Below are 72,089 nucleotides of genomic sequence, written 5' to 3' on the forward strand. Positions count from 1 at the left end.
CGGTGCGTGCCCCTCCTCATTCCTTAGTGACTAGCCATTTCACTGGTAGTGCATTGCATAGTGGTAGGCCTGTTCCCTGTGTGTGAGGGGGCTGTGTTCGCCAACAGTGGTGTTGTTGCAGTCATTGACCCAGTGCATCTCTCTCCCCCTTTCTTGTTTTGTCATCCTGTCCTTATGTGCATTAGCAACATCTAGCGGAGGAGCAGAGGCACCGGTGACAGAGGGAGCTGCATTTCCCAGTACCCTGGAAGCAGAGTCCACTGACGCTGATGGAGTGGGACGGAGGGTAAGGGGAGCACCACGCCGGAGACTGGAGGGGACAATACACACTTTGATACCTCCTCCAATGGGAGCTCCCTGGTGGTGGTGGACACCTCTGTGACAAACCCCAGCTGCAGGTACAGCTTCCACCCCATACTAGCACCGCCCTCCCAGTAGCCCCTCAGCGAGTAGCCCGTGCCTGCTCATCCAGGAGGGTGGGCATCTCCTTAGCCCCAGGCACCTCAGGCCCTGCCCCAGGGAGCCCTGCTGCTCTGAGAGAGAAGGCTACTGACCTCCTGAGATCCATCTATGTAGGGCAGTCAACCAGGGCTGGCAGTCCAGATGCAACAATGCAATACATTCCTGAAGGACATTCATGGTGGATTGTCAGCCCAACAGAGATCAATTCAGGCTCTGGCTTCCTCTCTGATGGCAGCCATTGTCCCTGTTTCTACCGTCACCCCTCAAACTTCCACTTCCCAGTCCCATTCTCCTCAACCCCAACCCATCCCATGCACACAGACAGACGAGCATGCACCCGAGACAACTCCCAAGACTGGCACAGGCAAACACAAGCACCACACTTCATCCCACAGGCACTCACACAAACACCTTTCAGTTGCAGACAGGACAACATCTACTGTCTCCACTGTCTCCTGCTCCTCTTCCTCCTCCTCCACCTCCCACCCAGTTACGTCCACACTCACACCTGCATGCACTACATCAATATCCACTACCAGCATCATCACCACACCAAGCAGAACACACACCTCACTGGAAGACACCTCCACAACATCCATGCATGCATCCCCTGTGTCCTCTTCCACCGTGTCTGCCCCCATTCCTAAAGGACACAAACGCCAGCACTCAGACACCCAACAGCCATCCACCTCACAACAGCATGCAGCCCATGCACCTGCACCCAAACCAGCAGACGAACACCTCCGACGACCACTCCCTCATCCTCCACTCCCATTACTCCTCCCTTCTTCCGCCCCAAAGTTCCTAAAAAGCTTTTACTTGCCCAATTTGACCTCTTCCCTAACCCAACCCCCGTCCTGCCCCGTCCTACATGTATGGGCAGGGTAGCAAGGACACAACTTAGCACCTCAGCCAAACAGACCACAGGGGCAGTGGTAGCACCACCTACTCGTGGTGGTAGGGATACCAAAACTACAACACTGAAGGGGAAGGAGGCAGCACAACTTGGGATGAAAGGGAAGAGTCCGGCACCAACTGTGAGGAAAGGGAAGGAGCCTGCACCAGCTGGGAACATGGGGAAGGAGCCTGCACCACCAGGGAGAGGTGCGGAGAGCCCATCCACCCCTGTCAGGAAGGGTGAGGGAGCCTCAACCCATGATCAGGAGGAGAAGAGGCACTCTACGCCAGAGGAAGGTGTCAGCCAAACACCGCCACCACCAGCAGATGTCACTGGGCCCCCCCACCAGCCGTGGATGTGCTGCCATCACAGAGTGCAGAGGCTGCCCAGGATCCTCCCCCAACCACCACCAGCATTCAGCCATTACAGAGTGCAGGGGCTGCCCAGGAGCCTCCTACAACCACCACCAGCATGCAGCCATTACAGAACACAGGGGTTGTCCAGGAACTTCCCACAACCACCACCAGCATGCAGCTATCACCGCCATCGGACGCCATGTAGTCCACCATCCAGGGGCTACTGTGCGGGCTGCTCTCTCCAAAACCAATGGTCAAGACACCCACTCCAGGAACTGTGGCCTTCCACTCCCTAGGACAAAGCAATGGGCATGTTGCCCCCTCCAGAACCAGTGAGGAAGACACCCACTCGAAAGACTGAGGCCTTTCACTCCCCAGGACAAAACACAGGGAACATTGCCCCCTCCAGAACCAGTGGGGAAGACACCCACTCAAGAGACTGTGGCCTTGCACTCCCCAGGACATAAGACAGGGCATGTTGCTCCCTCCAGAACCAGTGGGGAAGACACCCACTCAAGAGACTGTGGCCTTGCACTCCCCAGGACAAAAGACAGGGCATGTTGCTCCCTCCAGAACCAGTGGGCATGACACCCACTCCAGGAACTGTGGCCTTGCACTCCCCAGGACAAAGCACAGGGCATGTTGCCCCCCTCCAGAACCAGTGACCTTGTTCCTGCATCCGGCTGAGGTGCCCCCTCTCCCCCTGGGGGGCCTGCCTATTTGACAACTGATGCCCCTGCAGTGTTCTCTCGGGATTGGTGCAGGATTCGAGTTGGGTCTTGGACTGTGCCCTCTGGCCATTTGGTCCATTTGAACTTTGGACTGGGCAGTGTCCCTTTCTTATACAAGTGTACATATCTGTTTCATGGCTAAATCAGATTATTGATTTTGACAGTGAACTGATTACAATCACTTTCGTAAATTCCTGTTGTCCTTGCATTATTCTGCAGATTTTTGGGGTCAAATTGTTTTTGTAATGCATCTGCTTGTGTGTATGGTTTGTGTGTGTCAGGTGTATGTGGTGCGTGGGTGTGTCACTCATTTTCCTCCCTCCCTCCCTTGTGTGCTAGGCGGCTGTACTCACCGTCATAGTCTTCACCGGCGGTGGTGTTCCAGGTGGAGCATAACGTAGAAGATAATGGGAAAACTTGCAGTTCGGGTTCCATGGCGGTGTTCTTCCTTGTGTCTCCAATGGTGAGTCCTTTCACTTTTGTGCTCTGTTTCTGCCAGACTTTGGTTGGCATTGATACCGCCCGGGAAAAGGTGTCTGTTTGCAGAGTCTTAATATGGTAGGCGGAACTTTGTTTTCCGCCTGTGTGTAGGTGGCTAACACCGTGGTGACTGTTGTTTCTGCCCTGGCCGTCGGTGTGGTACATTGGCTGTCTATCGGAGATATCTCCGCCATGGTCATAATTTGGCAGTAGTTACCACTTTCTCACCCACCGCCAGGGTCGTAATGAGGACCTAATTATGTGACATTAGCATTCTTAAGAAAGGGAAATAAACATTCTAACTTTTACATAAAGGTGTGGTTATTCATGACTGCAAGGTGATGGTGTGTGGAAATTACTGACTCCTATTGATTATTGATGTTACTGATTGAGGATGTTATTAGTCTGTATTGATATGGGATATATGGTGGAAAAAATTCGAAGCACAGTCAAAAGGTCCATCAGCCTATTTGCGTCTCTCTTGTAAGTATACTTAATAAGGTATGGCGCGCTAACAGAGATGGTAGCAGAGATTGATGGTTTATCTCCTTAAGAACCCAACATAGAAGCCTGGTACAAGGTTTGTCTCCTTAAGAGCCCATCATACAGTCCAGAGAAAGGTGGAAGAGTATTTGGTCCCAGAGATTGTAAGCGAGAAACAACAGGTGTCCCCAGAGACAGTGGAGTAAGAATCAGTCTCCCAGAAAGAGCAAAATAATTTGCAAATTGAGCAAAATTGGTGACATTTTGGATTTGTTCTGATTCGATGATACAAAGTGGAAAGAAAATGTGTCCCTAAGTACCTAAAATGACTTTCCCAGAATCTTGGAGCTTGCAAGTGATTGTTTGAGGATGTTCTCGGCGTTCTAGTGACAGTATGAATGAAGTAGGTTTTGCGCTTGAACAGCTTATGCAAATCGCAGGTGAATTGTGATGTTTGTGGGGGTTTAGGGAGTTTACATACTCCAAATGAAGTTGTAGAAGGAATGTGCGTACTCTGTAGTGTGCGAGTAGGGAAGATGTCAAACTTCACATGTATTTGGCGCTTTGTGTTAACAAATTGTCCTTATGGTTGTTGATGTACGGACCCTGCGTGGACTAAGACTCTGGAGTATATTGAAAAGTGCATGAAACACTTGCTTTCTGATGTAATTTGTATGGCTTAATAGTTCGATTGGGAGTGGTCGAGAAGTCAGAGTGTGAGTCAAAGTGAATGGAAGAATTTTCGACTGAGATTTAGCGAGTCTTATGTGCACCAGAACAGACCCACTGATCAGTTAAGTGTGATATTTGTCAGTCGAATTTTACTTGCAAATCAGGAAAACTGAGAAAGAAGGAGTAGCTGTTAGAGCAAAACGCCGTCAGTGAAAAATCCGTAAGATTTCTGAAGCGATTGTGTTACCTTACCTGTAGTAAATGGACAAATTGGGTTTTGATTTTGTTTAGTGCTCGCAATAATTAAGCATTAGTTTTGTGTGAATCTGAGTTTAAGAGGATAAGCCGCAAGACTTTGTCAGCCACAGTACGTCTGAGTGTGACGTCAATGGAGCCGCGCTGGGATAGGTTGGTTAGTGAGAAGAATCGTGCACAGATTGCCAGCAGTCCATGAACCGCAATTGGTTGAGAAGGTGGGTGAAAAGGATTCTGGGATTAAAAGTCACTTCCTGATTTGATATTGAATACCATAAGGTTGCAAAAATGAAAATTTTCAAAGCTTTAAAGAGTGCTTTAGGGGGAGATACGTACATTACATTGAGTATAGGGGATAATGCACAGACAGAAGGTACACCAGCGTACATTGTAATCGAAGAGCAGGACGACGCACCGTGTCTTTGGCTGAAGCAATGGTGCAGAGTGACAGAGAAGGATGGCAGCTTAGCATTTCCTGCCCATGGAACATTTATTTTGAGGAGCTTAGAGAATCTGAGGAGGATGCTGTATGATCTGAAACCCCTCTGAGACCAGCACAGTTTGAGGCATTAGCAGTCTGGGAGTTAGTAGCCAGACAACAACAGCAACAGAAATTTGAGAGGAGAATGAAAAAGGCAGAAAAGACACTAGCGGAGGCTAGATAGGGCAGTGCTCAGAAATTGTAGAGAGTCAAGACTTTACAGGGAATTGAAATGTTTCTAGCGATTACACAAGACAGCGAGGGAGAAGGACGGAAAGCTACCAGAAAAACAAACAGGAGCCCTTCCAAGAGTAGGGAGGGGAGACCAAAGGAGTCTAGAGGATCATTGACATTTGAGTAAGAGTCAGACGATGATGAGTTTATTTTGCAGTTATTGAGAAATCATCCCCCACCATATGCAGCACAAGAGAGTGGTCAGAGCACTTGTGTAAATCCTGCAGCCCGACACAGGTTAACGCAACAATGAGTCCAGTGCAGGTTAATCTGAGTATGACTCAGAGCCCTATGCAAAGCAGTCTCAATGCACCTATTACTCCAGTAGCACAACATCAGGTGCCACACTCAAATGTCCAGAGAATTTATCCTGATGTACCTATAGTGGAAACTGCCACAAACCTAGTAGTGCCTACAGGACAGGTTTTTCCAAAACCGATGTTGGTTCAGACGGAGCCAACTCCACTTTTACTGCTTCAAGTGTAGTCACAAGCAATGCCAAAGTACACTCCGATAACAGAGACAGATATGTGTGTCCTGATGAGCCAGAATATGGGAACTACACAACCACAGAACTTGAGTAGCAGACCAATCCCAGATGCTGTATCTGTACCTGTAACTATTGGTCCGATTGTACCTTTCTTCCCCCACAAGAGAAAATTAGTGCAGATGGACAGGGAGTCCTGAGCTAGAATTCAATGAGAGGAGGACTTAATAACAATATCCGAGGAGACTCTCCTATGGGACAGACCTTTGATGGATCAAGATCATTGCTAGACCTTAGACCATTCAGAGTTCCTCCAGGACAATGTGATAGGGTCAAATGTTGGTCAGAGCCTGAAATTACTGACGCCGAAGTCCACAAATACAGTTGTGCAACAAGTGCCACATGCCCAGACCAACAGTTTTTCGCTGCAAGGTTTGACCGCCCAACAATTGACTGAATGCTTAGACAAGCTGAATACCCCGCAGAGTGCTCCTAGGGGAAAGGAGTACTTGAACTATACAAGTCTAGGAATGGAAGCGGGTGAGCTCATCGAGGGAACTATGGGTGTGATCAGTGTCCTACACAGAAGCAGAAATTAGATATCTGTGCCTGAAGATTATGAGGGAGGTGAGCAATGTGCATCAAAGATTAGCAGACTTGGCAGAGAAGTACGGCATAGAAATAGAGAAAATAAAGCATTTGGAAATGAGTTACAGGTTAGATTTTGACACAAAGCTTTGAACACATGAGATCTGCAGGGATGAAGGCACACCTTGGGGAGAGGTGTTAGAGAGAGATTCCAGGAGGGAATTTTGTTCATGTCCCTTTGAGCAGAAGTGATATTCTGTCTTTTACAAATGACAATCCCAGGTTGAGAGAGAAGGCAGTAAAATGGTATCAGTAAACAGACAGGATTGTGAAACTTGCAAAGTGCCATTTGGAAGACTTGAACACTCTATTAGAGATAGTAGTTCGAGCTGATCTGTGAATGGAGTGTAAGAGGAGTATAGACTGGCCAACAAAAGAACCAGAAAGAGATAAGGCTACAGGTGAGCCGTCTCCTGAAGTAATGAAATATCACTACAAAGTGTTAGAGTTTTTGAAGATGAGAATTTCGACCAAAGACATTGGCTGGCAGAGAATAGACGGGACATGGGTAGCAAAGGAGTCAATACATGCGTATTATTAGAGATTGTTGCAGGCATTTAAGCATGAGAGAGGCACAGAGACAATCGAGCCGAAAGACATGATTCATTTTGTGTTCAGATTTGTGGAAGGATTGAGACCCGAAATTAGCCAGATGATTTAGAATCACTTGATTTGCTGGCAAGCAAAACGGATTGAGGAGGTGTTAAAGTATGCAAAGTACTGTAGTGCTGAGATTGAGTTGAAGCAGACAAAGTTGAAGGAAAAGGAAATGGTGATGCAGATTAAAGCGACACAAACAATGATGCAGGGAACTTTTCCACAGCAGCAGCAACATGCAAATTCAAATACCTCAATCCCCAATGGAACAGCAGCAGGAAATGCTTCCTCAAAAGGTCATAGGTCAGAGGTCTAACCAGAGTAATGACACAGTTAACCAATTCAGATTACACAGTGAGAATGGAATAAACGATGATTGGGTGAGCGAGAGTTCGGATTAAGAGGAATGTGTGCTTGCAGCTTCTTTAGAAGTAGGTCAGAAAGGCCCATATGTGAAGGGAAAGGTAATGGGTTATAAAGTTTCATTCTTGGTTGACACAGGAGCTACATGCTCTACAGTGAGAACTGCAGAAGTTCCGAACTTGCCCCTTTCAGGAAAGACAGTCCAGATTGTAAGAGTAGCGAATCAGTATTTGACCATCCCAATTACGGAACCAGTTCAGGTTAAAATTGGCAACTTTAAAGGATTGCACAAATGCGTAGTCTGTGATTCAAGTGATTCCAGTTGGTATCCCTACTGGGAAGAGACTTGCTGTCTAAAAGAAGGTGCTCGATTACTTGCTCAAACGATAGAATCGAGATACAGACAAATAGTGATGATGAGGATGACCCAGCTCAGAGACTGAGTGTGAGACTATAAATGAAGAGTACCTCTGATTAATTTCTTTCCAGTGTTCACAGTAAAGGAGCTTCCTCCTGATTTACAGGGAATGGTTAAGGAGAAAGTGTGGGATCTGACAGGGAAAGAGATAGGCCTGATAAAGGGAGTTGAGCCAGATAAAGTCTGCGTAAAGTCGAACTCAATTTTTCGTCAGATTCCCCAGTACCACATGCCATAGGATATCCTTATGGAGGTCGCTCACATAATTGCAGAATTTGTGAAACAAGGGGTTTTGAAAGATGTGTTGAGCAGCGCATGCAATTCACCAATAATGTGATTGAAAAAGACCTGTGGGAAAGTTCGAATTGTCCAGGATTTGAGAAAAAAAATACATTGAAATCAAATGTTGCCCTGTGGTGCCAAATCCAGCTGTGATTCTGTTTCAGATTCCATGTGATGATGAGTGGTTTTCCATTATAGACTTGTCACAAGCCTACTTTTCTGTGCAACTTCATGAGGATAGCCAATTTCTCTTTTTTTTAGATCAAGTTTACTGATGGTTTTGAATTCCTCAAGGGCTTTCAGAGTCACCTTACATATTCAATCAGATCTTGAAAAAGAATTTGGATTTGTTGGAATTAGCTTTCCCATCGACATTGGTACAGCACATTGATGACCTGTTGATTGCGTCCAAAACGAGGGACAAGTGCAAGTATGACATGATTGCCTTGCTGAACCATTTGGGAAAGAATGGTCACAAAGTGTCTCCACTGAAATTGCAGTACTGTCAGAAAGAGGTGAAATACTTGGGTCACCAGATTGAGAAAGGAATAAGGAAAATATCCAGAGAATGGGTCAGAGTCATAGTGCAGATAAGTTCCCCAACCACACAGATAGATGTCAAAATGTTTGTTGGGATGGTAGACTATTGTCGCCAATGGATTCCCAATTTTTCAGTTATTTCCAAGCCCTTGCAGAAGCTGACCCACAAGGAGGTTACCGATCTCCTAATGTTAGACTAGACTTGCATGAAGCACTTTCTGAATTGAGAGAGAGTCTGTGCAAAGCTCTGGCTTTGGGTATGCCTGACTTCACAAAGTCCTTCATGTGGTTTTGTCATAAGGGTGTTCTTTGTCTGTCTTTTTTTTTTTTTTAGTCCTCATAACAATACTCCACTCTGGCACAGGTAGTCATATGTTTGTATCTCCGGGTGAAGACCCCTCAGTGTCAACGGGCCACACCATCTGTTTGACACACACCACCCCCATTTTTCCACGCTGAACCATTGACAAGTTACTGCACGGCCAACAAACCTTACACGCCTGTCAAATGGTCTCATGCCTGGACAAAGCCTAGTGGGTAGAGGAGATTTTAATCATTGGACTCTGTCAGTCAAATTCATTTAACCCAAAGGAATTCATTGCTTGACAACCATTTTCCCAAATAGACCAACAATCATCTCTTTTATTAATGGGACCAATTAGTTCCAAGTTACACTTCCGATTAATCGACATCACCCACTCCTGAACTGTAGGGGGTAATGGCCGAACCCATTTAAGACAAATTTCACGCTTGGCCAGAAGCATCAATACAAACAGCAAATACTCGTATTGCCTGGCGAATTTCTTGCCCTGAGTCTCTTGATCAAATAACCCAAAGATAATCATCGAAGGACTTATCTCCACTTCTGAACTGAATATTTCCTTGAGAGTTTTTTTAATACCTTCCCAAAACTTCCCCAGTTTCGGGGACCGTCAAAACATATGAAGGACATCTGCACTGTCATTCCCACAGCGGGGACAGCTTTTTTTTAGTATTTCCTAAGTAAGGCCGTCAGCTTCGCCGGAGACCAGTATACCCTATGCAGTGTAAACAAATGATTTTTCTTCATAGAGGCAGATTTAATGGCAAGCCAAAGTCTAGACCATAATCTTTCCCAGAGATTTATGATATCTAAGGCTGGAAAGACCTCCCCCACTTCATCACCGGAAGAGATAAATCCTCTCCCGACGCATCCAAAAGCGCATGGTACCACAAGGCAACTTCTTTGTTGATAAATTTCTGTAAAAGTTTCTCCTCCCAAGGACTCTTCCAGAGACTTAACCCAGCTAGATAATTGATAATATTTAAACTTAGAGATTGTATTACCTGCTTGTTCCAAAAATGTGGACTAAGGTACCAGCTTAAAATCCTCTATAATTTGCCCCCATTTTGTCACCCCATTAACCTTCAGCGGAAATGATAACTGATCCAAAAGACACTCAGGGGTACCTGGTGAATCCCAGATGGGTGCCTAACTGCTATAATAAGCTATCCCTTAAACGACCCGAATGTGCGACCAGGTTTTACATGCATCCGTAAGAATCTTGAGACGGACCTTTCTAAAATATTTTGGATGGCCAAATTTATATAGAAAATTGTCGCCCTTCTTCTGAAAGGTGTAAAGTCAAAGCATTCCAAAGAGAAGTATACTCTGACCTGTTCTTATATTCTTTAACTGAAAGGCAAGATAATATTTGTAGAAATCTGGTGTTGCAATCCCCCATGTTCTTTCGTTTTACATAGCTTTTTCCATGCTATTCTAATTTCTTTAACTAGCATGCTTTAAATTCCAATGGAACAGCATTAAATAAAAAAGTGAATTTTGTGAGAATAATAATCTTTAAAATATTAGATTTATCAGTTAGAGAGAGGGGGAGACCCTCCCATGTCTTGAGGAGTTTTTTAGTTTCTGCGCAAGCTCTGTCAAAATTAAGTTTTGCCACTTCCTTGAGGTTAGCCGTAACCTGAATCCCTAGATATCTCATCTCTTGCTTAACTAACGGGCAATTATATACCATATTCCAACACATAGGCGGTGAAATCCAGGGTATTACAAACGCGGCAGAAGTGCTGCGGTCGCACCGCCGGGACCGCCGATTTCCCGCCACTTTTGTCCCGGCGGGAGTAATCCTCCAGGGCAGCGCTGCTTGCAGCGCTGCCCAGGGGATTACGAGTCCCCCTCCCGCCAGCCTTTTCATGGCAGTTTGAACTGCCATGAAAAGGTGGCGGAAAGGGGAGTCGCGGGGCCCTTGGGGGCCCCTGCACTGCCCCTGCCACGGCCCAGTGCCGCTTTTCACTGTCTGCTGTGCAGACAGTGAAAAGCGGGCGGGTGCAACTGCACCCGTCGCACAGCCGCAACACCGCCGGCTCCATTTGGAGCCAGCTCCTGTGTTGTGGCCGAGATCCCCGTTGGGTCAGCAGGGATCTCATGATGGCCGCGGCAGGAGTGCGGCTGCATAGGCGGCCACCCGGCGGTCCAACCTTGGCGGGCGGCATATTCTCTGTCTTCTCAGGATATACAGATATCCCACCAAAATTTTCTATTAGCAAATTGATGCTGGGAAGGTAGCCGGCCACATCCCTAGTGTAAATCATAAGGTTATCTGCGTACAGTGCGACTTTTCTTACCCACCCACTGCATTTGAAAGGGAAGAATATTACCATTAGCCCTAAATAATATTACCAGAGTTTCAATATACAAATTAAAAAGGAGAGGGGATAATGGGCACCCCTGACTAGTACCTCGTCAAATCCTAAACCCTTGTGACAGCTTATCATTAATCAATATTCTGGCTGTTGGATGCCTGTAAAGGGCCTTAATTGTCCTAATAAAAGTTTCCCAAAACCTATAAAATTCCATTGCAATCTGCAAAAAGGACCAATTTACCCGATCAACTGCCTTGATTGCATCAAAAATCAAGACTGCAAGCTGGACCCCCTCCTGCAGTGCCAAGTCTACTGCTCCCAACAAGTCATGAGTAAGTTCCTGAAGTTGTCTTCTTTTAATGAAGCCCTTCTGGTCCACATGCACCAAACAACCAACCACTCTCCCAAGTCTTCTGGATAAAATACAAGTATAAAGCTTGTAGTCAGAGTTAAGTAACAAAATGGGTTGATACAACATACACTGAGTCGGGTCTTTGTGAGTTTTTAAAAGTAGGCAAATTATAGCTGCATCCCATGCTTTTGGCACTTGCGTACCTTCAAAGAAAACATAATTTAACAATTCCAATAAAATTGTAACTAACTCATCCCTGAGTAGACTGTATAGTTTGTTTGGAAGATTATCCGGGCCAGGCGCCTTTCCTTTCTTCAAATTCTTGATTGCTTCATACACCTCTCTTTCCTCTATCTTACTGCCTAACTGCTGCAGTGCCAACTCATCCAAAGCATGGAGATGAATTCCATTCAAAAACTCTCTAACCTGCTCTTCCGCTACCCCTAGATCATCAATATAAAGTGCTTGAAAGAAGGAGGTGAAAGCTTCTTCTATCTCTGATTCCCCTGTGCAAAGATGACCTGTTGCTCCTGATCTAATCAATGAAATATAGTTCTTTGAGTGGTCTGTCTTGGTTTTCCAAGCTAAAAGCTTACTAAACCCTTTCCCATACTCATTGACTACTGTCCCATCTTCTCCTGTTTTGCTTTTCTAAGAACAATTCCAAATCTAGGTTTGCTCCCTCCAGTTTAGCTTCCAAAAATCCCACCTGACGTTTATTCTCATCCCAATTAATATTATGCATTGATGCCTGCTCAGTGGCTAAAACAGATTCAAAGCTCTTTAGTTGCTCCATCTCCTCTTGATGCCTATAAGCCACAAAATTAATAAGTCTGCCCCTAATATATGCCTTATGCGCTTCCCCCACACTCTGTGAAGTAGTCGACCCATAATTTAGGGCAAAATACTCTTTAGTATCACTCCTTAAGCCCTCAATTATCAGCTCATCTAGGAATAAAGCCCGATTTACAGTCCACCTAAAATTTGAAGGCTGTGTCTTAAAACCAAGATGTAATTTTACTGCTTAATGATCTGAAAGATAGGCGGGAGCATGCCCCATAGAATTAACATTTCCACACAAACTTTTGTGAACTAGGAAAAAGTCTATTCTAGATCGATTACCATATTTTTTGTTATTAAAAGTGAATCTAGGACCTTCACCTCCCTTCCAACACCAAATATCAAGAAGCCCAAGTCTACAATGACCTGCTTCACCTGAGATCATGTTTTGAGAGAGTTAACCATTCCTCGGGGAGTAGATTTATCCAAAACAGGATCTAACAATGCATAAAAATTCCCTCCCAACAGAACTAGATATTTAGCTAACAGTAAGTGGTTATATAACCCTTGAAAGGGTGCCGGGTCGTCTATATTGGGACCATAATATCCAGCTATTGTAAACCAAAATCCAAACAGGCCCACTACCACAATCAACCATCTGCTTTTCAAATCTGTTATTGCATTGCCCACCTTTGCCCTTGTAGACTTTTTAAGAAGAATAGCCACACCTTTAACTGTGCAAGAATGGTTGGTGTTTACACTATAACCCACCCAGTTTACTTGCTTAAGAAAGGCTACCCACTCCTCCCGCAATAGGTGAGTCTCCTGAAGAATAACTAACTCCTCCTCAGCCATTCTTAAAAAACCCCAAATCTTCCTCCTCCTCCCTCTAACCTTCAGGCCATTAACATTCCAAGAGAGAATCTTCAACTGAGAAAACTTGTGTCTACTCATTACCCAAAAAGAAAGTCCGACCACCCTGCCAAGCCTGAATGTAGAATATCTGAGGACAATGATATGTGTTTTTTTCCTTTTTTTCCCCACATGCTCCCACACCTAGTGCATAAAAAAAACAAAAAAGGAAAAGCCGACGACTTCTAGCAAAACCCCACCCATCCTCTCCCCCAGGGGAACCCTCCAATCCTTCTCTAGGAGAAACATAACGTTACCCCATAGGAGCTCTCCACTGGACAGAACAAACATATACTACTGTGATGTCTTAATCTGCTCTATAAATGCCCAAACCTCATAAGCATCCCTGATGTTATGCATGTTATTGCTCCATATAATCCGCAGGGCAGCCAGGAACCTCAGCTGAACTGTAGCACTTAAATACCTGAGTTCCTGCGTATAGTTCCCCAACTCCCACTGCCTATCCAAAGTTACCTTTAACATATCTCATCGTATGCGGAAGGACCAGCCGCCCCGTGGAAATCTGCCTGCTTTAAGGGCTTCAGACAAAAACAATTCTTTAATAGAGTATGTAATAAAATGTATTAATATTTTCATAGAGACTTTCCTTCCAGGATTTCTCTTAAAGGGACCTCGATGAATTCTTTAAATATCTTCTTCTAGATTTAGATGAGCTAATTTTGGGATAGCATCTCTAATCAGAGAAATCACATAACCCTTGATGTCTTCTCCTTCTTCTCCCTCGGGGACATTCAGCAGTCTAATGTTGCTTCTCCTCATGTTATTTTCCAAAATTACTAACATTTTTCAGCTAAGAAATAACCTGGCTGTTTACAAGAAACCGTCTGTCCTGTTCTTCCATCGCCACTACCAATCTGCCCAACCTTTCCATTAGCAGATTAATCTTGCCTTCCAAAGCCTCGCATATTTCTCTGATTTTCGCTTGGTTATGTTTGGAAATCTCAAACTTTTCTCTAATCTTCCTTGTTACGGAGATTAGGAGATCCTGCACTGCCAGGTTATGAGGCTGCATGGGAACAACCAGAAATCTGGGTTCAGGGGAGACAGAGGTTGATGGAGTTTTAGCAGCTTTACCAGGCTGTCTGCAGCAGTTGGACAGAACCTAGCACAGTGTGAAGGAATTGTGATGGGACACCCCTAACAATAATGGTCCTTCACTTAGTTGAAATTTTACTTACCCGCACCAAGACCCAATACCTGACAGGTGCAAGATTGACTCAATATAAGACAAGCATTTTGGGGTCACCAAATGTGTCATTGATAAGATGGACAGTGCTTAACCCGCAACCTTGCTTCCAAATGAAAATTTTGAAATTGAAAAGTTGGAAGAAATTGAGCATGATTATCTTGAAGTAACTGATCTGTGCACAAAACGAGACCTGATATTAGAGACACCCCAATGGAAGAAAATGACCAAATTATCTTTGTTGATGGTTCCTGTCTAAGACACAATACAATACAGGAGTACTGAGAGCAGAATATGATGTATGCACAATTAATGGTATACTGGAAGCGTCCTGGCTTTGAGGAGTATATTCTGCCCAAAAAGCGGAACTGGTAGCCCTTACTAGAGCGTGACATGTTCCTGCCCAGCTTAAAGTTACCATCTACACGGATAGCCAGTATGGATTTGGAATAGTCCATGACTTTAGCCAGCTGTGGTCACAGAATGGTTTCATAACTACTTCTAGTTCACCAGTGAGAAATGGTGAGAGAATTAAAGAAATGTTGCGTGCTATTCAAATGCCTGAAAAGATTTTTGTGGTGAAATGCCGTGCACATCAGAAATCGCAAGATTTTGGGGGTCATTACAACCCTGGCGGACGATGTTAAAGCTGCGGTAATACCGCAAACAGGCCGGTGGACAACAAAAGGGAATTATGACCGTGGCGGAAACCGCCAACAAAGACAGCCACTTTAACACTCCGACCGCCACAGAGGTACAGACAAGCAGCGTGGCGGTCACCGCCAACTGACAGGCGGAAGACAATGTACCTCCCATAGTATCACAACCCTCCAATCCGCCACCTTTTCCTGGGCGGATTCACTGTGGATAAAAACACGGCAGAAACAGTTTCTGCAATGGGAAAACGCTCACCTTAACACATCCCACGAGGAAGGAGGACACCATGGAGCCGGAATTACAAATCCTACCTGCCCTTCTCTTCCTACTCATCTACGAAGACCAGCGCCGGCGGCGGCGAAGACAACAGTGAGTACTGCACCTACGACATAGGGGAGGGGGGAGGCAAAAGTTAGGGGGACACACACGCAACACCCCCACCCCCACCCTCGCATATTACAACACACACACCAATGCATTTACAAACATCACAGTAACAACCCCCAACCCAACGGCAGAATGCAAAGACAAAACGAAATCAGTACAAACATTGTAATGTATCAATATACGTGTCAATTATATACAGATATATATAAACTCATACAAAGGTATATACAGTACGAGAAGTAGTGCAGATATGCACATCTCAATGTCCGTGCACCACTAGGCCAAAAATGCATGGGCGAGTGGGGGCGTGGCCGGCCACGAAACAAGATGGCCGCTTAGAGCGAGAGCTCCGCGCCGAGGCGGTCCCGGAGGGGCGACGGGGGCGAGAAGACAGCCGGACAACACACCGGGTTCGGTGCCCCTCCACCCCTACAACAGCGGCGACACGGAACCATGTCCGGGGACCCCGTAGGAGCGGGACGCAAGGCAGGAAACTCGCGACTCGCCCCAGGCCGATAAGGCCTGGAGAAAGGGGCGGAGTCGCGTCTTCGGAAGACCGCGGACGGCGTGCCCGTAGCGGCAAGGAGCAAGCTGAACAGGCCGCAGGGACTGCGGGAGCCGTGACGACCCGCATCCATCTCCCTACAACGCCAACAAACACCCGTGGACCTCCCCCCCCCACAGGGAGACGGGAAGACGCAGCAAAGGGGTGCGGCCCCTTCGACAGCCGGGAGAGAAACCCAAAGAGAGGTAGGATCGAATCTCTTTAAAATAAGAACGGCATCGCCGGAGGCAGAGGCACGACTTCTCCCCTCTTTTCCATCACAGAGGGACAACAAAAACCCTCCCGCTGAGATAATAAACTTTCTCCCCCCCCCTCCAGACAACTAATACTGAGGAGGGCAGAGGGGCACGACGGGAGGCACGTGGAGGCGAGGGGACGAGAGGGGTGAGCGACTGGGGGGGCACCGGAGATGAGGAGAGCCAGAGGGAGCCAAGAGAACAGAGATACAGGAGAAGGGAGTGGACTGACACCAGTGTAAGCCACCGAACATCTATATCCTTATCGGAATCTACGGAGGGAATCTCGGGCCCCACGTGGTCAAACTCTGTAGACAATTGAGGCGATGCCCGGCAATAAACCGAACCATAAACCTGTCAGCAAGCCTGCACGACAACTATTATTCTCAGAAGCGCTACAACACAAACGCCTAACCCCCACGAAGATAAACCCTCAAACATCGCCACCTTTAAACGAGTCCACCACGATGCCTGATAAAGATCAATCCACGACTATGGACAGGATACTACAAGAGATCACCACCGTCAGCCGCCGCATAGAGGGGATGGACGCCTCTATAACTTCATTGACACTAGAAACCAAATCCATGCGATCTGACATTGCCGGCTTTCAATCTAGAGTGACAGGGCTAGAACAACGCATGGGATCACTAGAGACGCAGATCAACACGTCTCAGGTGCGAGAACAAGACTTCATCTACCTCAGGAGCAAACTAACGGACATGGAGGACAGGAGCCGGAGAGACAATATCCGCATACTTGGGATCCCGGAAAAGGAAGAAGGCTCGGATATGCAGACTTTTCTGACCTCCACTCTTCCAAAAATGATTTCATTGGACTTTGACCCGCCACTAGAATTCCAACGGGCACACAGGATAGGCCCAAAACGCTCTGACAACTCCTCAAGGCCCCGCCCAATCATCGCATGCTTGCTGCGGCATAATCAAACCCGACAAATACTCCAAGTAGCACGCAACCAAGGCCCTTTCCGAATAGACCAGCACGAGATCCGAATAACCGCCGATTACTCCAAGGAAACCAACGAACGTAGAAAGGCTTTCCTAGCCCTACGACCCCGGCTTCGCAAACTAGAGATGAAATACGGTCTCTTTGACCCTGCAAGAATGTGGGTTACAAAAAATGGAGTATCCAAGGACTTTTATAACCCCGACGAATTGAGACTCTTCCTTGACTCTTTCCAATCCCAGCCTATGGACTCTTACAACACAGACAGTGAGCATGACATTGTAGGAGGCAGTGATAGGGCCGAAACCCCCCACTCGGGAATAGAAAAGGTGAAGACGGCTCTACACGACACCGGAGCCAGTCATAGAGGTAGAGACATGGAGAGACTAACTAGATCATATGATGACAGGGGTCAGATTTTACACGCAGTAGTAACCCACACCCAATTATCGGAAAGAGACAAATCCCGCTCCCCTTTAAAGCCTACAACTGGGTCTTCTTGAGAAGGTAACGCGACAAGACGACTTATGGGACTATCGCCAGAGAGTCGAAAATAACAACTATAGACTCCGCGGAAGGATGAGTACCTTTCCAGATCATATGTGTATTACTATTGTAATTGTCTAAGACTGCTAGTATCAATGTTAAAACCAGATACATGAAAAATCTATGCTCTTTATGACTAGAGCCGAGACCCTATAATGGAAACTACCAGTAAATCGTTATTTGCCCTCAGTACACAACAGATGATGATTACTAGAACAGGGATCAGACCCCACCAACTCACTGTATGTTGAATAAGGGCCTGGTCCCGACCCTATAACCCTATAACAAGGTAACAGAAACTTTCCTAATACACACCACACTCGACCAGCGCCGACATTAGAACCGTTTAGCCCCCATTATCACCCCAAGGGATGGGACTAGACCACGCAAAGATAAATTAATTCCAATACAGGGACACACAATACGATATAACCTGAAACATATCAAAGCTCCCACTACTTGACTTTACCTTATTCTACAATAAGAAACTGGGAAAAAAAAAAAAAAAAAAAAAATAGAACACGAGGACATAATACAACATAATACCGCATAACAAAGCCAAATATTATGACATTCTACACTGCCACTCCAGACCACATTATAATATCACAATGTAAATTATAAACTATTAGCTATTCTTTTCCCCAGATGTTCGTACCTACCCCCATCCTAATCATTATTACTATCTTAAATTATCATCAACAACAGAACGACTATGATGGTGGCACATACCAAGTAAGACCTTAGTAGGTCAGTATTATGATGTAATAATACACGGCAAGGAGCTAGTAATAGGATGAGATACGCACTATCCTCGCGTAACCCGGGGCTCAGCTACACTCATTACCTATCCTACGATTAATAGAGAGACGTTTGGCATAATGGCTCCTAACATGATAATGTGATAAGATGCCAGGATATGTTATGTTGATCAACCTAATATGTCATTGAACAGTTGTAAGGCGAGACGAGACGAGGCAGTGTTATAGTTGAAAAGAAATGCTCAGGAAGTATTATATTATACTGTATATTGGTATCTTTATGTACCCATGCATACGCGAGAACTATCATACTCTGTTTGAGCTCTCTCCCCCCCCTCTTCTGCCCTGCCCCCCCCCTCCCCTCGCCAGCCGGTCTCGGTCTTTCTGTCTGCCCAGTCCCTACTTTAATTTACGACCCTATCTTATGAACTCCTAAACACCCTACGATACCATACAACATCAAGTACTAGGCACAACATCCTAAACACCATACCCCATCAACACCCGACACCCCCTCCCTCCTCTCCAGCGCCGCTCAGGTACTATAGTTATTAACCGATCATTACTTCTGCCAATATACACTTTAGTTATATAACTAATACACTAGCCACTAACCACCGATGAACAGACCCACTTCCCGATACATAAACATAAGCACTGCTGTGTGCCCCCCCCCACCCCTCCTTATCACCGACATATCGATGACTGGCTGTCTGCTGTTTCCCCCCTTTGCCCCCCCCGATCGAGACCGCCCGACGGCACGAGAGCTCCGAGAGAAATCGGTCCCGCCGTTTACAGACCTAACGAACGAAGGAGGTTGGACTCCTAACCTCCCTCATCCCTACCCTTCTCCACTTCTTCCCCCAAATTGCACGCTCTCTTGCTATACTCTCAATCTCAACTTCAGCACACGCATCCATCCCTTCCCCCCCTTCTCCCTCTTTTCTTCTCCCTCTCATTTCTCCTTGCCTTCTTTTTCCCTCATATTTCCCCTCCATCTGGCTCTCGTCCTACTTACATTACCTCTCTTCCTTCACCCTCTCCTCTCTCTTCTCTTTCTTCTCCAGAGGATTCCCTTGGTCTCCACCAGCTACTAACCCCCGTATAAAATAAAATTAAATAAAACACCGTATCATATCGAAACACAACTCCCACTCTAAATACTAAGTCAATATCTCCCACCCTCCCTCCCCCCCCACCAACACCAACCCCGGATCGAGGGTGCTTACTTACTCACAATTATCCAATATGTCGAAGCCCCACCCTCAAGCGACGCGACCATTACGCATACTCTCTTGGAATGTACACGGCATGACGAGCTATGTTAAGCGGAAAAAGATACTGTCCTATCTTCAATCCAAAAAAACAGATATAGCTCTGATTCAAGAGACTCACATTGACACTCTGGAATCCAGTAAACTTAAACGGGATTGGGTAGGGAGGGTTGCCTTCAGCTGCCGTCCAACGAGTCAGGAATCTGGAAGTAACGGACCCCGCAAATGTGGAGTGGCGATACTAGTGCGTAAATCCCTCCCGGTCACTATCATTAAAACCTGGAATGATACGGAAGGAAGGTATATATTTGCTAAATTAAAACTAGGGGACACTGTTTTATGCGTGGGATCCGTTTACGCACCAACCGGCCCAAAACACCCATTCCTTCTACAGCTAAATCGCCTCCTGACAGAAATCGGAACTACTCGATACATAATTGGGGGAGACTGGAATCTCGTCCAAGACGCCATAATGGATAGGACAGGCCCTGTCGATGTATGTAACAATCACGACAGAGCGCTTCTGACAGACCTGACCACTGACGTCGGTCTGGTGGACTGCTGGAGAATACACCACCCGAAAGATAAGGAATATACTTTCTTATCCACCGTCCATGGCACCCCATCGCGTCTGGATTATTTCTTAATATCACACACTGTAATCCCTCATATACAAGACACCTGTATCCTAGACAGCGGGCTCTCAGATCACTCCCCAATACTAATCCGGATCCAGGTGGGACTCTCCTTCTCTGGTCGTAAACCATGGCGACTGGCTGTACACAGATATCGCTCTCCACAAGGGAAGGAACAATTAAAAGCTCATGTAACCACATACATGGCCGAGAATTCAGGCACTGTATCCTCAAAAAGGATCCTATGGGCGGCAGCAAAAGCAACCCTAAGAGGGAATATGATGCGAGATGCAGCACTGGCCAACAAAGACAGAATAGCCCGCCAAACCACCTTAGAGACCACGATACAGGACCTCACTAAACAATATACCGCCCAACCATCCCCTAGGCTGCAACACGCCTTAGAACAGGCCCGCATGGCACACAATGAACTCTATACATCTCAGGCGGAATACGCACTGCAAAAATTGCGAGGCCGCCATTACGAACAAGGGGAAAAAGCAGGTCGCCTCCTAGCGGCGCAGCTCCGACAAAGAGAGGCAGCCTCTGCCATTGCGGCCATAACATCTTCTTCAGGAGCAGTGCTAACTCGCCCACAAGACATTGTAAACGAGTTCGCCAAGTACTACAGACATTTGTACACTCCTGAAACAACGACAGATCAAACACAAATGGAGACATACCTTGCCGCGGCCAATCTACCCCGTCTGTCTGAGGCAGGCAGGGCCCTCTTGGACGGTAACATAAGCAAAGAAGAGATAACCCAAGTTATAACAAGCCTCCCCTACCATAAATCACCAGGAGAGGACGGATTCCCTGCGGAATTCTATAAATGGGCTGGGGAGGAGGCAATGACCGCAGTACATGAAGCACTGACGGAAGCATGTCAAGAAGGCTCCCTGGGCGCTCTATCCAATAAAGCCACGATTGTCATCTTGCCTAAGCCAGGGAGAGACCCCCTTCTTTGCGGCAGTTACCGTCCTATCTCCCTTTTGAATGGGGATGTCAAACTCCTAGCCAGTGTTCTAGCAGCGCGGCTCCGCAAGGTGATACCATCATTGATTCACAATACCCAAGTAGGATTTGTACCAGGCCGTACCTCCAGAAATCATATGCGAACTCTTTGCCATACACTGTTAGAATCCATACAATTACCTGACGAAGCCCTAGCCCTGTCCCTAGACGCGGAGAAAGCATTCGACCGCATTGAGTGGCCCTACCTATTCACAACCATGAAGCATTTTGGCCTGGGGGAACAATTTATCTCTAAAGTACGTTTATTATATGACCACCCCACAGCACAGGTTAACTGTGGGGGCATCATGTCAGACCCATTCCCTATCGGAAGGGGCACACGCCAGGGATGCCCCTTGTCGCCACTTCTATTTTTATTGGAAATGGAACCCCTAGCTGCCACCATACGAAATTCTCACCAAATAAAAGGGATCCATATCACCGGGGGCATATCCAAAATATGGCCCTCATTCTGACCTTGGCGGTCGGCGGAGAGGCGGCGGTCGGACCGCGAACAGACCGGCGGTCAAAAAAATGGCATTCTGACCGCGGCGGTCACCGCCGCGATCGACCGCCACTTCCCCACTCCGACAGCCACGGCGGTCATGACCGACGGGCTGGAGTCTGCGCACTCCGGTCCGGCGGTCGACCCAAGACCGCCAACGGTATCATGACCCTGCTTACCGCCGCGGTTTCTGGCGGTCGGGAACCGCCATGCAAACCATGGCGGTAGGCACTATCGGGGCCAGGGAATTCCTTCCCTGGCACTGAGAGGGGTCTCCCCCACCCCCCACTGCCCCCCGAGTCCTCCCCCCACACCCTCCACCCCCCTGCCACCCCCCAGAGGTGGTACGAATCCTCTCCCCACCCCCAACCCGACATGCACATACACGCACCCCGACATGCACACACCCCCAACATGCACATATACACACCCCCTACACACACACATACACAACGGGGACACATACCCGCACACATACATGCCGACATGCGCACCCGCCGAACTACACACATTGCCCATAGGCACAGCAGCACTCCCCGCCCGCATGCACGCACTCACACACCCCCTCTACACACTCACACGCACACCCCCATGCACGCACACATCACACAACACCCCCCCACCCCCTCCCCTCACGGACGATCAACTTACCTTGTGCGTTGGTCCTCCGGGAGGCGACAGGAGCCATGGGGAGGTGACCGCCAACAGAAGACCGCCAACAGAAGACCGCCACACAGAAATGTGGGTCGTAATTCTGTGGGCGGTGTTCTGCTGGCGTGGCGGTGGAGGTTGACCAGTCTCCACTTTCCCGCCGACCGCCAGTGTGGCTGCTGGCGGTTTTCCGGCGGAACGCTCCCAGCGGTCGGAATGCGCACAGCGGCATACCGCCGCGGTCGGCGGTCTTCACCGCGGCGGTAACTCGGCGGTCTTGCGAAAAGACCGCCAAGGTCAGAATGACCCCCTATATTTCTACGCAGACGACATTCTGTTAACAATGTCCGATCTAGAAACCTCGCTCCCAGCACTACTTTCCACTATAGAAGACTTTGCATCCCTATCCGGATATCGGGTAAACTGGGATAAAAGTGAGGCACTCCCATTATCCCGCATAACGACGAGGGCAGCGATACATGGCCTTCAATTCAAATGGACCCCGACCCGCCTTAAATATTTAGGAACGTTTATTAACAGAGGTCTAGAACATATGGTCAGGGACAACATAGACCCCCTTATATCTAAAATGAAACAAGACTTTGCCAAATGGTCCCTACTAGGCCTGTCCATGTGGGGCAGGACACAGGCGGTCAGAATGGTCACCTTACCACGCTTCACATACGTGTTAGGCATGCTTCCCCTACAGATACCTCTTTCCTCACTCCGATTAATAGACGCATCCATAAGGGCCTTCGTCTGGGGCTCCTCACGCCCAAGACTGAAACCTGCAATAATACTGGCACGACGGCTCTACGGAGGATTAGGACTACCCTCGGTAGAACAATACTCTCTGGCCCTACAACTCTCACAGCTAATATATACGCTTCCGGATATAGCCGATCCACCGCAATGGGTGATCACAGAGAAACTCCTATATGGACAGTATACGGAGATGGGAGGAACATACGCCGACCACGTTCCCTTAACTAACCCCATCCTCAAGGCTACAAACACAGCGTGGTGCAGAGCCCATCGACTACTAGGAGTACACCCCTCCCTGCATACTCAGGCTCCCATAGCAGGGAATAAAAGCATTAAAATAGGAGGGACTATTCTCAGATGGCCCCAATGGTCCGAGGCAGGTATCCACAATATATCTCACATAATAGATGGAGATAGCTTCCGCACATTCGCCTCCCTCCAGGAAGAATTCGGTATCCAAAGTAACCAGGAGTGGCGATATCTACAGCTCAAACACTGTATGCGGAGAACATTAGGAACCCCCCCGTGGCTGCTCAAAACCTCACCCATCGTCACCTATCTTCAGAAATGGGGCCGACAAAAAGGCGTCTTGGCTGGCCTCTATGCCGAATTAACTAACCACCTTTACTCTCAGCCTTTACTTGAACGACTACGCTTAAAGTGGCAGGACATACTAGAGATAACCTACACGGACGAAGAATGGCCAGACATACTAGAAGCCCTCGACAGGGGCGTACGTGAAGCACGCCTGAAATTTTGCCTATTTAAAATCCTTCAGGGATGGTACTGGACCCCCGTTAAACTCTTCAGGGCAGGGCTGATACCTCACGCGAACTGTTGGAGATGCACAGAGCCATATTGCGACCAACTTCATATTTTATGCCACTGCCCCACGGTACAGTCACTATGGGACGCGGTACGCCTCGCCTTATCGGACTTCATACAGATACCAAAACCGACCCCACCAGCATTTATCATTCTACATGACATTCGCCCGTATCCCTCCCTATTGCGGGCACATAAACGATTAATCCACACGGCGCTAGCCACGGCCAAAATATGCATACTCCGGCACTGGAGATCTAGCATTGCCCCCACACCCATGGAATGGATGACGGCCATGTATCAAACGGCTACCCATGAACGAGTGATTTATAACCTACAGGACCAAGCAGAACAATTACAGGAGGTCTGGCGCCCATTCTTGAAGAGACCATGAAGCGGCTGGTGGATGACCAACGGATGATCAATGTTCAATGATCAATGATTAGGGAATATTAATTACCAATCACCCTCTGAGAATCCTAGACTCCGGAAACACATTTAATCTCCTACTGCCCCCTCTCTCTCTCCCTAGCTACGCTATCCTCTCTTCTCTCTCTCTTTTTTCTCTCTCTCTATCAATCCACAGGCCTCTAATTTTGTCACATGCCCGAGACCCTGAACTACCCAACATAGTAATACAAGTCGCTTCCTAACACAAACAAGGACTGAGAAATCAACTCATATAAGACGTAGACACTCTCTAACCGACCTTACCATATCTATCATACATATTATCTACCCCTAGATAATAACTTGCTACAGACGGAGAAGTACAGAACGATCTACTCTTAGGCCTGAACAAGCTAGTCTCAGGATACAAAGACCCCCTGCCTACCTCGAGTCTCTTCATTCTACACTCCCCCGCGATTACCCTTCCTCTTTCTCCCTCTTTCTTTCCCTTCTCTCCCCCTCCCCATTTCATATGACTATTTTGTCTCTCCCCTATACCAAGACCAACCCCTCCTACACAACCCTATCCTCGCTCCCCCTCCCCTCACCCCCCCCCCCCACCTGTTTTCCACTCTTCTTCAAAATAAGGGTACACAACTCAACTATGCAACTGGGAATTTTTACTTACCTGACAGTACATGTATATATGCTTACAATGGAAATAATTGTGGTAAACGAACAAAAACAATGTTTTGAAAGCTAAACAGTTTGTTTATATGCTGTATGTACCGCCTTATATATTCTTAATAAAACTTTTGAAACTTTAAAAAAAAAAAAAAAAAAATGCATGGGCGAGGCCCACACAAGATACCTGTCCACAAACGGAGAGAACACTGCCGGGGCATCAGAGAGAAAAACAACAGGCACCTCAGGGGTAGGGGAAGGGGGGGGCACCTCAGCCGGATTACAGTACCACGCCACATCCACAACGGGGCTCCATGCCCATTGATGTATCCTGGGGAGTGCAAAGCCACAGTCTCACAAGTCTCTAGAGTGGGTGGTTTGCCCACTGTTCCATCCTGGGGAGTGCAAAGCCACAGTCTCACAAGTCTCTACAGTGGGTGGTTTGCCCACTGTTCCATCCTGGAGAGTGCAAAGCCACATTCTCACAAGTACATAACAGCCTCCACTGGTTCTGTAGGGGGACTGGTGCCCAGAGTGCTTCATCCTGTGAAGGAGTGAGGTAGTGGATGCATGTCTCCACTGGTTCTGGAGGGGGCCTGGTGCCCAGAGTGTTTCATCCTGTGAAGGACATAGGTAGTGGATGGATCTCTCCACTGGTTCTGGAGGGGGAATGGTGCCCAGACTGGATTAGTCTCCCAGTGACAGTTCCTGTCCCGTCACAGTCCCAGCTGCACATGGGATAACGATGCTTGATGTGGCAGTCTTTTCCTTCTTCTGCGGTGCATGCCCTGTTCAGCGGTGCTTGCCCTGTTCAGCGGTGCATGCCCTGTTCAGCGGTGCTTTACCATGGCGGACTCTGGACTGTTCAGCGGTGCTTTGCCATGGCGGTCTCTGGACTGTTCAGCGGTGCTTTGCCATGGCGGTCTCTGGACTGTTCAGCAGTGCTTGCCCTGTTCAGCGGTGCTTTGCCATGGCGGTCTCTGGACTGTTCAGCGGTGCTTTGCCATGGCGGTCTCTGGAATGTTCAGCGGTGCTTTGCCATGGCGGGCTCTGGACTGGGCATTGGTGTGTGGCATGACGGTCCCTCATTGCCCAGCTGAGCTGTGGCTGCCGGGGCCCTCCTGGGCAATGCCTATGGCGGTGGTCTCCTGACCAGTGACGATACTTGGGCCCCCCTGGGCAATGACTCTGGCGGTGGTCTCCTGACCAGTGACGATACTTGGGCCATCCTGGGCAATGACTCTGGCGGTGGTCTCCTGACCAGTGATGATACTTGGGCCCTCCTGGGCAATGCCTATGGCGGTGGTCTCCTGACCAGTGATGACGGTGCTGGCTGTGGCGTCCCGGCCGCCGGGAAGGATGCCGCCCTTCTCCACCGTGATGCTCACACCAGGCTGTGCAGACTTCTTCTGGCCCTTCCCCACCTTTGGAGGAGTCACAGCTGACTCTGCAATCCCCCTGGGACCCCTGTGAGTTGCTTTGCCTCCAGGAGTCTTCAGCCGGTCTCTTCGGCCACTTTCCAACTTCAGAGCCTTTACAGGGGAAGGACTGGCAGTGCCTTGGCTCCGTGTCACACTGCCTGCCCTGGTGGCCGGTGCACTCCACACACCTTGAACACGCACCACTGGTACTGGAGGCTTTTTGGCTGAGGCGCTACGACGGGACTGATGAATTAGAGGGGTGGGGGCAAAAAGGTCAACTTTGCAGATGGACAGTTTCTGACGAACACTGGGATGGGTAGCTGGAGGGGGTCTGGGAGTGAAGGAAGAGGAGGTGGTTGTAGGAGGTGTCACTTTAGGTGTTTTGGGTGCAGGTGCAGGTAATGGAGGCTGTCGTTAGGTGGATGGATGTTGGGTGTGTGGGTGCCCGCGTTTGTGTACTTTGGGAGGGGGTGTCACAGACACACTGGGAAAGGACACAGGGGACGTGTAAATGGGAGTGGGGGTGGTGAGTGCAGGTGAGCGGGATGTGGTGCTGGGTGTTCTGGTGCGAGTCCTAGTGCCTGTAGATGTAGTGCATGCAGGTGAGAGTGTAGACGACACTGGGAGGGAGGAGGGAGATGATGAGGAGGGGGACACAGTGGAGGCAGTGGATGTTGCTGTGTCTGTATGTGTGTGATGCTTGTGTGAGTGCCTGTGGGATGTGTGGTGCCTATGTTTGCCTGAGCTACTTTTGTGTGTTGAGGTGTGTGCATGCTGGTCTGATGGTGTGCTTGGGATGGGCTGGGGTACAGGGGATTGGGTCTGGGTGGAGGAAGTTGGAGGGGGGAGGCTAGACACAGGGACGATGGCTGCCATCAGTGCTGAGGCCAGAGATTGCAGGGTTCGCTGAAGGGCAGCCTGACCAGAATGAATGCCCTCCAGGAATGCATTACCGTGTTGCAACTCCCTTTCTACACCCTGGATGGCATTCACAATGGTAGACTACCCAACAGTGAGTGACCTGAGGAGGTCAATGGCCTCCTCACTGAGGGCAGCAGGGGTGACTGGGGCAGGGCCCGAGGTGCCTGGTGCGAAGGTGATGCCCACCCTCCTGGGTGAGCGGGCACGGGGCGAACGCTGAGGGGCTGCTGGGAGGGGCGGTGCTGGTAGGGGAGGTGGCGGCTGTACCTGTAGAAGTGGGGGGCACAGATGGTGCTGCCACCACAAGGGAGCTTCCATCGGCGGACGAGTCCGTGTCGCTGGTTGGTGATCCGGTGGCCGACGTGAAGCTCCCCTCGCCCTCAGTCCCACTGGTGCATTCTGAGTCCGTGGTGTGGCCCTCCATGGCCATGTGGGATGCAGCTCCCTCGTGCTCCGGTGCCACTGTACCTCCACCTGATGATGCTGATGCACAAAAGAACAGGGAGAGCACAAAAAGGGGGGGGAACGACAGAAGAAAGACAGGTTGAGTGCATGGCATACCGCTACAGTTGGCGGACAATACAGACACAGCAGCCCCCTGCACTACGCCGTGCTCCTGGCCTCTACAGATGCAATTCCTGTGATCTGGCCTACATGGCTATGGTGGACATCTGCACACATGGATGCCACAGGGGCATGTATACCTGTACTTGCCACTCTACTGCGGTGGGGTGGAGTGCCACATGGCCTGCATTACGGAGGGACCTAGCCTATGGAAGTCACCATGGCCTAGGGAAACCCACAGCCCTCCTCCCACACCTAGACCCCTCAACTGCGCACAAAGTCACCAGAATGATAGTGTATTCACCCCCTTGTGTCTGCTGTGATGCCCTCAAGCGCCCATCCAACTCAGGGTAGGCCACTGCCAGGATCCGGAACATCAGGGGGGTCATGGTGCGACGGGCACCCCTCCCACATTGGGAGGCCATCCCCAGCTGAGCCTCCGCCGTCTTCTTGCTGCAGCGGCGAATGTCCTCCCATCTTTTCCGGCAGTGGGTGCCCCGTCTCTGGTGGGCCCCCAGGGTCCGGACTTCTTTGGCGATGGCACGCCAAATGTCCTTCTTCTGGTAGGCGCTGACCTACATGACATGCACAAGGGAAGAAGAGAAGTCATTACCAACTGCACCGTCGATGTAAGTGTCCCCCCTCCCTACACTTGCCATGTTGCACATGCATTCACAGTCCTTCATGTTCCCTGAACTCTGCCCCCTTCCCTCTTGCAACCAGCCCTTTCCACCCAGGCCTAGCCCAAACAACGTGCTCCCTGTGTACTTACCTGTTGGTCTGGAGGACCGTAGAGTAGCGTGTACTGGAGGAGGACCCCGTCTTCTAGTTTCTCCAACTCCTGAGCAGTGAAGGCAGGGTCCCTTTCCCCAGACGCAGCAGCCATCGTCGCTTCCAGACCGAGGTCACAGCAGCACTTGCAGTGTAGGTCCTCTCCTGTCGAAGGTCAGGTATTGAGTGATTGAATAGATAGAAAATGGCGGTGACGTCCGCGGCGGTGAGTATCATCAACGCCGGCGCACTTGTTCATTGGCTCCTGGGACCCATGGGGTCTAATGTTAACCAATGCTGCATTGCGCCGCGGTCTACCACCACCTACCGCGACGGTGTGCAATGCCAGCGCAGTTACCTCACAATCCCATTGTCCCAGTTTAGAGGTCAGGCAGCCGCCATTTCATGGGCCCACATGGCTTCATTTACTTCTGCGTCACACATAGCTAGGCCTACACTCAACACACATACAGGAATGGTTTTGTGTTTGGTGTCGTGTTCTGTGTATCTGTGGGTACATTCCTGGAAATTTGTTGACTCTGTGGTCGCTGTTGTCCTTCCTAGGCACCGTCAGCTGGGACAATTGAGAAGATGGCGGAATCCTCCGGTGTACCGACCGCTGGTGGACCTGTTGACAATGGAGGAGCGACATTTAATCATCACCTACAGGTTTGACCGTGCCACAATCCAGGAACTATGTACCCAGTTGGAGCCAGACCTGATGTCACCAATCAGCCATCCCACTGGAATCCCCCCTGACGTTCAGGTGCTGTCAGTGCTCCATTTCCTTGCAAGTGGGTCTTTTCAGACAACAGTGGCCAGGGCATCAGGGATGTCCCAGCCTATGTTTTCCAACGTGTTGTCCAGAGTGTTGGCTGCCCTGCTGAAACACGTAAGGAGATACATCATTTTCCCTGAGGTGGAGGATTTGCCTACAGTGAAAGGTGACTTCTATGCCCTTGGACATATCCCCAACATCATAGGTGCTATTGATGGGACCCATGTAGCTCTGGTCCCCCCCCACAGGAGTGAACAGGTGTACAGGAACCGGAAGAGTTATCATTCCATGAATGTACAGATGGTATGTTTGGCAGACCAGTACATCTCCCAGGTAAATGCTATGTTCCCTGGCTCAGTGCATGACGCCTACATCCAGCGGAATAGCAGCATCCCTTATATGATGGGTCAACTCCAGAGGCACCGTGTGTGGCTATTAGGGGACTCTGATTACCCAAACCTGTCCTGGCTACTGACCCCAGTGAGGAATCCCAGGACCAGGGCAGAGGAACGCTACAATGAGGCCCATGGGCGAACTAGGAGGGTGATCGAACGCACCTTCGACCTCCTGAAGGACAGGTTCAGGTGCCTCCATATGACAGGTGGATCCCTATTCTACTCACCGAAGAAGGTGTGCCAGATCATCATCGCCTGCTCGATGCTTCACAATCTTGCTTTGCAACGCCAGGTGCCTTTTCTGCAGGATGATGGTCCAGATGACGGTGTTGTGGCAGCTGTGGAGCCTGTGGAGTCTGTGGACAGTGATGAGGAGGAAGCTGAGGGAGAAGACAACGACAACAGGGAGTCAGTCATACAGCAATATTTCCAGTGACACACAGATGAGAACATTTTCATTTTTACCATTACATTCACTGTCACACGTCTTCCTCTATCCTGTGTGTAATTTCATTGCATTATTTGGTAACTGAGTTGTACCTTTCCATTACGGTTTCACAGGTGTGGTTACCAACGTGTGTTATCTGCTTGCATCCTTCAAGGACTTGTGATGTGCGACATAGGTATGTTGGCTTTACAACTAGAAACGCATTTTGACACTGTCATTGAAAATACATTTTACCAAATCACAGACTGACTCCAGATTTTTTTGTGGATCAAGGGTGTTTATTGAAGTGCTAAAAAATGGAGGGGGGTTGTACTATGGTGATGGGGGACGGTGGAGGAATGTCCATGGCAGAGTCCAGTCCATTGGTCACACAGGTGCACTAGCCATATGGGCAAAGGAAGTGGAGCTGGGGCAGTTAAAGCATGGACAGGGTAACAAAGTGGGACAGTGGGAGGACAATCAGGGTGGTCTCATTTCCTGGCGGGGGTCTTGCCATCTTGCTCTGTACTGTTCCTGGATCTCAGGGACCGCTTGCGGGGTGGTTCTCCCTCTGCAGGGGGTGGGGTGCTGGTGTGGTGGTCCTGTGGCGGGGCGTCCTGTCCACTAGTGCCGGCGGAGGTGGTGGGCAGTTCATCATCCATGCTAGTGTCAGGGGCCCCTTGGAGTGCCACGGTGTCCCTCAAGGTCTGCTGTATGTCCTTCAGCACCCCTACGATGGTGCCCAAGGCAGAGCTGATTGTCCTGAGCTCCTCCCTGAACCCCAAATACTGTTCCTCCTGCAGGCGCTGGGTGTCCTGAAACTTGGCCAGGACCGTCGCCATCGTCTCCTGGGAGTGGTGGTATGCTCCCATAATGGAGGATAGGGCCTCGTGGAGAGTGGGTTCCCTTGGCCTGTCCGCCCCCTGTCGCACAGCAGCCCTCCCAGTTCCCCTGTGTTCCTGTGCCTCTGTCCCCTGGACCGTGTGCCCACTACCACTGCCCCCAGGTCCCTGTTGTTGTTGGGGTGGTGGGTTATCCTGGGTTCCCTGTACTGGTGGACACACTGCTGATTGACATGTCCTGGGTAGGGAGGTATGGGCTCGCTGGGTGGGTGCTGTGCTGGTGTTACCAGAGGGTGGAAGGTCAGTGTTGGGCTTTGCCTGTGCAAGGGGAACCGACTGTCCCGAGGCCCACGATGGTCTGGGCTGGTCATCAGGATCCAGTAGGGCAGAGCTGCTATCGTCACTGTGGGCCTCTTCTGTGGGTGGAGTGGAGTTGTCTGGACCCTCCGGTGTGGTGACGGTCCTTCGTGAACCTGCAAGGGCATACGTGCATGATTATTGCATGTGTGTGTGTCATGGTGTGCAATGGGTGGCTCACTGTGTACACCAGTGCAAGCATTCCTGTGGGGGGGCTTGTGTGATGATGGTTGGGGGGTTGTTCTGGGTATGTGCAGTGAGCATGCTTTGGTGAGGTGTCACCATGCTTAGTTGTGTCATTGAGGGCTTGGTGTTTATGATGTGTGGTTTGTGTTATTAGTACATTAGTGAGGAGTTGTAGTGATAGGGAAGGGTGTGAGGGTGGGGGTGTGTGATATCATGCAGGTAGGGTGGGGGATATGATAGTTAAGATTTGACTTACCAGTGTCCATTCCTCCACCGACTCCTCTGAGGCCCTCTGGATGCATGATGGTCAAGACTTGCTCCTCCCATGTTGTTAGTTGTGGGGGAGGAGGTGGGGGTCCACCGCCAGTCTGCTGAACCGCGATGTTGTGCCTGGAGACCGCTGAACGCACCTTCCCCCGTAGGTCGTTCCACCTCTTCCTGATGTCCTCCTGATTTCTTGGATGCTGTCCCACAGCGTTGACCCTGTCCACGATTCTGCACCATAGCTCCATCTTCCTGGCTATGGATGTGCGCTGCACCTGTGAGCCAAATAACTGTGGCTCTACCCGTAGGATTTCCTCCACCATGACCCTGAGCTCCTCCTCGGAAAACCGGCGGTGTCTTTGGCGTGCCATGGGGTGGTGTAGGTGTTTATGAGTGTGGTGATGTGTAGTGGTGTGTGGTGTTTTGTGCGTGGATGGTGTGTGGGTGATGGTGTTGTGTGCCTCTGTGTGGTGGGGTTGTCTATTCTGTGCTCTCTCTCTGGCCTTTGTCTCTATTTTTTGGTCGTCTGGGTTTGTGGGTGATGTGGGTGTGTGTTTTATATTATGTTGGGTGTGTGGGAGTGTTGTTTGTATGTGTATCAGGTGTGTGTATTTCGAATTGTCCAATGTGGCGGTGTTTTGGAGATGTGTGTGTATTTTGAGCACGGCGGTGTGTACCGCCAATGGAATACCACGGCTGACAGACCGCCGCGTGGGTTCGTGGGTCGTAATAGCATGGGCGTGTTTCTGTTGGCGTGGAGGTTTTGTTTTCGACAGTTTAACACTGACCTTTGTTGTGGCGGACTTGTGTGGGTGTCTGAATTTCGGCGGATTCCGAGATGTGGGTCATAATAGCTGTGGCGGGATTCCGCGGTCGCAGCGGTGTATTGGCGGTCTTCTGCACGGTGGTAAGCGCCTTTTACTGCCAATGTTGTAATGACCCCCTTTGTGTCAGTGGGAAATAGATATATGGATCAAGTCGCAAGGTTTTGCACATTGAACTGTATATTGTTCAAAGATAAGTGGGAATTGTTACCTGAAGAAAATAAAACATGTCCGAGTTTTGCATTGCAAGTAATAGAAACATTGGAAGAATTGAAAGCATTGCAGAATAATGTTGACAGGGAGGAAAAACGATCATGGAACAAAATGCAATTTGCACTGCAACAGGATGAATTGTGTCTTTCAGAAGAGGGTCACTTGATTTTGCCAAACAGTCTGTTGTCTCAAATGGCTGGGTGTTATCATCGTCAAGCACATGTTGGGAGGGATGCCATGGTTTGCCTTTTTAAACATAATTGGTTCAATCCAAGGTTTAGACAAGTTGCTGTAGCAGTTTGCGTCAGTTGTCAGCAAATGAACACGGAAAAAGGGACAGTGGTCAAATTGAGCAGGAGGTCCATTCAGCAGAATGCAAATGGATTTTATTGAGATGCCTGTGTGTGGAGGTTTGAGATATGTTTTGGTGACTGTCTGCATCTTTAGTCATTGGATTGAAGCGTACCCTACACAAAGAAATTACAGTCTCACAGTAGCAAAATTACTGCTTCGGGAACTGATACCTCATTTTAGGTTTCCGATCTCTTTAGAATCAGATAGGTTAAGTCACTTCAACAATGAAGTAGTGAAATTACTATGTGTAGCGTTAAACATTGAGCAGAAGTTGCTTTGTAGTTGCCGCCCTGAAGCATCAGGACTAGTAGAACAGACAAATGGTACCTTGAGATGAAAGAATGCCAAAAATGTGTGCATCCACGAATCTGAAATGGCATTACGCACTACCATTAGTTCTGATAACAATGAGAAACACACCCAACAGAAAGACAGAAAGTCACTGCATGAAATCCTCATGGGCAGAGCAATGAGGTTGCCAGCGGTTCCTGCAAATGATCTTGTGAACATTACAGATGATATGGTGTTGGACTACTGCAAAAGTCAGGCTGATGTGGTTTGCTCTTTCTCTGAGCAGGTGGTAGCCACCACACTGCCACAGATCCAAGATCAAGGACACAACCTGACGGTGGGTGACTAGGTGGTTGTCCAGAAACATGTGAGGAAGACGTGTTTGGAGCCTCAGTGGAAAGGCCCTTTCCAGGTGGTACTGACCACTACCACTGCTGAGAAGTGTGCTGGAGTTCCAAACTGGATACACACAAGCCACACGAGAAAGGTGGCACGTCCTTTGGACGATGAAGAGGAGTCTTGAGAGTACTTACAATGACCAGAGAAGCCTCAGAGCCGGAATGAGAAGAGGAACTGAGACCGGATCAGAGCACATTGGGGACGGTTCAGTCACCTCTGTGAGAGACATAGGAGAAGATCTCCAGGAGAGTGACAGTGAGCCAATCTCAATTGAGGCAGCAGGAGAGTCTAGTCAGAGGAGGGCTCTTCCAGAACTAGATTAATTTAATAGAGAGAAACAGAGCAAACGCCAGACCCCGAGGGGGAAGGAGTTGAGGCGGATCAAAGCCTGTGTGGTTTGACTCCTCCTGAACCAGTGTCAGGTCAGTGAAGAGAAAATCATGCAGAGAAAGAAGTTTCAAGTTCATCCCTGAACGGAGCATTGACCAAGGGTCCACTGAAAGGAGATAAGGGGCCGGAGTCACAAGCAAAGAGAAAGATGTGACCGCGATTGATGAAGACATAGACATGACAAGAAGAGAAGACCTGAGTGAAGGAGAACTAAATTCAGATTGAAAGTTGAAAAGAAAGAGAACAGCAAGTCGAAGGTACTCTGGTCCTGAATGGGCATATTCAACATCAAGTGAATGGCAAATAATTTATATATTTTTTGATCAAGACATTCCAGGTCAATATTTTGGCACTCGAAGGAAAGTAATGAACTGAACTGCTGAGACAAATTTGAGAAAAAGTACTAAAAGAAAGTGATTGTTGAAGGTAACTGGATAAATCTTTAATAAAATGATTTGACAAGCTGCTAAACCGATTTTGACAAGCTTACCGATTTTCTGAAAAAAATGATCCTAGGAGTAAGACTGAAAGCTGTAAATTACTACTGAAAGAAGATATTTGTTTTTGATTTTTGCTGCATAGTTTCTACATTTTTCTCTTCAACTTTCTGATTCTTTACAGATCATGAGTAACGTTAGTCAGCAGGGTAGGAAGAACAGGTGTTGTAAATACATGACTGTAGGATTGGCAACTGTGTGTGTGATATTGTGCGTGATATTGATTGTGGGTATGACTGTTCTTGACAAGAGTAAAGCCAACCATATTTCAGCTTTAGAGACAACTACTGCATTAACAGTGATAGAGAAATTTAGGTTAGGTAAGAAGTATCTGCATGTAGACAATGCTCAAGGGGAACTTTCTTCTAATGTGTTCTATCGCTTATTGAATGAGTATGTTGAGCTGATGGATGTGAAGAGTTGTTATGTGTGTAAGCAGATACCTTCATCAGTCAAAGAAGGAGTTACCTATCATAGTTTGCCTCTTACTTATGGGATTAGCTGTAGTCTGTTACTAATAAGATTCTATAACCAGGACTACATCCAGTACTTCTACTCCAACTATGACAGCGTTTTTTCGTTTGTCCCCATAATTAGGTACCTGAGTAGAGTAGCCAAGGACAATGACATAGTACTAGTGAGGGGTTTCTTCGAGCCTACATTAAATTTTGGCATGGCTTATGTGCACAGGAATAACCTGACATGCTTGCCTATACCTTTAGAAAGAGCTTTTTAGATCACACAGATGACAGGACAAAGGCATTAAAGGAAAAGCTAAAAAAGGGCTTAGAGAAAAGGATTTATAAGAATGATTATACTTCTAGTGCAATAAAAACACAAGGGAAACTAGCTTTAGATGCGCAACATATAGGGAAGCTATATGTTGGCCTAAATCTAGCACTGACACTTTGTTTGTGGGAACGAGTGAATGTAGGCATGTCTTTTTGTTTCAAAGTGAATGGACATTTATGTTCAACAAACAGGATCCAGAGATTCCTGGCATATAGTACATCTGCAGACTTAATGATCATTACCGTCTTCCAAGAGGATAGTATGGCACATGTTATTTGGGGATAGTTTTCCCAAAGATTTTCCAACTGGATGACTTAAAGAGATTACCGAAATTGACTTGAGTCTTCTTCTGGTATAGTGGGAGATATATTTGGAGCAATGATTCCTTCAGTAGGAGTTATTCTGAATTCAATAAAAATCTGAAAGTTGTCTACTATTTTGGATAACATGCTGAAAATGTTTTCATGATCCTGATAGATACGGAATTAGCCATGGAAAGAGCTATGATTCTTCAGAACTGCCTTGTGTTAGCCATTCTTTTAGCAAAGGATGGCGGAGTTTGCAAAATTCTTAATTCGAAGCATTGCTGTTCGTTTATTCCTTCCTGGTAATCGTAAAGAAATTAGAAGCTTACTTACTAATCTGACTCAGAAGAGTGCTATTTTGAAAGAGTTGAAAGAACCAGGGGTTTGGGAGGAAGTTGGCAAAGGATTTGCTTCTGTGGAAAATTGTCTCAGCAACATTGGGAAAGGGATATTAATGAAAATAATAAAAGGAATATTTATTATTGTGATTTGCGTAATTGGAGCATGGGGAATATGTAAATTGTATAAAATGAAGAAAATGAAGAAAATGAAAAATGATCAGAGGAGGAACGAAATTAAAAAAGAAAAATTGATTAGGGGAAATTTAAAAAGGAAACAAAGATTTGAGGTGATAGAAAAGACAGAATTTTAACTGATGCAAAATTTGGTGTGATGACATATTTAGTCATCAGAGAAGGGATTGTTAATGCTGAGTTTTTTTAAAGAATATTCATGTATTTTGAGTATTGGATTTGCGTAGAAAATGTATTATTAAAGATAATTCACGCATTTGAAGGAGCGCCTACCAGAGTGGCCGTCAATGTTAACAAATTGGCCTTATTAATGGCTTATCAATGTGAAATGTTGAGCTTATGTTTGATTAATGTAGTAATAATATGTCATATTAAGGGTTATGCATTATGTATTAGCTTTATTAATTGTAGGCCTTAACTTAGCGAGGTTTTTGCCTAGTTGCATGGCCTCATGTCTAGCTGTATTTCTTAGGTAACTAATAAAATGGATGCTTAGAGAATTAAATTGTGATTTTCCACTGTACTGACCGTCTGCTCGTTGCTTACATTAATTCTCATGAGAAACTGCTTGCTAGAAGATGCTGTAGTTGCTAATGAAGCAATGTTTAATGTAATGTGTGTAAGACAGACATTCCCAGGAGAAGACAATGGATGCACTGACTGGAGTATAAGCTGCAACAATATTGATACCTGACAAGCTGAATTACACGAGCGGGAGAAGAGGAGCCAGTCATCGACATGTGAACCATGTACTAGTAAAAATGTAGATTTTAGGTTTTAGTTTCATTGGACTAGGTGTAAACATGCGATCCCCTGACCAATTAGGATGTCGAAAGTAGTTTGAGGAAATCTAACTTAGCCAGATTGAAAAGAGAGGAGAAACTGCCATTATTTTCTTGACCTTCACAAGAAGAGACGTGCTCATCTTTACCGTTTAGAGAGACTTTGCTTATTCTGAACTTTGATGCTGAACCCTAATGTATTGCTGACCGAACTGATGTCCTATTGATGAAGACTGTCACAGCTTGCTGAACCATATTGAGGACAGGTATACTGACAATGTTACTGATTGTTATGTTTATTTGCTTTTGTTTCTAGGAACCACCCGCTATTTTGATAGAGCCACAGTTAGATGTTTTTACCAAATTTGTGTGACTAAATTGTTTTGCATGAAGCCCAAACATGCTACTCTAATCTGATGTTAGTTAGGGTTCTCATTGATGAAATTTGCTGTATGTAATTACAACTGATGTCTGAATCTAAATGTATGTAATATCATTTGCACAGTTTTTCTTGCTATTAATTTGTACTGTAAACCTAGAATGTGTAATAGCTCAGGCTTTGATTAGATTGTGATTCTTTTGCTGCTTTGGTCAGCCAGTATTGTTTCTGCATGTTTATCATTTGATTTTGAGACTAATTTACATGACATTAGCATTGTTAATAGTGAAATAAACATTCTAACTTTTACATTAAGGTGTGGTTATTCATGAATGCAAGGTCATGGTGTGTGGAAATTCCTGACTCCTATTGATTATTGATGTCACTGATTGTTGATGTTATTGATCTGTATTGGTATGGGATATATGGTGGGAAAAACTAGAAGCACAGTCAAAAGGTCCATGTGCCTATTTGCTTCTCCCTTGTAATTATACTTAATAAAGTCTGACGCGCTAACACATGCTTCTTTTACTCGAGAGGCAGAGGGAGACTCTCCACTGCTTATGTAAATCCTGATCATTTACGGTGATGCCTGGGGCCTCATGGTAAGTTGGGGGAATTGATGCTGGTCACTCTTCAGGGGCATTGGACCAGGAGCGAGGTGGACTCCAGACTGCCAGGGGCTGGGGACAGCTTTAGATATCTAGGCATGACAATGACTCTTACCCAGCAGCGATGTTGGGAACTGAATATTCTTCCACTACTTGCCAGGGCAAGTTGGTACATGGGGATATGGTCTAAATTGTCATTGTTGATGGTTGGGAGTGCTCTCTAAAATGGTGTCCCTTCCCCATTTCCTGTACATCCTGTTGCATTACGCATACCAAGTGCTATACAAATTTTCTCAGAACTGAAGGCCAACATCACCAGTGTCTTATGGGCGGGCAAAACATCTAGGGTGTCCTATCCAAAATGCAGCTTTTCCACATTCGATGGGGGACTCGGATGGGCAGGCAATAAATCATATTAATGGACCTCATAGCTAATCAACATCGGCGATTGGCTAAGGGCAGACAAAGACAACCCAGCACACAGATTGTAGGTGGAGCAATTACATCCCACGGAGCGCTCTCCCTGACGAACAGTAGCAGTGCTGTCATCCAGTTCCCCTTTTGGTTCTGGTATGCGGCCTGAAGACATACAAAATAGTATGGAAAGCTTGCGGGAGCAACCCCTCTTTGGTGTGGGAGGTGGTTGTCGGAAACTGCTGACCTAGAGGGGTTTTAGGCTTGGGACCTCATAGGAAAATCCACGCTTGGAGATGTGTGGAGGAGGGGATACGTGCAATCACTCCAGAAGCTGGCTGCAGAATTTCATTTACGCTCCTCACAATTCTTCAGGTATCTTCAGCTACGCCATGCTTTGAAGGGCTGTAGGGACTGGCTGGGAAACTTTCCAGAGTTCAATCACTTAGAATGTAAGTTGATGATCAAGGACTTGGACGGGGTGGGTGCCTTGCACCTCCATTAGTTCCTGGTTGTTAATACACCGGATCCTTGCTGGCTCTTTTGATGCAATGGAAGGATGATGTGGGATCCCTTGATGAGGTGGAGGCAAACATGGACCACTAAAATGCTGACTATCTCCATGGGAAACACAGAACAGTGGAACATTTGTTATTATAAATTTCATTTTGCTCCATTATTTACTTCCAGATGTAGACTAGTGCATAAGAAAGAACATGTTTTGGAAAAATACCCTCTGAATCACATGATAGTATGAGTCACAGTATGAGTCATCCTAAATTCCGAGTTGTACAAAAACCATGATTCTTTAAGTAAGCATGAAGGGTGGACAGAGTTTGCAGAGTTGTGCCATGGGGAATTCCGCAGAGTGAAGAAAAAACTAAGCAAACTCATCCTTGCTCTGCCCATGCAGGTAGAATTGTGGTTGGTTGACTGTTTGCGCTGATTGGTGCGAGTCTTGAGCTCCGAGTTGCAACGCAAGCACGAACAGCACCACTTCGTCTCCTGCGTGCGCAGTCACCTTGTTTTTCCTATTTTGTGCATGGTGATGGGCTTACTTTTCAATCTCTACATTATCTTAGCCATCCTTACTATATCAAACTAATCCTTCAGTGTTTTACATTTATTTCCTTAGTGTGTGTATCTATGTTGTTTATTTCACAATTTTGCCTTTTTAAAATTTCTATGACTTTTTTGTTCCTTTATTAACTTTCCTCCTAACTTCTCCTAACTTCATTTATCTCTTTCTATTCCTTCTTTTCCCACTGTCTTTTTTTTATATTCTTCCACCCAGTACCATGGCAGAATGTGGGGGATGAGGTGGCACTAGGCAGGAGGTGCAGCGAACTGCACACGATAAGGCCGCCGGCACCACCAAGGGAAGTAGCCTTGTGCTATTTTTAGCAAGGAGCAGGTGGCTGCACTTGTTTTTCTGTACAGCGATGCAGCCCCTCCATGTTGGCAGCAGGGAGAAGGCATCCAGTAGCATCTGCTGCTGTGAGGGAGAATTGGCCATTGCATCAACTGGCGCACTGGGATTTGGCACACCCAGCCGCAGCTGTTGCACCGTTAGGCTGTTATCCTTGAATGGGAGAAGGACCTACTCAACCTGCTGGGTGTCCAGGTTGTGTGTTGTTTACTGTCCTATAATGCTGGTATTTGTTTTTCAAATAGCATGGTACTCACACTCAGGGGTAAATTAAGTTCACATAACATAGTATTATCAATATTATGACGGTCATTACACCATTGGCGGTAAAAGCCGCATACCGCCGTGCAGAAGACCGCCAACACACCGCCGCGGCCGCAGAATTCCGCCACAGCTATTATGACCCACATTTCGGAATCCGCCAAAATTCAGACACCCACACAAGTCCACCACACCAAAGTTCAGTGATAAACTGGCGAAAACAAAACCTCCACCGTCACGCCAACAGAAATACGCCAACACAATCACGACCCACGAATCCACGCGGTGGTCTTTCAGGTGCGGCATTCCATTGGCGCTACACACCGCCGCGCTCAAAATACAAACACTCTTACAAAGCACTACCACATTGGACAATTCCAAATACACACACCTGATACACATACACACACCCCTCCCACACACCCAATACAATATAAAACACACACCCACATCACCCACAAACCCCTACAACCACAATTACTGAGAGAAGGCCAGAGAGAGAGCACCAGCAAGAACAACAGCATCCACAGGCACACAACACCATCACCCACAGAACTTCCACGCACCTCACAAAACACACCACTACATATCAGCACACATATCACCACACACTCCACCCCACACATCACCTACACCACCCCATGGCACGGCAAAGACACCCCAGGTTCTCGGACGAGGAGCTCAGGGTCATGGTGGAGGAAATCGTCCGGGTAGAGCCACAGCTATTCGGAGCATAGGTGCAGCAGACCTCCATTGCAAGGAAGATGGAGCTATGGCAAAGAATAGTGGACAGGATCAACGCAGTAGGACAGCACCCAAGAAATTGGGAGGACATCAGGAAGAGGTGGAACTACCTACGGGGGAAGGTGCGTTCCGTGGTCTCAAGACACCACCTGGCGGTTCAGCGGACTGGCGGCGGACCCCTACCTCCTCCCCCACAACTAACAACATGGGAGGAGCAGGTCTTGGAGATTCTGCATCCTGAGGGCCTCGCAGGAGTAGGTGGAGGAATGGACTCCGGTAAGTCAAATCTTAACTATTACAACCCCTACCCTACCTGCATGCTATCACATACCCCCACCCTCACCCCCAGCACCCCAACTCCTCATATATGTCCCAATATCACAAACCACACATCCCAACACATGCATGCAACAACAAAGCATGGACACCCATCACTGAAGCATGGCCACTGCACATACCCATACAACCCCCTAAACCATCCTCACACAAGGTCTCACACAGGAATGCAAGCACTGGGGTACACGGTCACCCACCAATTGCATACCATGACACACACAGATGTAATAACCATCCTTTTATACCCCTGCAGGACTCCTACCCAACGTCACCGGACAGGAGGGTCCACACATGTCCACAAGGCCCTCTCCTCCATCATTGGAGCCTACCCCCACTCCCAGGAGACGATGGCAACGGTACTGGCCAAGTTTCAGGAGACCCAGCGCCTGCAGGAGGAACAGTATATGGGCTTCAGGGAGGAACTCAGAACCATCAGCTCCACCCTGGGCACCATCATAGGGGTGCTGAAGGAACTTGTGAACACCAGAAGGGACACAGTGGCACTACAAGGGGCCCCTGACATTAGCATGGATGATGAACTGCCCACCACCTCCGCCGGCTCTAGTGGACAGGAGGCACCGCCATGAGACCACCACACCAGCACCCTACCCCCTGCAGAGGAAGAACCCCGCAAACGGTCCCTGAGATCCAGGACAAAGACAGAGCACGATGCCAAGACCCCCGCCAAGAAATGAGACCACCCTGATTGTCATCCTAATGTCCCACTTTGTCACCCTGTCCATACTGAAACTGCCCCAGCTCCACTTCCTATGCCCATATGGGCAATGCACCTGTGAGAATAATAGACTGGACTCTGCCATGGACATTCCTCCGCCATCACCCCTCACCATTTCACTACCCCCTCCAATATTGAGCACTTAAATAAATACACTTAAAGCACAAAACAATCTGGAGTCTGTCTGTGATTTCAAAATAGTGTATTAGCAATTACAGTGACAAAATGCTCTTTCAAGTTGAATGTCAACATACCTATGTCACACAGCTCTAGTCCATGAGGAATCTAAGCAGATGTCACACAGTGGGACCCACAGCTGTGAAATCGTAAAGGAAAGTGACAACTCAGTGACCATACACTGGGTGAAAACGACACACAGTAGAGAGGTAGTAGTGTTAAAGTACATGTAGTAGGCAGCCCTGTGTCTCACTGGAAATATTGCTGGATCACTGAGTCCATGTTGTGCATGTCTTCTTCCCCTGCTTCATCGTCTTCACTGTCCACAGGCTCCACAGCTGCAACAACACTGCCATCTGGACCATTCTCCTGCAGAAAAGGCACCTGTCATCGCAAAGCCAAGTTATGAAGCATACAGCAGGCCACAATGATCTGGCACACCTTCTTTGGTGAGTAGAATAGGGATCCACCTGTCATATGGAGGCACCTGAACCTGGCCTTCAGGAGGCCGAAGGTCCGCTCGATCACCCTCCTAGTTCGCCCATGGGCCTCACTGTAGCGTTCCTCTGCCCTTGTCCTGGGATTCCTCACTGGGGTCAGTAGCCATGACAGGTTGGGGTAACCAGAGTCACCTGCAAATGGTGAGGGACAACTGTTAGACACGCACTAACCTGGAGGGATATCCCCAGATCCCGACAACCATCCCCACTGACTTGCTTCCAGGTGCTCACCTAATAGCCACATCGAATGATAACTCTTCTGGTTTCTGTACACCTGTTCACTCCTGTGGGGGGGTCCAAAGCCACATGTGTCCCATCAATGGCACCTATGATGTTGGGGATGTGTCCCAGGGCATAGAAATCACCTTTCACTGTAGGCAAATCCTCCAGCTGAGGGAAAACAATGTAGCTCCGCCTGTGTTTCAGCAGGGCAGACAACACTCTGGACAATACGTTGGAAAACATAGGCTGGGACATCCCTGATGCAATGGCCACTGTTGTCTGAAAGGAACCACTTGCAAGGAAATGGAGCACTGACAGCACCTGCATGTGAGGAGGGATTCCTGTGGGATGGCGGATTGCTGACATCAGGTCTGGCTCCAACTGGGTACACAGTTCCTGGATTGTGGCACGGTCAAGTCTGTAGGTGATAATCAAATGTCGCTCCTCCATTGTCGACAGGTCCACCAACGGTCGGTACACCGGAGGATGCCGCCATCTCCTCACATGTCCCAGCAGACGGTGCCTATGAAGGACAACAGCGATCACAGAGCCAAACAACTCAGAGGTACGTACCCACAGTTTACACAGAACACCTATCATACACAAAAAGCGGAATGTATGTGTGTTGAGTCTAGGCCTAGGTATGAGTGACGCAGTTGGAAATGAAGCAATGTGGGCCCCTGAAATGGCGGCTGCCTGACCTGTAAAGTGGGACAATGGGATGTGCGGTAACTGTGCTGGCGTTGTACACCATCACGGTAGGCGGTCGAAGACCGCGGCGCAATGCTGCATTGGTTAACATTGGACCCTATGGGTCCCAGGAGCCAATGGCGATGTACACCGGCGGTGATGGTACGCACCGCCGCGGACGTGACCGCCATTTTCTATCACCTCAATCACTCGATACCTGATCTTCTACAGGAGAGGACCTACACTGCAAGTGCTGCTGTGACCTCGGTCTGGAAGAGATAATGGCTCGAGTGTCTGGGGAAAGGGCCCCTGCCTTCACATTGGAGGAGCTGGAGAAACACGTGGATGGGGTCCTCCCCCAGTACACGCTACTCTACGGTCCTCCAGACAAACAGGTAAGTACACTGGGAGCATGCTGTATGGGCTATGCCTGGGTGGAGAGGGCTGGATGTAAGAAGAAAGGGGGGAGAGTGCTGCGTGCATGAAAGACGGTGAATGCATGTGCCACATGGCAAGGGTAGGGATGGGGGCCCATCACTTCGACGGTGCAGTTGGTAATAACCTCTCTTTTTCCCCTGTACATTTCATGTAGGTCAGCACCCACCAGAAGAAAGATATTTGGCGTGCCTTCGCCAAGGACGTTTGGACCCTGGGGGTCTACCACAGACCGAGCGCCCACTGGCGGAAAAAATGGGAGGACATTCGCCGCTGGAGCAAGAAGACGGCGGAGGCTCAGCTGGGGATGGCCTCCCAACGTGGGAGGGGTGCCCGTCGCACCATGACCCCCCTGATGTTCAGGATCCTGGCGATGGTCTACCCGGAGTTGGATGGGCGCTTGAGGGCATCACAGCAGACACAAGGGGGTGAGTACACTCTCATTCTGCTGCCTTTGCGCGCAGTGGAGGTGTCTGGGTGGGGGAGGAGGCTGGGGGTTTCCCTAGGCCAGGGCGAGTTCCGTAGTCAAGGCCCCTCTGTATGTCAGGCCATGTGGCACCCCAGCCCACCTCTGTAGAGTGCCAAATACAGGTAGTCATGCCCCTGTGTCATCTATGTGTGCAGAGGTCGTCCATAGCCTTGCAGGCCATTTCCCAGAAATTGAACAGTGGATCCCAAAAGCGCGGCGTAGTGCAGGGGGCTTCTGTGTCTGTAGTGTCCACCAACGGTAGTGGTAATGCATGCACTCAACATGTCTTTCTTCTGTCTTCCCCCCCTTTTTGTGGTCTCCCTGTTCTTGTGTGCATTAGCATCATCAGGCGGAGGAGCAGTGGCAACGGAGCACGAGGGAGCTGCATCCCACATGGCCCTGGAGGGCGACACTACGGAGTCTGAATTCACCAGTGGGACGGAGGGCGAGGGGAGCTCCACGGCGGGGACAGGAGCTGACACCAGCTACACGGACTCATCCTCTGATGGGAGCTCCCTCCCAGCAGCCCCTCAGCCTTTGCCCTGTGCCCTCTCAACCAGGAGGGTGGGCATCACCTTCGCCCCAGGCACCTCAGGCCCTGCCCCAGTCACCCCTGCTGCCCTCAGTGAGGAGGCCATTGACCTCCTCAGGTCCCTCACTGTTGGGCAGTCTACCATTTTGAATCCTATCCAGGGTGTAGAGAGGCAGTTGCAACAAACCAATACATTCCTGGAAGGCATTCATTCTGGTCAGGTGGCCCTTCACCGATCTTTTCAGACTCTGGCCTCAGCACTGATGGCAGCCATTGTCCCCGTCTCTAGCCTCCCCCCTACAACTTTCTCAGCCCCGACCCAATTCCTTGTACCTCAGCCTATCCCAAGCACACCTACAGACCAACATGCGCACACCTCAACACATCAGGGAAGCTCAGGAAAACATAAGCACCACATATCCCACAGGCACTCACGCAAGCATCACACACATGCAGACACATCAACATCCACTGCCTCCACTGTGTCCCCCTCCTCCTCCTCTCCCTCCTCCCTCCTAGTCTCGTCTACACTCACACCTGCATGCAGTACCTCTACAGCCACTACGTCTCTCTCCAGCACACCCACCACCACACCCCGATAATGTGCAGTCACTACCCCCCCACTACCATTCACATGTCCCCTCTGTCCTCTCCCAGTGTGTCTGTGACGCCCCTCCCAAGATACACAAACGCAGGCACACACCCACCCAACAGCTACCCACCTTACGACAGTCTCCAGCGTATGCACCTTCACCCAAAGTCACCAAACGTTCACCTCCTACAACCACCACCTCTTCCTCCACTCCCAAACCCCCTCCAGCTACCCGTCCCAGTGTCTCCAAAAAACTTTTCCTGTCCACCCTTGACCTCTTTCCCACACCTCCCCCACCCCGTCCGTCTCATAGGTCCCGAACTAGCAGCTCAGCCACAACATCTCCGGGACCAGTGGTGCCTGTAGTCACCGGAATCTGGAGTGCACCGTCCACCAGGGCAGCCAGTGTGTCACGGAGCCACAGCACAGACAGCCCCCCACCTGTGAAGCATCAGAAGTTGGCCAGTGCCCGGCGGGAGAGGGGGAAGACTCCAGCCAACAAAGCTGCTCCCAGGAATCCCGTTGGGAGTATGGAGTCAGCTGTGACACCTTCCAAGGTGGGGAAGGGCCACAAGAAACCCAGCAAGTCTTGGAAGAGCTGCACGGCGGAGAAGACCGCCATCATCCCAGCTGCCCAGGAGGCCACCGCCAGCACCAGCCCAGCTGCCGAGGAGTCCACTGCCAGCACCAGCCCAGCTGCCCAGGTGGCCACCGCCAGCACCAGCCCAGCTGCCAAGGAGGCCACCGCCAGCACCAGCCCAGCTGCTCAGGAGGCCACCGCCAGCACCAGCCCAGCTGCCCAGGAGGCCACCGCCAGCACAACCCCAGCTGGGCCATGAAGGACCGCCAGCAAAAGGCCCATTGGGCCATGAAGGACCGCCAGCGCCAGCCCCGCTGGGCCATGAAGGACCGCCAGCAGCTGAGACCCTGCAATTGAGACCGCCATCTGAGGCACAACTGAACAGGGCACCGCCATCGGAAGCACCCCTGAACAGGGCACCACCATCTGAAGCACCGCTGAACAGGGCACTGCCATCTGAAGCACCGCTGAACAGGGCACCGCCATCTGAAGCACCGCTGAACAGGGCATTGCCATCTGAAGCACCGCTAGCCCATGAGCGGCAGGGGCACTGACGCAACTGAGTCCGTCACGGGGTGAATGATGCACTCTGGGCACCATGCCCCCTCCAGAACCAGTGGAGACTGCCATCCACTACCTCTGTCCTTAACAGGATGAAGCACTGTGGGCACAAAGCCCCCTCCAGAACCAGTGGAGAAAGGCATCCACTACCTCTGTCCTTAACGGGATGAAGCACTCCGGGCACAAAAGCCCCCTCCAGAACCAGTGGAGAAAGGCATCCACTACCTGTGTCCTTAACAGGATGAAGCACTCTGGGCACCATGCCCCCACCAGAACCAGTGGAGACTGCCATCCACTACCTCTGTCCTTAAAAGGATGAAGCACTCTGGGCACCATGACCCCTCCAGAACCAGTGGAGAGATCCATCCACTACTTCTGTCCTTACCAGGATGAAGCACTCTGGGCACCATGCCCACTCCAGAACCAGTGGAGACTGTCATCCACTTGTGAGACTGTGGCTTTGCACTCCCCAGGATTGAACAGTGGGCAACCCACCCACTGTGTAGACTTGAGAGACTGTCACTTTGCCCTCTCCAGGATTGAACAGTGGGCAACCCACCCACTGAAGAGACTTGAGAGACTGTGGCTTTGCACTCCCCAGGATTGAACAGTGGGCAAGCCACCCACTGTAGAGACTTGAGAGACTGTGGCTTTGCACTCCCCAGGATTGAACAGTGGGCAACCCACCCACTGTAGAGACTTGAGAGACTGTGGCTTTGCACTCCCCAGGATTGAACAGTGGGCAACCCACCCACTGTAGAGACTTGAAAGACTGTGGCTTTGCACTCCCCAGGATGGAACAGCGGGCAACCCACCCACTGTAGAGACTTGAGAGACTGTGGCTTTGCACTCCCCAGGATGGAACAGTGGGCAACCCACCCACTGTAGAGACTTGAGAGACTGTGGCTTTGCACTCCCCAGGATTGCACAGTGGGCATGTGGCCCCCTCGTGGATTTGGTGTCATGCACTCAACCAGCTGAGGTGCCCCCCTTTCCCTCCTCCTGAGGTGCCTGTTTTCTTGCTCTCTGATGCCCCTGCAGTGTTCTCTCCGTCATGGTCGGGGATCTCGTGTGGGCCTCGCCCATTCCGTGTGGTCCCAGTGTTCCACAGACTATCTTAGTGCACTACCTGGACTACTATGCTTGGTATATATTTTGTGCATGGTGTATATATATATTTCTGCCTACTTGTTTTTAATATATTACAATGGTTACACAAATTTTCTATTGTCTTTGCATTCTTCCGGGGGGTTTGGGTGGTGTTACTGTGATGTATAGTTTTGCATTTGTGTGTGTGTAGTGGGTGAGGGTGGGGATGTTGCGTGTGTGTGTCCCTGTTTTTTGCCTCCCCCCTCCCCTGTGTCGTAGGTGCAGTACTCACTGTGGTCTTTGCCGCCGGCGTTCGTGCTCCTGGTAGAGGAGCAGGAAGACTATCGCAGGGAGAATTTGGAGTTCCGGGTCCATGGTGTCCTTGTGGGGTGTGTAGAGGTGAGCGTTTTCCCTTCGAAATTCCTGTTTCCACTGTGTTTTTATCCGCGGTGAATCCGCCCCGGAAAAGGTGACGGATTGGTAGGTTGTGATACTGTGGGCGGTATATTGTCTCCCGCCTGTCTGTTGGCGGTGACCGCCATGCTGTTTGTTTGTACCGCCGTAGCGGTCGGAGTGTTAAAGTGGCTGTCTTTTTTGGTGGTTTCCGCCACGGTCGTAATTGCAATTTTTTTACCGCCGGCCTGTTGGCGGTTTTACTGCCACTTTAACACCGTCCGCCAGCGTTGTAATGACCACCTATGTGTGATCCAATTTGACTGAGCCCGGTGATCAGTGCTACCTAGTTCTGCTCGTTTCTGTAGGCACTCACTGGGCTGAGTGATTATTTAAGAAGTTATGCTTGTTGATTCCTCTGTCCTCCTGTCACTAAGATAGTGGTACTACTTTGGTAGTGATAGTAAGTAATACATATCAGTGGATTGGAGTCCTCTGTGTCTTTCTTTTAATGTAGCTCATACAGTCCCAAGCAATCTTCCAGTGATGTATGCATGCATTCATGCATTGAAATGGGAAACTTACTGAATTGACCCAGTAAAAGGGGTTGTGATTCGCAAATGCAATTAGTATTTCCAAATGTAGCTTAGAAATTTTGAAAGAAGGCTTAGGTAAGGTGTCGGAAATTAGAAGTAGGTCAACTCGATCATATAGGTATTAATCTGATTCAGAAAATTACAATGTCAATATGTTACAGTGTTTGCCTTTGCCTGTCAAAATATTTTTATGCGATTAACTTTACCACTTCCACTGATCTAGTTTTGTTATCTTCTTTATTTCTTACATCAGCACCCAAGGGCAAGAAGAGGGCATTAAATGGTTGAGTCGGGAAGGGTTCCTGTACTAGAGCCATGGCGGGTGGAAGTTCTGCTGCCTCCATCAACGCTGCAGAATACGGCTTTGGTGGCCCCAGTAAGTTCTTGTTAATATTTATTTCTCTAACTTTTAACTCTCCCCATTAGATTAATTTTCTGCCTTTTTCTTATGATGTGACTTTATTTCAAAAGCTCTTTGTACTTTTTAATGTTTATTCTTGTTGACCCCCAGCAATATTCTTTTCTCCATATTTATTTTTTCTGTAGTTGACTTCCTCTTGTTTCTGTACTTATCTGTAGCTTAAGCTTTCTTTTGCTTGGTTATGCTGCCCCTCTTCCCTAACTTTATTTTAACATGTAGACTGGTACTGTAATACTAAGACACTAAGGGCCAAATTTATTGACAAGTGATGAAACGGCAGTGCTGCGCCAAAATTAATAGCGCCGTGCTGCGTCTGTTTAGGAACGCAGGGATGCGCCGTATTTAAGGGAATATGGCACACCCCTGAATTTCTCCCTGCACTGGCGCTAAATTGAGCTGCCTAGCACCAACGCAGGCATCCTTGCACCATTGTGCAAGGATGTCTACATTGAGGGGTGTGATTGTTTATGTGTGGAAGGCATCACTTTAGAAATGCAGGGAAGAGCCGTATTAAAGGAAATATGGAGCACCCCTGCATTTCCCCCTGCGCTGGCGCTAAATTGAGCTGCCCAGCGCCAACGCAGGCATCCTTGCTCCATTGTGCAAGGATGTCTACGTTGAGGGGTGTGATTGTTTATGTGTGGAAAGGTGTACCTTCCTGCACATGAACAATCACTAATGGCCCTTTGACACTTCTGTGTGCTCCACAATGTAGTATGCACAGAAGTGCCAAAGTGTCATGTTCAAATGATTGTTTCTGTGCAGGAAGGGACACCTTCTGGCACATAAACAATTATTTCTGGCATTTTGCTCTTTTTATGCATGCTGTAGCATGCAGCAGGCATAGAAAATGCAAATAACGAGGACATGGCGCCCTGCTAAAGCCACCCCTCAGGGTGGTGTTAGATTTTGGCCCTGCCTCAAGTTTACAAAATTTCATAAATCTGAGGCAGCGTCAAAATGCAATGGGTGTTGCTGCGGCACGCCCACAGCAACACTCATTGCATACCCCTTCCAGGCACAGTGCTGCGTGGGAAGGGGCAGTATTTACAAGGTGGCGTTAAGCCACAAAAAGTGGCTTAACACCACCTTGTAAATACAGCACAGTGCTTAGCGCCACAGGAGAGTCACAAAAAGTGACGCTCCTGTGGCGCTAGGGGCCTATAAATATGGCCCTAGATTTGGTGAAAATTGGAGGGTTGGAAGACCCAAGCAATCTCTTCTATGCTTGTTTGTTAAGAAAACTTTATTTTTATTGCTCATGCTCAAATGACAAGAGAGTGGCTAAGGTTGTGCTGAACCTCCGCCAATGCTGTGTTGTATTATCTCAAAAAAATGTATGACAGTGCAGCATTGTAGTAAAGTAGTATAAGGATGGTCCCATTGTATTTACCAAAATTGCCAACCAAAACCAAACCATGTGTCCTTCATTTATCAATTTATTCTACCCCTTCATTGCACATCAAATGACTCTCAGTCATCATCCCATCTCTGCCCCTCCATTAAACTTGACTTGAATACTGGCTTTTCTAACATTGTAAACCAGCAACATGCCCAATGTGATATTTTAGATGAGAGTGGAGATACTGCAAACTCAACTGTAGTCATCTGCTGCAGTTATATTTTATTGAAAAAAATGTGAAGGTTTATGTTACATCTAAATGTGTAATGCTGTTTTTTATAGCTGCACAGAACACCAGTGCCGGAGCCAGCACCAATGCGCCAGATGCAGCACCGGTAGGGGAAGTATTTGCGGTGGCAGGGACAGGTGATGGTAAGGCACATTGCTTGGTTATTTACAATTATCAGTTTACACACTGTATTTGTTAAGTCTCTAGCTAGTATGCTCCTAATCATTTAGCACAACATGAATAGAATACTTGTACTCCATAGTGTCAGGATTGCCTGATTTGGCACTGCTAGTGAGCGGTTCCTTTCAGTGAGGGCACACATAGTTTTTAAAGATGTGTGCCACATCACAGGAAGCCGCTCGTTTTTAGCTCTTCCTGTTGTAGTACTTTACCTGATTTCCTGTTTCTCTGAATCGTGGACTCCTGGATCTCTTCCTGTTTGTATGTTGCTGGCGTCAGGTTGCTTTGTTCATCGGAGCCTCATCGCGGTCTTTCGGCCTTCTTCCCCTCAGCATCCTGCAACGACAAAAGGATAAAGACACGGATTAAGACAGACTCTGGACATTGTGTGGTAACGCACTAACCACGCTACTACAAAACTGCTGAATAATCTGCAATATTACTTATCTGATTTCTTTTGAATCTTCATTTCCTGAAACGTGGGGCATATGCTGAGATCTGAAAGGCAAAACGCTTAGTTGAATGGAATGCTTATAATTCCTACAGACTTTATTTTGAACCTTAAGGCAAGAACCATGCACTATAATTCTTGGTTTCTGCAAGTGCTTAATTATTATGACTAGAAATGCCTTAATTAGACCTAGATAATTATATAACTGCACTGAGGATGTTTGCAAGTTTTCTGGAATGTAGGTTATCAAGCTCACACAAGAAGTGAGCGAGTTGGGTTGCTTATCATTACGTACAAATGCGCGCTAGGTTTACATGAACACCAGTATTACATAACTCTTATTCTTTGGAGCATAATCAATGTTCATCTAGCCCCTTCGCTGCCAGGCCTTTTCCCCCTCCTGTGCCAAGCCTTTTTTTGGCTATTTGGGGCAGTTCGCGCTTAGGCCCTCATAACATTTTGTTCACATAAGCTACCCACACCAAATTTGCGTCCTTTTTTTCCAACATCCTAGGGATTTTAGAGGTACCCAGACTTTGTGGGTTCCCCTGAAGGAGACCAAGAAATTAGCCAAAATACCGTGAAAAGTTTTTTTTTTTCAATAAAATGGCAAAAAAGAGCTGCAGAAGGCAGCTCGTGATTTTTTTCCCTGAAAACGGCACCAACAAAGGGTTTGTGGTGGCAAGATCACCATCTTCCCCGCTTTCAGGAACAGGCAGACTTGAATTGGAAAACCTAACTTTTCAATACAATTTTGACATTTTACTGGGACATACCCCATTTTTAATATTTTTTGTGCCTTCAGCCTCCTTCCAGTTAGTGACCAAAATGGGTAAGAAACCAATGCTGGATCCCAGAAAGCTAAACATTTCTGAAAAGTAGACAAAACTCTGAATTCAGCAAGGGGTCATTTGTGTAGATCCTACAAGTGTTTCCTACAGAAAATAACAGCTGAAATAAACAAATAATTGAAATTGAGGTAAAAAAACAGCAATTTTTCTCCACGTTTTACTCTGTAACTTTTTCCTGCGATGTCAGATTTTTGAAAGCAATATAGAATTACGTCAGCCGGACTCTTCTGGTTGCGTGGATATATAGGGCTTGTAGGTTCATCAAGAACTCTAGGTACCTAGAGCCAATAAATGAGCTGCACCTTTCAATGGGTTTTTATTCTATACCAGGTATACAGCAATTCATTTGCTGAAATATAAAAAGTGAAAAATAGATATCAAGAAAACCTTTGTATTTCCAAAATGGCCACAAGATAAGGTGTGGAGAAGCAGTGGTTATTCGCACATCTCTGAATTCCAGGGTGCCCATACTAGCATGTGAATTACAGGGCATTTCTCAAATAGACGTCTTTTTTACACACTGCCTTTCATTTGGAAGGAAACACTTGTTTTGCTATTCTGTGTTCCCCCAAGTCTCCCGATAAAAATGGTACCTCACTTGTGTGGGTAGGCCTAGCACCCACGAAAGGAAATGGCCCAAAACGCAACGTGGACACATCACATTTTTTCACAGAAAACAGTGCCTACCTGTGGATTTTGGCCTCTAGCTCAGCCGGCACCTGGGAAACCCAGCAAACCAGCGCATTTTTTAAAACTAGAAACCTAGGGGAATCCAAGATGGGGTGACCTGTGGGGCTCTGAGAAGGTTCTGTTACTCGAAATCCTTTCCAAACCTCAACATTTGGCCAAAAAAAAACTTTTTCCTCTCATTTCGGTGACAGAAAGTTCTGGAATCTGAGAGGAGCCACAAATTTCCTTCCACCCAGCGTTCCCCCAAGTCTCCTGATAAAAATGGTACCTCACTTGTGTGGGTAGGCCTAGCGCCCACAAAAGGAAATGGCCCAAAACACAACGTGGACACATCCCATTTTTTTTTTACAGAAAACAGAGGTGTTTTTTGCAAAGTGCCTACCTGTGGATTTTGGCCTCTAGATCAGCCGGCTCTAGGGGGGGCAGAAATGGCCTAAAATAAATTCCCCCCCCAACCCCCCCCCAGGAAGCGACCCTTGCCTACGGGGTCGCTCCCCTTGCGTGACATTGGCGCAAAAAAAAAAAAAATCCCCGGTGCCTAGTTGTTTCTGCCCCCCTTGGGGGCAGATTGACCTAAAATCCACCGATCTGCCCCCAAGGGGGGCAGAAATGGTCTAAATACAATTTGCCCCCCAGGGGAGCGACCCTTGCCTAATGGGTAGCTCCCCATCTCTAAAAAAACAAATAAACAAAAAAAAACACAATTTTTTTTTGCCCTGGGCGCCTAGAGGATTCTGCCCCCCCAGGGGCAGATCGGCCTAAAAACAATAGGCCGATCTGCCCCAAGGGGGGGGGCAGAAATGGCCTATCATAAATTTGCCCCTGCACCCCACTGGGGAGCGACCATTGCCTACTGGATCGCTCCCCTTGCGTGACGGCGCAAAAAAAAAAGATCCCTGGTGCCTAGTGGTTTCTGCCCCCCTTGTGGGCAGATTTACCTAAAATCAGCCAATCTGCCACCAAAGTGGGCAGAAATGGCCTAAATACAATTTGCCCCTCCAGGGGAGCGACCCTTGCCTAAGGGGTTGCTCCCCATCTGTAAAACAACAACAAAAAAATCCCCGGTGGCTAGTGGTTTCTGTCCCCCTTGGTGGCAGATCGGCCTAATTAAAATAGGCTGATCTGCCCCACAAGGGGGCAGAAATGGCCTAAAATAAATTCACCCCCCAGGGGAACGACCCTTGCCTAATGGGTAGCTCCCCATCTCTAAAAAAACAAACAAACAAAAAAAAACACACAAAAGTTTTTGCCCTGGGCGCCTAGAGGTTTCTGCCCCCCCTAGGGGCAGATCGGCATAATAACAATAGGCTGATCTGCCCCAAGGGGGGGCAGAAATGGCCTAAAATATATTTGCCCCCGCACCCCACTGTGGAGCGACCCTTGCCTACGGGATCACTCCCCTTGCGTGACAGCGTAAAAAAAAAGATCCCTGGTGCCTAGTGGTTTCTGCCCCCCTTGGGGGCAGATTGACCTAAAATCGGCCAATCTGCCCCCAAAGCGGGCAGAAATGGCCTAAATACAATTTGCCCCTCCAGGGGAGCGACCCTTGCCTAAGGGGTCGCTCCCCATCTGTAAAACAACAACAAAAATTTCCCGGTGGCTAGTGGTTTCTGCCCCCCTTGGTGGCAGATCGGCCTAATTAAAATAGGCCGATCTGCCCCACAAGGAGGCAGAAATGGCCTAAAATAAATTTGCCCCCCAGGGGAACGACCCTTGCCTAAGGGGTCGCTCCCCTTGCGTGAAATTGAGGAGAAAAAAAAAAAGTCCCTTGTGTCTAGTGGTTTCTGTCCCCCTTGGGGGTAGATTGGCCTCATGAAAATTGGGGGCAGAAATGGCCTAAATATAATTTGCCTAAGGGGTCGCTCCCCACCTCTAAAATATATATATATATTTTTTAAGTGATCTGGGTGCCTAGAGGTTTCTGCCCCCCCTGGGGGCAGAAAAGGCCTAATAATAGGCTTATCTGCCCCCGGGGGGGCAGAAAAGGCCTTAAAAAAAATGGTCCCCTGGGAGCGACCCTTGCCCAAGGGGTCGCTCCCTCATGCCAATTTCCTTTTAAAAATTAAATCCCTGGTGTCTAGTGGGCGTTTCAAAAGCCGGATTGCTTTACAATCCAGCTTTTGAAATGCAATTCCTTTCCTTCCCTTTGAAGCCTCTCTTGCCTCCTCCACGTGATCGGAAGAGAAATGCTTTGCATTTCTCTTTCGATCATCGCGCTGGAAGCTGAGCTTCCAGCTCGAAGGAGGAGGCATTGTGACAATTAGGACGCGATCGCGCGCTGACGTCACATGGTGGGGTCGAGGGTAGCAGGGGAAGGTCTTTCCCTTCCATCCCTGCCTTGGGGGGGTGGGGGGGAACCCCCCAGAGGGAGCGCTAGCGCTCCCTCTGGGCTCTGTGCCCAGGACGTAATGGTTACGTCCTGGGCACACGAGCACTGTGCCTCAGGACATAACCATTACGTCCTGGGCACAGAAGGGGCTAGAGCACAGTTCACTCTGGGCACATGGAGGAGGGGACACAAGGTATATATTATTATGTTCATACCTAACATGAGGCAAATTTTTTCTATGGCTATTGCAGTACTGATACACCCTTTAATTTGCTTTACAGAAGAAGAAAGACCAGATGACCAAACTAGCACCTCAGTGATGACATCAGCAACTTCGTCCTCTCTTACTGGTGGGTCAATGTAGACTTTGACTGTGTTGGGTCACCTTGGCCTTCAGGGAAGTTAGGAACTCTTGGTGGGGTCCCTTTCACTCCCGCAAAAACATCCAGATGAGAGCCTGACAGAATGACAAGTCCAGGTTTATTGTTTTACCAGAGTGAAATTGAGGCATGTGACAGGAAAAGAGACATTGCAGGCCCTAGTAGTCAGGATACAGAACAAGGTGGAAAACCTTGAGAAAAAACTTTTACTGAGTTTGCTGTTGCAGGTTCCAGTAATAGTGCTAGTGCCCCCATAATTCACGTGATTACTCCCCCCTCTGTTCCTTTCACTCCTCAAGAATGTTTCATGGGTGATCCTATGAAATTCAGCACCTTTGTTAATCAATGTCAGCTGCACTTTATGTGCAGAGCGGCTTGCTTGCCTAGCGAGCAATCACAAGTAGATTTTGTCTTGTCAAATCTGGGGGGTACAGCTACAGCTTGGTCCACTTCTCTAGTTGATTGTAATGATCCCTTGGAAAATTGTACAGCATTTAAAGTTGAATTAAAATGGTTATTTGATTGTCATACTTTTATCCAATCAATGGATACAGAGTTACTCAATCTACGACAAGGTAGTAAAGATTTCATAATATACATGACTAAGTTTAATCGTCTAGTAGCAGAAGCCGGTTGGTCATCAAATAAGTGGAGTTTCTTGTTTTATAAGGGTCTTAGAGATTAATTAAAAGATCTACTGGCACAGGTTGTTGATCCTCCCGAAAACTGTAGTTATCTTATTGATCTAGTAGTAAAGTTAGATCATCATCTAACAGCTCTCTGACTTACTAAGGGACGGTCTGATACAAGGATTGTTACATACCAGGGGAAAAAAAGGGTGAGCCAGAAAAGGTAGCCTATTGCCCCCTAAGACTTCCTATTTGCATAGGTTCGGCTTTCAAAGGACATTTCCTGTATGACTGTCCTCTGAAACACAAGAAAAGAGGAGAGTTGGGAACTAGAATACTGAGAACTCAGAGAAGTAAGCGTTTTAGGTTTTCAGTATTATTTGGCCTCTAAAACCTTAGCTCAGACATCTTGTACTCATCAGTATTGCCATTTTCTTTTGACAGCACAGTTGACTTGTGATGGTAGTTCTGTCAGTATTCAACTAATGGTGGACTCTGGGGCTACCCAGAAACTTTATGAATAAAGCATTGGCTTCTCAATACTTCATTCCAATATGACATAAAGAACATATTGATGAAGTAAAAACTAATAACGGTAGCACCCTCAAATCAGGTCCCATTAGCCATTCTACTTCAAAGGTAGAGCTACATATACTGGACAACCACAGAGAGAAAATACATTCTGATTTGATTCAGGCACCGCAATTTCAGGCTATTGTAGGAATACCTTGGCTCGAGACTCATAACTCAGACATAGATTGGGAGAAGCATTCCATTATGTTTAGTTCTGGTTTTTGAATTAAACACAGTTTTGCCCTCTGACAGAGTGGATAAGGCATTGGTAGCTGTGCTGACCAAAGCTTGTGGTCCTATAACTCCCCCATGTTATTAGGATCTTGCTAAAGTTTTCAATATGCAGAAGACCCCTACCCTGCCACCACATCACTCTTATGATTGCCAGATTGATCTTCTTCCCGGGGATTGTTTTCTTGTAGCTGACTACATGTCCTGCTTGAGAACGAAAATATCCATTTATGAGAATTCCTAGATGACATCGTTGAGATAGGATTTATTAGGCCATCTTGATCCCCTGCTTCTTCTCTTCTGTTTTTTGCATATTGTCTACAGAGCCCTTAGTGACATCACTGTTAAGAACCATTGTCCGTTACTGCTCATTTTAGCCTGCTCCACCAGGTTAAGGATGCAGCTGTATTTCTTAAGTTGGATGTATGGGATGCTTATCATCTGGTGTGAGTCAGGGAAGGAGACAAGTGGAAAACTGTTTTTTGTACGAAGTTCAGCTTGTATGAGTATCTTGTGATGCCTTTTTTAGGTCATGCGATACCCCTTTGGCTTGTCAATCAATCAATCAATCCGGAATTTGTAAAGCGCACTACTCACCGTGAGGGTCTCAAGCCTTTGAGGAGGACGGGGGAGAATGGGACGGGGAGGTGCTGCTACTGCTCGAACAGCCAGGCCTTGAGAAGTTTCCTGAAGGTAAGGAGGTCTTTGGTCTGGCGCAGGTGGGTAGAAAGAGTGTTCCATGTTTTGGCAGTGAGGTGCGAGAATGATCTACCGCCGGTTGTAGTTCTGTGGACACGTGGGATGTTTGCGAGGGTGAGGTCGGTGGAGTAGAGATGCTGGGTTGGGGTGTAGAAGGAGAGCCCTCTGTTTAGGTATTCAGGTCCGGCGTTGTGCAGTGCTTTGTGAGCATGGGTGAGGAGTTTTAAGGTGATTCTCTTGTTGACTGGGAGCCAATGCAGGTTTCTCAGGTGGTCTGTGATGTGGTAGTGGCGGGGGATGCCCAGGGTGAGGCGTTCTGGATGCGTTGCAGCCTCTTCTGGAGTTTGGCCATGGTTCCTGCAGAGAGGGCATTGTCGTAGTCCACTTTGCTGCTTACGAGACCTTGGGTGTCCTTCTGGTTTCGGTGGGTATGCATTTGTAGATCTTTCGAAGCATGCGGAGGGTGTGGAAGCAGGAGGAGGAGATGGCGTTGACTTGCTGGGTCATGGATAATGAGCAGTCCAGGATGAATCCTAGGTTGCGTGTGTGGTCAGTGCGAGGCGGAGCGGCTCCGAGAGTGGCAGGCTACTGGGAGTCATCCCGTGCGGAGGGGTTGGAGCCGAAGATGAGGACTTCCGTCTTGTCAGAATTGAGTTTGAGACAGCTGCTTTTCATCCATTCGGCAATGGCCTTCATTCCTTCTTGGAGGTAGGTCTTGGCAGAGTCCTTGGTGAGGGAGAGTATCAGCTGGGTGTCATTGGCGTATGAGACTTGTCAGTTTTCATTAATGAGGTCTTGAGGGAATTCTTAGATGGTTGTGCTTTTAACCTTCATCAATGATATCTTCAAAAACTCTCCTTCTCAGCCAGAACATGAGAACATGTTAGAGCCATATTAAAACAACTATGAGATAATCATTTGATTGTGAAACTTAAAAAATTTGAATTTCATGATTCAGCTGTTTCCTTTTTGGGGTACATTTTGTCAACACAAGGGGTTAGCATGGATCCACACAAGGTAACAGCCGTTCTACTGTGGCAATCCCCAAAATAAGCAAAAGAGGTGCAAAGCTTCTTGTGGTGTGCCAATTTTTATAGGTGTTTTATTGACCATTTTTCCACCCTGGTAGCCCCTATCACACATTTGCTTATGAAAGGGGTGGTTTTTCCACTGGAATGATGCAGCTGAGCAGGGATTTCAGCAGTTAAAGAATGCCTTTAACACCACACCTATCCTGCAGCATCCCACCCCGCCACGGCCTTTTATAGTGGAAGCCGGTGCCTCTCACATACCTGTAAGGAGAGTGCTCTCCCAACAAAACAAAGAAACAGGAAAAGTGCATCCCATAGCCTTATTTTCACACAGATTCAGTCCTGCTGAAGAAAACTACTCTGTTTGGACAATGAATTGCTAGCTATCAACAAGACATTTGAGGAGTGGACACTATTTGATGGGTTCTCTACATAAAGTCACAGTGCTCACTGACCATAGGAATTTAAGATTTCTTAAATCAGCCAGGTCCTATCTATGCAACAATTGAGGTGGACACAGTTTTTTTTACTGAAAACGACTATGTAATCCAATTCCAAGTCCGTTGTCAGCCAGGAAAGGCTGATGCATTGTCACACGTTTTGTTCGTGCATGTCAAGAACTGGAGATGGAACGTCCCCCAATAATTCCTACCAAGCATATTTTAGGAGAAGTGGTCACAGGGGAATCCTTTTTGGCAAAGATGCAGCACAAATGACAAGAGAAGCAGAAGACATTATACACCACCATGCCAGTAAACAACTCAATGATTTACATTACATTCAAGGGGGTTTATTTGTGCCTACCTTGGGTTTACAAGAACAGGCATTGCAATGGTGCCACATGCATGTTTTAGCCAGCCATTTTGGTTGCCCACCATTGTGACTGATACTAGACAGTTTCTGCAGAAATGTTATATTTGTGCACAAAGCAAAAACCTACATCAGGCATCCACAGGGTTACTAACACCTCTTCCTAAGGCCCTCAGTTTCATGGCATACTCCGTCCATCGACATTATTATAGATCTTCCCAGTACCACACATGGACACACAGTAGTACTAGTTGTTATAGACTTGGTATCTAAGATGGCTCACTTTTTGCCATTACGGAACCTGCCTACTTCTAGAGAACTTGCAGATATCTTTTTACAGTCAATTGTACGTTTCCATGGTGTTCTCTCTATAGTTACCTCTGACTGTGGCCCACAATTCGTTTCACAGTTTTGGAGGGCGTTCTGTGTGGGGTTGCAGATCAATGTACATTTTGTCCACAGGCTGCCAACCCCAAACTGTTGGTCAAACGGAAAGAGTAAACCAGTGTCTAGAACAGTATATTCGGTGCCAGGTCTTGAAAAATGCTGCAGATTGGGATGAATGTACTTGGGAAGCTGAATTTGTCTATAATAACTCACAACATTGTTCCACAAAACGTTCTCCCTTCCACTGTAACTATGGATTTCCTCCTCATTTTCTGTTACTACCCACTTCCTCAGCCTCAGATGTACCAGTGCTGCAGAAGTATCTTGAACTCTTGAAAGAACTGCAGCAAACAGCCCAAAGCAACCTAGACCAAGCTAAGATAGTGTACAAATGGAATACAGATCAGCATTGCAAACCAGCCCTAGATTATCAGGTTGGAGACCATGTATGGTTATCTACACAACATCTTACTTTCAAAGGACCTCATATGTTCCAACCTCGATTCATAGTCCCATTTTCCATATGCAAGAAACTCAATTGAGGTTGCGATGAAACTAGAACTGTCTCCCGCGATGAAAATACATTCTGTGTTCCAGATTTCTTTGTTAAAACCAGTAAGTCCAGGAACTATTTTTCAGTCTAAACTTTCTGCAGTTCTCGGGAACAATGAACCTGAATTTGAAGTTGAAAACATTTCAGACCCAAAATGAGTGAGGCACAAGCTGTACTATTTGATGCACGTGAAAGGGTGTGGTCCAGAAAAATGTACATGGGAACCAGCGGGGCATGTACACGCCTCTCATTTACTATGTGTATTTCATTGTCGATACCTGAACAAGCCCAATCTTGTGAGAGGGCCATGGGGAGCGGGGGTATATTGTTGGGATTGCCTGACTTGGGACTGCAGGCTTACAGTTCTTTTAAGTGATGTCTTTACAGCTGTGTGCTGCATCACAAGAAGCTGCTCATTGTTAGCTCTTCCTGTTATAATTCTTTACCTGATTTCCAGTTTCTCTGTGTCGTGGACCCCTGGATCTTCCCATGTTCATTCAGTGCTGGTGCCGGGTCACGTTGTTCACAGGACCCTCATTGCACTCTTCTAGCCTTCCTACCCTCTGCAACCTGTAACGACAAAAGGATAAAAACATGCATTAAGACAGGCTCTGGACACAGTATGGTAATGTTCTAGCTGCGCTAATACAAACTGCTAAACAATCTGCAAAGGCTTAGTTAAATGGAATGCTTATAATTCCGACAGACTTGTTTTGAACTTTACGGCAATAACCATGTACCGTAAGTCTTGGTTTACGCAAAAGTTTTAGAATTTGACTGTGTTGGGTCACCTTGGTCTTCAGGGAAGTTAGGAACTCTCGCCATGGTCCCTCTCACTCCTGTGAAAATATCCAGATGAGAACCTGATATAGTGGATGATGCCTCACTCATTAAGCAGAGTTATTTTTTTCCACACAAAGTGTCTGTGCAGTTTAGATTTTTAGGAAATCCTTTACCAGAAAAAAACACAGTTTTTTAATATTAGGCTGCCTCCTTTCATCCGGTCCTTTAAGCCAGTCAGTGTTTTTATGAGGCTTGTGTTGTAGTCATGTCCTTCCCAGTGTCTGACTTTCCTAATCATCACATCAAAAGTTTGAATGGCCTTAAGCGACCAGCAGCAATGTACTTATAGTGTGCCACTATTTAATTTAAAAAAAGACAAATGTTTGAACAGAACGTTCTTTACAATTTGTCTTTTTTCTTCCTTTTTTCTTTCTTGACATAGCTACCACTGCTAGTCCACCGCCACTACCAACCTGGCAGGAGATCATGGCCAGGTTCTAACAGCAGAAGCTGGAGGCCAACAGGGCACATTACCAGTGGCTGGTGGACGAGGAGGGCCCAGGACATGTTTCTGCTCCTCGACCTGGGCACAGTTCCACCAGCCAATGGGCTGCGCCTCTACCCTTCAGGCCACACCAGCACCATCGACAGCTTGGAGCTACCCATCCCTGTGCCGCTTCCCTTTCAGACCAGCTCTACCATTGTTGCATGCTGCCCGAACTAGCACAAATGGGCCATCAGGTGGCAAGCCTCAAGACCTGCATTGGTTATATGGAGCCCCTCATTAAAAATGCCCTCTTTTAGCCCTTTTTAAATGTTTTTGTTTTTTGGTGGGAGGTAGTTGGTGGTGGAGAGGGTGTGAATTTGGGAAGGGTGTTTTTCTTATGGCTATTGGATACTTAATTTGGACTTTGAACTATTATTTTGGACATTAGTGGGGGATACGAAAAGGTGTGGGAGAGCGGAGGTTCTGTTGTGGGTGGAGAGGGTAGGTTTTTATTTGATTCCTTATAATTTATATGTTAGTAAAGGGGAAATCTTTATAATCCACTTAATGTATGTAGTTATTTTTTATGTTTTACTTTGCAATGATGCCATTTCAAGCAGCCTGTCTTTTTAATCTATGTGTGTATGCCAGCTAGGAGGGTATGCTGCCATCCCAAATTTTGCCTACAGGCACAAACAGCACTTATCTCATCTGCAGTAGAATTTAGTTACGTACTAAGCAGAGTAGTTCACTTCACCCCATAGTTCTCTCACCCGTAAAGATGAGGTGATGGTTGGTGGTGCTCCCTCTATCAATCTTCCAAGTTCCAGCACCTTAGAAGATGGTTTCTTAAGGTGCCCTCTTTATGGCAGTGGTAGTGCGCTAACAGGGAAAGGGAGGTTCCACTCCCACCTAGGTGAGCTCCAACTGTAGGATTAATCAAAAGGATCACGGGCAACTAAACTGAAAGAAAAAAACAAGAGTTAGGTTATATACATATACATTTATATTCTAGCTTTAGAAAGGCTGAAGACAGACTACTAGCACCATGACACATCAAAAATACCTCATATAAAAAAACAGCTATAGTAAATTATTCTGAGCAATGGTGCACAAGGAATTTGAAAACCAAGTTCTAAAATCATTGAGTCATGAAAAATGTACTCAAAGTCAGCAAGATTGAGTGTTTCATTTAAGCAGAACAAAAGCCTGAAGGATGATGTTGACATTGATGAATGGCATTCTTTCTTACTTATGTGTGGTTCGGGTAAGTGGGGCTGGTGTGGGCTTTTGCTCAGGTAATAGAAGATCCTGCCATGATTTGGGGTCCGACTTAACCACATCCGCGCCACCAAGTGTGAGATTTATTTTATGTAAATTAAGTCACACCTCAATAAATCAGCAAGCCCGGGGAAGAGGGTTAGGGGTTTGATGAACGGATGGGAAAGGGGATTTGAGGAAAGATGTGACAAAGACAAACAAACCACAACAACAGTATTCATCAAGGCAATGAGTGGCACATCATCATCAATGAAGGAATGAGTATGACACAGTTCTATTAAATTCATAGCAAACAGTTATTCTGTCCCAGAAACCCAAGGTATAAATATCTAAATTTTCTGTCATCTATGTTTGAAAAAATTAATTATGGAGGAGGAGTAAATTGAACTCAGCCAGTTTTAAAATATGTGGTTGTTAAAAGAAAATTGATACAGTATTGCCAAATTGGGAGGTGTATCTGCATTCTCCTCTAAATGTCCATCACGTTTGGGTGCCTGTGTCAAGACCAATCAGGTAGGTAAGCAGGAGTGTTGAGCTCATCTTTCACCCTTCATTCGTGCAGCAGAGGGGAAGGCCTGCAGATTGTAAAAGTAGAAACTGTACTGTAGGATTAACGAGAAGGACAGGAGGAACATGAGCAGTGTACCAAGAATACTCGGAGACGGAGCAAAAGACAATAGGACTCAGAGTTTCACTTTTGCCACAAGTGAACCACACACACTTATCAGCATTTCCCAAATCAACGCATACTCTCCATTTTACATAGCTGATTACTAGGCCTCAGACTCCGGTTTCCATTTGAAGTTGATTCCTCCTTTCTTCTAGCTTTTGTTGAGATAGTCCCGCCCTAAGTCCTTCCATCCTCCTCCAGCTTGTGTAACTCCATCCCAGTCCTGACCAGTGCAGGATAGATGTTTAGTGCACTGCTGTTGAAACACAAGATGGGAAACTGAATTGCCAGATGTTGTATAGATTTGTGTTTTATAACTAAAGTGACTGATGTGGTCTCCGAAGAACTCAGAAAAAGGAGTAGAATTAGTAAGTTTGCAAAGGCTAATCATCTTTAGGAAAAATGATCACCTTGCAGGCATCAAAGATTGATAAAAGTATACTCTTAATTGAACATCTTCCTTCACTGTCTGCCACCACATAAATCATCAGTCATCACTCACAATCACTCACTTATTGTCAATAGTTGCACTTAGTTATAGTTACCTTTTCCATTCATGGATGGGCAAGTTAAGTGCACAATTCTATCTTTGATGCAAGCTACACATTGGAATTTGGTATTGGCCCTCTTGTAAATATATGATTTTAGGGGGCAGCCCTGCTAAGTGATGCAGAAAAAGGATAGGCATTTGAGGGAGGAAGGCATTGTCCCCAATGACATGGAGGGAATGAGGATGCTTCTTCACTGCACACTGGTCCAAGTCCAATCCGGCCATATATGTGACTAAAAAATGGTGGGACAACATTAAATTAAATCCATCCCAAACAATGTTCCACTAGGTTATTTTTTTTTATTTTTGGTAACGAAAGTTTAACAAGAAATAATTAAAAGGTTTTATGGTGGCACTGGCATACTCAGTCCGGAAAGTAGATTTCATCCTCAAACTTAGGTGGTTCATCCAGAAGTAGGTCAGCTCACACACCTGATTCTGACCTATTATCATCCTCCTCCTCCTGCTGTATTTCGGGAACGCAGTAATCAGGTGGTGTAAAATTCTGGTTCATGATGATCATGGTCAATCTCTGCATGTTTTGAGGTGAAGGACTAGTCTTTCTCACTGTAACAACTGTGCCAGATGCACTGCACACACGCTCAGCAGATGCACTGGCTACAGGCAAGCCAGATGCTTTATTGCAAGCCTGCTGAGCTCTGGCCATTGGTGGATCTTCTGATACCAATACACCAATGGGTTTTGATACACATACACCTCTCCTGGGTCAGCGAGCTACTCCTGAAACATCCCATGAAGTGTCACTGGTGCTGCCACTTGCAGGAACCTCTTTTGCCTTTGCCTCTGCACTTGACTCCAGACCTGCCAATTTAAACCAAGCAATACAGAGGTTGCGTCTGAATATTCCGTTGCTGTTGTTGCTGGTGTTCTTGTTGCTGGTGACGGCTGCTGTGATGAGACAAGACCGCCCTCTCTGGAAGTTGAAGGAAGCACCCGGAACTGTGGTTGGGGACTCTAATTTCCAGCCATTCTTCTTCCAGGTATATCCGGCTTGCTCAATCATCCACTTTTTGTATTTTGAAACATCCCCTGTAGAAAAAGGAATGAAAGCAGGAGGGTGATCTCCAAGCAGTGATCTACCGACTAGACACCAGGGAGGGTTTTTTGGGCATATATTCAGTTTTTCTGGCCCCAGGGGACAGATGGGGCAGAAGTTCCTGATCTGCCCCCATGGGGCAGAAAGCTCACTAGGCACCAGAGGTTATTTCTTTCATCCATTTAAGGGCAGTGGCACAGAAGATTCTCAGATGCACAGCGGCTCAGATGCAGAGCAGCTCTTGTCTTGCTTGGTCAGTGACAGACACATCCCTGATGCTTACCAGATGCCTTGCTGATGAAGATTCCCTGAATGCTGTATCCCTTGAAGAGGTATCTTCCTCTCTGCCATTTCCCCTTGCACCCTTGATATGCCCTATTTAGGTTAGAAACTCCACCATGATGATGTTTCTTTTTGTTTTTCTTAATTAGTGCCCAGTAGGAGGAGTTGTTCTTTTTCCATATTATGTTGTCCTTTTTATATTTTTGTATTTTGCCCACATGCCTTACTCACCACACATGTATGTCCCTAATTTGGCTCGCTATAGGGTTAACCTGTGCTCAACCACTGATTACTGACTTGATTGAATTTTAATTGACTAAATGATTCTGCAAGCTAAGCACCGCATGATTTCTGTGGCTCAGATCTTTCTATTGACTTTCTGTATCATTCTCCTTGAATGCTTAGTTTTATTAATGTTAGTATTCCTGGACTTATTGTGTTGCCTTGGGCAACTCTTGGTGATTATGTATCCCTATAATGTGGTTTTAAACAAAGTCTACATTACTTTGAGCTTGTGTTTGTAATAAAGGTTTGAGCTATATTCCTGATTGAAGTTTTCCTTTGTGGCCAAATTGGTCACTGTGTCTAAATTATTGGGGTGGTTCAGATGTAATTGTTTAATGCTCATCACACATATTACTGAGTCAGAAGTTTTGCCGACCTTGAAGTGTATTTAATTCCTGCAAAGGATGAAAAATACATTCACAATACGGAAGTTCAGTTTGAGTTGCACAGAAACATATCACTGTGAGTGTTCTGTGCGCAGATCATGGAAACACTTGTGTTTTTCACAGGATCCAGATTGGTTCCTGGTGCAATGGTAGTGGCTCACTTCATGAAAATCATGCACAATATAATGAGTTTGTGTTGTTACATGGAGTGGACCTTTTCATCGTGCCCACCGAAGGCTGCTGTAGTAGGTGTGATTTATCTCCCCATTATCACCATTGATACATTGTGTGAAGGCATGGCACACAGTGACAAAAGCACAAGGTTGGTTTGTTATAAAAGTGTCCTCATGTACTTTATGCAGCTGTGTTTGCATGTGTGTGTGTGAGAGAGAGAAGGGGGAGGGGGAAGAGAAATAGATAGATGGCTCTTCTGCAAGGGGGCTGTCCTTCAGAACCTGTCCTCGTGAACAGAACACTACCCGCAGTACATCTGCTAAAATGGCTTGTTCTGCATAGTATTACCACCATCAGATGGATTGTCCAGGATTAAGTTCATTATATGCTCAAAACTACCTGTACTATGACCGGCCAAAACCTTCCGGGTCAAAAATGTCCAGGCAGCCCTGGTTACTTTCTCTATGTTTTCATTCATTCATTTATTCTGTCTCTCTCGCTTTCCTGTGGCTCTGCTTGGCCTTCTGCTAAAAACCACAGAGAGCGAGCTAGAATGTTACAGAAGATGGCCATCAGGCTACAAAAACAAATGGCCTCCAATTGCTCATCCACCTGCCTTTGGGTAATGCCCAAAGAAATAAATGGCCACTCAGGCCCTGCTCTGTGCAGCAGACATTACACCAAAGAACGCTTTTAGATCTTCTCTCTCCTTCCATCACCATGGTACTTCTTGGCCTCCCTTTCTCTTCCTTGCTCGCTGCCTTAAATAAAAAGCACACTTCAAATGCATGCATTAGTCGTTATCTAGCAAAATACCAAGCAGCTTTTATGGAAAACCGTTGCCATAACACACGTAAAGGTTCCAGATTCGCTAAGAATTGCGCAGTTCCTCCGCCTACAATGTAGTCAACTGTAACTGGGGAAATAGAAAAATAGAAAATGAAACAATGAGCAATAGCAATTGAGCTGCTTGGAAGAGTCAGCTACTGAAGTGAATGGTGGAATGGGGCATGTTTAGGGCTTTTACTTCAGAACCTTGGTGGTACTGAGTCAGGCTTTTACACTACATCAAAGGGCCACCACTTAGGCTTTCACTTTGACACCTAAAGCATAAACTCCCATCACCACATGCAAGGTCCGAAGCAGCTAGAAGGAGACTCTTAAACGGAATGTGTTCTCCGAGTACACCATGTCAATGAATCAAATTCCATCTGGAGGAGATTCAAATGTACGAGGGTAATGAGAGCAAAGCAACAAGTTTAATTGTTTTCTTAGCTTTTACTAAGTCTTTCTTCCCATCAATCGAGGGGGGTGGTTTATACTGTTGAATTCTGCAAGCAATGAAATCCAATTAACAGAGTCATGAATATTACATAAAAGGCAAACATAAAATATTCATGTCAGTCTTATCTTACTTAAGGGCTAATCAAGGTTACAGATGGCAATACAAGGAAGCTCCTTTCTGTGTAAAGAATAGTAATAATGTCCATGTCCTATATGCTACATGGTCTACTTAGAGTATTTCTACATTGCAAAATTAATGTTACAATCGTTTTTTATCTTTCATTGAAATATGATCGAGTTAAACGGAAATAAAATATTATCTTGCAGAGTATAATTCCTACACTATATCAATGTTGCAAAATAACTTACTTTGGTCATAAGTGTGCTGTATTAAAATTCTGCTGACTATGTTGGGCAACATTTGAAATTATGTACTTTGTAATTTTAGTACGTTTATGAATTTCGCAGAATGTAATCTGCGAGCTAATACTTGATATAAATGCGTTTGTGGAAAAATTTCCTTTGAAAAGTTATCAGAGTAGGTATTTTTTCTTGCTTTCTACATAATAGTTCCCAAATTTGCAAAATTAGACAAAAAGCTTCATAGTCTTTCAAGAAACAAAGTCCTACAATTCTACACTGTCCATTTTTCCACATCAAAATAACGTACTTATGTGGTGAAGGTCTTTTGGAGTTTGATTACAATTTATGGCATTATTTTAGGGGTGCCAGTTGAAATGCAGAACGTTATGCTTATTTCTGCATCTTAACTTACATCCGGCAGAGCACAAACTAGCTTGGAGCAACACTTATAGATGTATTTATTTATTAATTTATGTATTTGTTTGCTTATTATTTAACTGTGCAATGTAGAGCTTTTGCATCAAGGAGTATTAAAGCGCTTTAACCATATCTCATTTGCAAAGCTAATTTATTTAAACACTAGCAAAATTACGTATAGCAGTAAGAGTAAGTACCGCAATGTATTGCATATTGGAAGGAGCTTAGGAAGAAAATCATATTAGTAGAAAAAAAGGTATATTTCATTTAAAATGTAGGGGGCTACATGGCAAGCGATTAAAATTGTTTTTCAATGTTTAAACAAATATGTTTATTTGAAAATGGCATGTGGTGACTAACAATGTATTTTTGTTAGAAGGGTCAAAAAATGTTTCTATTATCAAATACTTTCACATGTAATCCTTTTCATTTAAGGTATTTAGGTTTTGTATCCCTGTTTAATTAGCTTTGTATGTGTTGTTTTACTTTGCCATGTTTTAATATGCTATTTTGCTAATTGGATTATACCTAAAATAGCAGTTTATTTAAAAAAGAAATAGGGGGCTATTTGTTAAGCCTTGTACTGTTCCACTTTATATGTACGACGGGTATCCTTAGCATCCCAGATTGTAGCATAGCTTCTGTAACATTTTGTACGCAGATTTTTGGCAGTTGGAGGCAGTTGCCATGGAAGTTTCTAGCAGATGGCTGCACAAACTCCTTAGCTTTGTAAGAGCTAATGTATGCTGTTCTCTTACAACCATTGTGTTGGAGTACATATACTGGCATCAATGTAGCCATGATGCTCTGCTTGGCTGTTCACATCTGCATCACATAGCTCATAGGCAGGAGGTGCAGAGTCCGTGGCAGCTCAAGCCCGTCTTGTGGTGTACATATACAAAGTTTTTTGGCAAACTATACATTGAGCACTCCAGCAATGTCGGTGACGCAACCCAGAAAATTCCGATCACTGGTCTTCGGATGTGGTGATGCCCTTTCCTGACGTTCACTTCATGTCAAGCTAGCACAGTGTCATACGTCAGAAACGTAGTATAGCACTGCTGGCCAGAAGACACCACACACTAGGTGATGTCAATCACATGCAGATCGCTAGACACTCAAGAGCAAGCAGCGTTTCACTGTCACTGTGATGCTGTGTGGTACTTGATTCATTAACTTCTCCACCGGAGTCCTATGGCACAGGCACAGGTTTTTACAACATCCTGGTGAGCCACCTATTCAAAGGAAGGGGTGTTTCAGTGCATTTAGGGGCATATTTAAGAACCCTTACTGCAACCTTAGTGCTGCCAGAGCGTCATTATTTTTATGCTAAGGCAGCACTAAAGTAGCTTTTCTGCTGTGCCATATTTACAAAGTGGCACAATGCAGGCATTGTGCTACTTTGTAACCCCTTGCACCACACTATGCCTGCGCCAGGCATAATATATGCAAGGGAGGCATTCCAGCGCTAGGAGGCCTGCAAAAATGGGGCAGTGAAATTTAAAAGATTTTGCTGTGCCATTTTTTACCTTATTTTTAACACCTGCTCAGAGCCGGCATTAAACTGACACTCCCATAGTAACCTAGGGCCTCCTTGCACTTTGCTGCACTACTTTGATGCTGGTGTAAAAAAGCACCACAATAACGTAAAAAACTTTGAAGCTATTGTGCTAACGACCGACATGGTGCGCCGTATTATAAATACGGTGCAATCATGGTGTCATTAGGTGCTGGTGGGGGGGGGGCAAGAAAAGTGTCACAACATAGCTGATGCCGCACTTTTTCTTAGATATGGGCCTTAGTGTGTCTTTTGGGGCAGTAGATAGTTGAATATTCAATGCTGAAAACACAATATATCTCTTGCATTACTCAATGGTTATGGAGAGCGAGAAGATGTGTGAACATTTGTCAAAATGCACGCTGCCACTGGGGAAGAGTCAAATGATTACTAGGAGGCAGTGGTATGTTAGAGAAGTACTTTTGTGCCCAGTCAAAATTAGGTGTTCCCCATCACAAACTTTTCTCAAGGAAGAAACAACCTTCTGAAGCTAAAGATATGCACGTTGCACCACAACAACATTTATTACTAGTGGTTCATTAAATCCGATTGCCTGGTAACAGGGGTTATAGGCCCACTGGAATTCTAAATTCAGAAGATCTACTGTTGGTAAGTAGTACTCTTCCCAGACATTTCAAGTGCTTCAAGGTGACAGTGTCTCTGGATGGAATAACGGGAAGAAAATGTTAATTGTCACATTAATCCTGGCTATTTCCCACTTCACAAATTACCGAGACCCCATTTACAATATTACCCAGCCAAAAAATGATGTTAAATCCAAAGAGGGGAGGATAATAAGGCTGAAGAGCTTGGAAGTAATGAGGTACAAGGCTGACAGTAAAGGAAAGTGGGTGATAGGCCGTATATGTTTTCAAGGGGTGCCTGTAACATTAGTGCCATATTACGGCCTGTTTTTGACTACCTTAGGCCTTAACACGGAAGAAAGTTGCCCTGACTTCTTATTCCCCTTCTTTTATCAGTGGACGACATTTCAGGCTAATTTGTCCAATCTCCATTCTTCTAGATAACGCCCCTGAGTGATGTAAACCATCACAGCTACATGAGTTAACGCTAGGTTATAAATTAGTTGATGTAGGAGAGTGATACACGTCTGGGCCCGCCTGACTTCGCCCTTTTATTTATGCGGTCCGAGAGATGGGGGGAAGGGACAGAGGTCATAGGAGACGGCCTAGAGGGGAAAGAAGGCACTTGCCCTTTTGGGTGGGGTTATAGTTCAGGAAGGAAGTCGGTATAGGGAAGGGAAGTGTAATAATTAAGAAGAGAACCTGCTTGCTATGAGAGACCCAATGACCCCAAGGATTGGAAGAGACTGAGGGGGTCATTCTGACCCTGGCGGTCATGGACCGCCAGGGCCAACGACCGCGGAAGCACCGCCAACAGGCTGGCGGTGCTTCCGGGGGCATTCTGACCGCGGCGGTAAAGCCGCGGTCAGAAAAGGGAAGCCGGCG

Source organism: Pleurodeles waltl, chromosome 4_2 (genome assembly GCF_031143425.1).
Source record: "Pleurodeles waltl isolate 20211129_DDA chromosome 4_2, aPleWal1.hap1.20221129, whole genome shotgun sequence".
Lineage (NCBI taxonomy): Eukaryota > Metazoa > Chordata > Amphibia > Caudata > Salamandridae > Pleurodeles > Pleurodeles waltl.